This window comes from Accipiter gentilis, chromosome 10, assembly GCF_929443795.1.
Source record: "Accipiter gentilis chromosome 10, bAccGen1.1, whole genome shotgun sequence".
Taxonomy (NCBI): domain Eukaryota; kingdom Metazoa; phylum Chordata; class Aves; order Accipitriformes; family Accipitridae; genus Astur; species Astur gentilis.
The window spans coordinates 31,888,955-31,961,043 of NC_064889.1; the positions used below are offsets into that span (position 1 = coordinate 31,888,955).

Genomic DNA, 72,089 nt, shown 5'->3' on the forward strand with positions numbered 1-72,089 from the left:
ACAGGCTCACGCTGGTGGAGAGTTTTCCTGGGATGGATGGGGAGAAGGAGCCCCATGAGCACACTAACCTGCAGCTGCCACGGGCAGAAACACCCCACCATTGCATTTCCAAAAGCCCTGCTGACTCTGCCATTCCTGCCTGCCCGTTGAAAGTAGAGCAGCAACCCAGTTAACTCCCGAAACCTCCCATTTCCCAGGGCGATGTGCCGTGACTCACTAGAACCCAGGAGGTGGGCAGGCAGCATCCCACCGCACTCACCAGGTCTGTGCAAAGCAGACACGGCCCAAGTCTTTGGACTCGGGAGCACCTCCCAGCGACCGAGGCAGTTTCAGGGCAGCTCACGGCATGTCCCCACCACCACGGACGTCCCTGGCCCCTTCAGAGCCACCCCAAGTGACTGGCTCAGCCCCCTTGTTTGTTAGAGAAGAACCATCCGGCTTGAGCCCTTCCTTCAAGGATGTTGGTTTTTGTCACTCTGTCACGTCCACAAAATGCTAAGGCAGTGCCGTGAAGCATAAATGACATGTTCTGGCAGCTGACATCTCCAGGAAGAGTTTAGCATGAAGACAAAATAACCCTACGGTGAGTTAATGTTCCCAAGCTGCCATCCTACAAAGCCCAGGATGCTCGTGATGCCCAAACAGGAGAAAACAAAAGCGAGGGTTTGTCCTAGATCCGTATGACGAGTGCCAGCGGTGCGGGGCGACCTGACACAGCCAGATGTGCTTGGCATTTCTCTGGCTCTGCCGCCTCACAAATTGGATTTGCTGCCGCCATGTCACGCTCCACATGGCACGGTATGTGTGCCCCGGTGTTGGGGGGCACAGTTGTGTGGTGAGCCTCAGACAAGTGCTGGCATCTGCTCCTCCCTTCAGGTGGACTCGGATGAAAGGGTCTTTCAGGGCTGTGTTCACCTGTGAATGAGGGGAATAGTGTTTGCACACACACAGCCTTGTTTGTGCATAGTCGTTTGCAAAAAAAAAAAAAAAAAAAAGGTGTTTGCAAAGCCATGGCACCGGTGCTGAGCAAAGACAGGGTAAAGAATGCTGCTGAGAATGAGCTGCAGGGATGTCCTCCTGCAAGATTCTAGCCACTTCTCACTCCTGCCTGCTCCATCCTGGCTTGTTTAAAGCCCACTCCCTCTCTCCCCCCCCCCCCCCCCCCCCCCCCCCCCCCCCCCATATTTATTTTTCTATATGGGGCACGATACAGGCATCTTGTAAAGCTCATGTTTGAAGACATGGCTTCTGTCTTCTCCCATCCAGCACAGCTAAGGTAGCTTGGGATGAAGGACTGGAGAGGACTGCTCTGCCCAGGGACAGCTGCTGCTCTGAGGCTGATGGTGCTTTTCTGCGTGAGCCCCTGGGACCCTGCAGTTTAGAAGGCATTAAGAAACCTCCTTGCAAAGATCCTTGCAACAAGGGCCTGCATGAGGTTAGGAAAAGCACTTGCATTGTCAGGGGGCTTAAATTCACCACCGAGCACCCCTGCTGCAGCCTGGCACTTGTTCAGCTTCAGTGTCCCTCTGCCCTCAGCCAGGCACTAGCTCCAGGGCTGAAACCACTTTTTTTTTGGCAGCATTTTCCGTGGAGCTGCAAACCACAGACAGCTGAAATTTATGACTTTGCCCTCCCTGAACCAGGAGACCGAAACTTGTGGGATGAAGGCAGCAGCTCTTCTCTTTTCTCTGCCTTCACCTGCCAGGTTTGAGCTCTCGAGGTCCCTGCCTGAAAGCATCTCTCCCCCAACCTCTTCCAGTGAGCACTGACCCCAGCAGCATCTCCCGTCCGCCGCGGGGGCTCTCGGGGGCCACCAGTATCGCAGGACTGGCAGCTTGTGACGTTGGTGGCCTGACTCAGAGCCCCGAGGCCCTGCCCGCTCCATCCCCATCCGTCCCTGCCTGCCCCCAGGATCTCCACGCTCTCCTGGGGGAGGTTGGTATGTGCGTGCCAGATGTCACGCCAGGTCCCCAGAGCCTTTCTCTTCGTCCCCGATGGTCTCCTTGAACTGGTTTCTTAACCCAGTGTTTCCTCCCTGGGAGTGGGTTAGGGCTGCTGTTTGGGCTGGGCTAGAGGAGTGGATGACTGCATCTCCTGGCTGAACTCCACGGAGAGCCCCGGCACGGCTGCGGGTACTGCCAGGTCCCCGACATGCCACGAAGCCACAGCAGCTTTCCAAGAACCCAGTGTTGTGTGTTACCCACTGACCTACTTCTCTCCCCCTCTCCCAGCCCCTTGCTAATTAACCCACGTCCTCCTCCCTCAGCGCCACGCTGGGTCCTGTGCCAGGCTCCTTACAAGTCACAGCAGCCGGTCCCCATCCCACCTCGGCCCCTGGACCCTGCAGCAGAGCCCTGCTCCTCCCCTGCCCCAGGAGGGGTCCAGCACCATCCCCAAAGATGCTGTTTCAGATCCACGCGCCAGCAGTGCCCCACAGCTCTAACTCACACCCACAAGTGCTTCTCTGCCCCCAGTGAGGGTGAGCTGAGAGGGCGAAGCGATGCCAACACGGAATAGCATTCAGCCTTTGAGCCTGAACACATTTATTCTTCTATTTTAGGAGGCAAAGACCCAGCACTGCCGGTGGCACGCTCTCTGGATTCCCTCCGCACGGCTCCCCCAGCAGCACCATGTCCCATGGGGGTTTGGCCCATGTTTCGATGGGGTTTTGGATAGCTATCTGCTTGCACAGATTGCTGTCACTTCTCCAGGTGCCCCAGGGGAAGGACCTGAAGAGGTGACTGCTGAGTGTCCTCTGTGGGACGTCCTGCAGGACAGCCACCACAGTGCCGGGAGGGGTGACTGGGCCAGTCTGGTGTGTCTGCCTTCAAACCGGTGCTCCCCCATGGCCACACTGGTCCCAGTGTCATATGGGTCTGCATGGTGCCCGCTGCTCTCACTGGGTGCCAGCCTCGGGGCCACCGCTTGGGCTGTGCCTGGGGGTTGGGGTGCTCCAGCTCCAACCTCCCACCGCTCTGCAGGAGTCCTGGGCTGCAGCACCAGGCGCCGCTTGGCCAGATCCTGCCTCATCCCAGGTGGGGAAGAAGGCTGCTGCTTAGCTCTGGAGAGGTCCCCTTGTCCCAGGAGACGGGATTTGTCATTCCTGCTTTTTCTCCGTTCTTTGCAGTTCCTCTGAGCATCGTCTAGGGCTCAGGAGAGAGACAGAGAGGCAGGCGGAGAACGGGCTTACTGCCCTCTGCCACAAAGCAGAGCATTCAATATCTTGAAAGAGAGCTGCTCATTGCAGCTGCTGCAGGCCAGCCAGCACCGGGGAGCTCTGCACGGCCCAAACCCCGAGCTCCAGGGAGGAGGAGGATGGTGCAAAGCAGAACAGGAGCTCCTGGCTTGCCCGCAGAGCAGCGCCTGCTCCTGTGCTCCTCGGGCGCTGAGGGTCCCGTGGGGCCCCCGGTGGCTGCAGCAGGGCCGTGGGATGGGGCTGGCAGCTCTGCCCCGCTGCCTGCGGCATGCTGGGTTGCTGTAGGGTTACTGGGGGAGCGTTACTGGGTGGGCTGGAGGGGCTCACCGGTGACCTTGCCTATGGATGCTGGTGGTGGGGCGATGTCCCTGCCAGTGCCGGGCAGCTGTCCCCGCTCCAGCCCTCCCCGGGGAGGGCTCACACGATCCTTTCCTGCTTCTTTTCTTGTTAAATTCTTGTGAAGGACAAATAAACAACCCCGGTGTCTGTGGCTGCCCAGAGCTGGCTCAGGGCGTCAATGTTATCATGCAAGCGTGTCCTGGTTGCTCTTCAGAAGCAAAGGGAGACGAATGCAGGCAGCATCTTGGCAAGATTGCTGCAGAGGGCTGATGAAATGGGCTGATGGAGAGACAGGCCCTTCCCTTGCTCAGGAAAACAGGGTTTTGTTAGGGAAAACCCCGTAGAGGAGGCTGCCCTGCAGAGACCCCATCTGCAGCTGCCCCCTCTCTAGGGCCAGAGCTGCCCCAGGAGCTTTCACCCCTGCAACTGGCCCATGTCTGGTAAGAAAAAAAGATCTTCTAGCTGCTTTGCTTGGGTCTGGGGTGGCAACGGGTGCTGTGGTCCTGCAGGGCCACCCATCTCCAGCTGTGCCGGCTCCATTAGGGTGCTGCGCCCAGGGTGGGCAGCATGGGGTTAGGCTGATGCTGGTGGCCAAGCGGCATCACCACAGCCCGGTTTAGAAACCTTGTCCTCATGGGTCCCTGGGCAGCCCTCACCCCCCTGCCCTGTGCCAGTGAGCTTCTGGCTTTAGTTCTGCAAAGTGCAGCAAGGCAGGGGCTGCAGCAGGCGGCCGGGATGGGAGTGATCCCAGCGATGTTCTGCTGGCACAGGCCGCGATGGGAGAAGGTTTCTGGGAGCTGTTGCGAAACAGATCCATCACCGACGGATGAGGGATTTCAGGGAAATCTGCTGGAGCAAGAGCAATCAATTAACCGGCCCTATTTACAGCAGCGCGCGGCCTCGGCCGCCGCGGCAGATGGGCTCTGCGGTTCGAGCGGGGCCGCGGTCAGAGAAGCCGGCGCTGTTTGGCCTCTCCAGCCGGCCGGAGGGAATGACAGAAGCGCTGACCTGCCCGTCGCTCCTCGGGGCTGGTGAAGCCCCCAGCCAGGACCTGGCAGCCCTCGGAGCAGCTGTGGGGAGAGGAGCAAGTCCTGCCCACCCTGCCCTGGCAATCGCATTTTGGACCCGAGAGTCCTCCAGCCCCTTTGCTGTTCTTTTAACACAACCAAGAAGAGGCAATACGTTATAATAATACAAATAATAACAGAGAGGCAAAAATACTTGAGAAAAATCTCGTTTTGCCTTCCTTTTGAAACTCTTTTTTTGGGGGGGAGAACTCATGTGCCAAAGCTAACTAAAGTGCAGCAGGGCTGCAGCAGCCTGGCTGTGCCAGTCGGTCACATCCTCACCTTGGGAAGGGCAGGACCAAACCTAGACTAAAATCCAGCATGGTACCATACTGTGCGGGTTGGGGCTCTTTTTGGCCAGGTCTGGGCTGAATTTCAAACCGGGACAGCGTTTGCTGCCTGCCCCGGTCTCGCACCAGAGCAGACGAGCACATCCGAACTGCTGACCCTCATGCTGGTGATGTCTGCTCCTGCCACGGGCTGAGAATAACCAGAGACCCGGCCCTGATCGGGGGGGTGCTTTATTGCTGATAATTATGTGTCACCACGCAGGAACTGTAGCATCAGCCAAGGGGCACACGGTTCAGCAGGCACACTCACGGGCATTAATTGACATGGGCTTCTGCTAAACAGCTTTGCTTGCTATAAAACATAGAAATTCATTTATTGGAAAGAGTGGTAATTAACCTCTTCAGGGCTGATCCCAGCAAGCTCTGTGATTGGGAAGTGTGTGCAGTTATTTATTTTAATGCTTAAAAAAGGGGGGTGGGTCCAGAGACCTGGCTTGCCCCTGCCTGACCTTCCTCTTTCTTCCCAGCTGCCCCTTTTCTGATCAACCCTGGTGCCTGCAGGCAGTCCAAGGAGGGACAAGGGCCACACAATCGTGTTATTATAGGGACTATTAAAATGCACATGGCAGAGAGCCCCGCCACAGGCATCTCCCGGTCCTCGGCTGCCTTAGCCAAATTCGGTTGTACCCTCAGCTTCCTGGTATTTATTCATTCACCCTTTCATGCATTTATCTCTCTCTGTGCTTGCTTTGCCACGGGAATGGGCAAAAGCCTGGATTTCCCTATTTATGCCAAATTCTGCTTTCCAGAATCCAGCCTGTTGGAGGTGCTGGCTCCTGTGGAGGATGGCAGGGGGATAAGTGACCAAAGGAGGTGTTGAAGGGTGCCCCGGGAGGCAGAGCAGGGGCCCAGCACCTTGGGGGGACACACGTCGCGGGTGTGAATGCGCACAAGCACAGACAAGCTCAGAGGAGGGATTTTATACATTTACCTTGTTCTTGCCCTTTTCGGCTTGTGACGGCTGCTGGAGACAGACCAGGTGGCCTTGGAGGGTCCTACAATGGCTCCCGTTCCCTGCCCAGCTCCTACCTGTGTCCCCGAAGCCCCAGGTCGGGGCCTGAAGCGATGCTCACACCTGCAGTCCCATCGGTCAAGTGGGACACGAAGTTTTACTACAAACACAGTGTGGTGGCCCTGGCCCATACCCACCTTGGGTCAGTTTAGGATACTCTTGTGAGGAATAATGTTGTATTTTCAGTTCCCATCTTTTTCACTGTGCTGTCCTCTTTCCTTCTCCCTTTCCCTGGTGGAGTCCTGCGCATAACTAAACTTAAATGTTTGATTACAGCCCGTTGTAGCTGCTGGGTTAATTCTTACTGGGGCCGTAGCAATAAGCAAAATATTTTTTCATTTCTACAGGATTTCTCCCACCAGCTCCTCAAGGGTTTTTCTCCAGCGCTGCTGAACTTCCTCAGTACTCTTGTGAAATTGTGATTATTTTGGAAGATCCCTCGCGGCAGGAGAGCAAACCAAAAGACAAGCTGATGCTTGAAGGACAGCTGAGCATCCTCCCGTCGTGGGCCGGGTGGTTTGGGGTTTGTGCAGGGCACAGGGTGAGGATGCGGCCGCAGGGGTCTGGGGACGGGAGAGGTGGCAGCTCCCTGCAGCTCTTCCCCCTCATGTCCCTTTGCTGGGGTTTACACGGGGGACACCTGCCTTGTTTTCGGCTCCCAGTATGGACCAGTGCCATGGAGTGCTGGTGGGGCAGCACAGCCCGGAGGGGACCGGGACAGAGCCAGCCCCACGGCGACCCCCTGGCAGCGGAGACACGACTCACCGTGGGCCGTGCGTGGGCTGCTGGCACCATCTAGTGGGGTTTTTGCCAGGGACACGCAGTGATGCAACCACCCCAGTTTCTGGGCCCTGGGCCCCTGGGACAGCAGCACAGCCCACCCCACCCCAAGCAGCCCCCCCCCACCCCCCGGCCTGCCCTACGCGCTGCCCCACTCGTGGGTTTCTCCCCCAGCCCTTTGTCCCCGGTACGTGGCTTTTCCACGCTGAGTTGGGGCTGGTTGAGTTTGTGCCTTAACACACCCCCCCCACACACGATGGGTGCACCCCGGCAGTGCCGGGTGGTGTATTTGGGGGTCCAGCTTTGCAAAGCCGGGCTCACCCAGGCACCGGCTCAGCGTCGCGCCGGGGCAGAGCAAAGCCTGGCTCAACCCTGCTCGGCCTAGGGCTGGCAGCCGTGGGGACCCCTAACCCCGAGGCGGGGGGTTCCGAGGGGTCAGCGTGGGCCAGCAGGCTGCGGGGTCACATCCTGCTGAGCCGGGGACACGGTGCGGCGATGGGGCTCGGATGTCTTGGGGCAAGCGAGAGCTGCCTGCCCTGCTGGGTAGCGGCAGGATGAAGTGTGCTTAACGCATTAACGCCTTTTCCCTTTTTTAAAAACAATTTAAAACACAATTCGCAGGTGTGAGGCAGTGCTGGGTCACAGCAGCCTCCTAAGCCCAACCTGCGTGGGGGGTTTGGGAGCCAGGACCCCCTCCTCAAGCTGCCCATCCTGGGGAGGGGGAGCTGCTCCGTTCAGCTGACCCCACGGCAGCACCGAGAAAAGCCTGAGATTTATTTATTAGTTTGTTTATTAGGCCAGGAGGAGGGTTGGGGGCAGCTCAGCTCTGCCCCTCACCAGGAATGTGTGCTGGCACCAGGGCAGGGTCCTTGGGGACTTTTCGGGTCCGTGAAGCAGGTCAGCGTTAGCCCCTGTTTCCGCAGCCCCCGCGTGCACAGGGGAAAGGGCTGAATCAGACCCAGCACCAGCCACAAAACCGGGGTCCCTTCCCCGCTCCCCTCGGGCCTGCGGCGTCCAAGTGCCACCCGAGGGACCAAGGCTTACAGCATGAAGTGGGATGAATTCAGCAGCGGGCGTAGAGGAGGAAATAAAAGAAAAACAAGCAGCTAGACAATCCTGACCTTTTATCGCCCAGCGTCCAAACTCCTTACAATGGCAGGAATTAGCGAAATAAAGCAAGTTCTCTCCTCCCCTTCCCCAAAAAAGGGAGATGGCCATTTTTTTTTTTATTTTTTTTTAGAGCCTAAATTGTGCTGGCTGTTAATGACTTTTTCAAGACAACCAAAACCTAACACTTCAGGCTTACGATTTTTTCTCTCCTGCGGGCATTAAGCAGCCCGTGCCCTGGGAAGCAGCTTTCCCAGCTACTACGCACTGTGCCAGCCTTGCACCTTCCTCCAAAGCTGCCGGCACTGTGCAGCCCCCAAGGAGCTCAGAGCCAAGCAGCCGGGGTGCAGGGGGTGCCAGGCTGGCCCCAGCACACAGCCGATACCCGCAGCACAGCACCAACACAGAGGCGAGGGCTCTGCGTGCATCCCGCACTGTCTGTGTGCTAGCAGGGATTACAGAAGTCTTTTTTCCAGCATCATCTTAACTCGTCTGCCTACACCAGGCACCAGAATTAGCCTGTCCCGTGAAGTGACAAGAAGAGAAAACGGTCTCGGCTGCTCCCGCGGGGAAACCATGTGCTGCTGTTCGGGCAGTGATGCCAGAAAGCGAGCCAGGATCGGCCCCTGCTCCACCAGGAGGCATGCGTGGGGAGATTTTTGAAATGGCAGTTCAGGAGCCTTCACCTTAGGCAACTGAGAATTTACAGGCTCGTTGGCAAGCTAGATTTGCAAATGAGAAAGGACACCGGGGTCTCACACCTGGAGAACAGGGAGCCCTCGGCTTTGCGGGGAGCAGGGAGGGCTGGCAGGGGAGGCAGGTGAAATTTCTTCCAGGATTTTTGCTTTGTCTCCAGAAAATTCACCCAAAACCAAAATACATGGTTCAACCGGATTTTCCAAGGGGACCTGCAGTGGCAGAGCAGCCCCTGTCCACACCCTTATCGCCTGCTCAGCTCAAAGAGGGTCTGAGGCTCTCAATTTTAATTGCCGTTTCAAGAAAGGCACATTGGCCAGGAAAGGCAGCTTTCCCACTGCCTCCCTGGGCACAGCACAGCTCAAGAGCCAAAGCCACCTTCTTGTATGATGTCTTTTCAAGGGCTTTTGTATTCAGTAATGTCCAGAGCAGCAGTAAGCTAGTCCATTATAATTATGCGCTGGCATAAAAATATTGACCACATGTTAAAACTTGAAGTAGGTCAGGCAGCCATCTGGTCTTGCTGACAGACCTCCATGACCATAGTTAAAGATTCTTGTTTTAGAAACTTTACTGCTTGGATAAAATCTTGAAGACCAACCATAAATGGATGTTTCAGCCACTGCTCCAATTCCAGGGGTTAGAAAAAAACATAGCCTGACATTTATTGGCTCCTGTTTTAAAAATAGCTAAAGTTTTGTCTACTTTTACTAATAAAACAATGTAAAAATCTTAATTTCCCAAATGCGATGGTCTCAGCCTCCCACCCAAGAAGGTATCACTAGTGGGGGCAGCCGAGGAGCCCACCTCCTCCTCCACACCTTACAGCTCACTCACTCCTGGAAGTGGGCAGTATCAAACCCCTGTACGGTCAGCTCGGTAGAAGAGCATGCTTATTTTTGAATGAGAGAAAATTATTGCACCTTTATTGTTAAATTTCAATTAAAAAAACCCAACCCTCACAACCCTAAAAGCAGTTGCACCTGCCAAACGAAAACACAGAGCAGTTCAGCTGAATGTTCACCTTTAAAGAGCCATCCCTCTCCCCAAGCCCACACTGCATACCAGAAGAAAGCAGCTCTCACCAAGCACCACAGCGAAGCAAGGCCTGCAGAGCTCAGCATGATTGGGAAGACCAGGATTTCGGGACAGTTTTACAGCTTAGATAGCTGTGCCTGCACTAAGATCACTCGAGTTTTCCCAGGACAGTATGTGCACAGCCTAGGGACACAGTCAGCCATTTATTCTGCCAGAAAGCCTATGGCAGGGCCACTGGGTAAGAAGAAATAAGCAGGTGGAAAAAGAAAACAGTTATTGCACTTGCTAGTTCAGGTGGCCAGACACATTTCAGCCTGCACAGAGGCAAATGAGAGACATTTATCTGTACCCTTGCTGTGCTAAGCTTGCCAGTGCAAACCTCTTGGATAACACACATAATACACTCCACAAGGGATGCTGCTGCAATCAGCTGAACTGCTGAGGTTGAAGCTCCCTTTCAAACTGTGATAAAAGAGTCTAACATCATCATATAATCCATAAAAGCAACCATTTTCTTTTTAGGGCTACCTAAAGACTTTTTCAGCACAGTATTTTGTTCCTTTTGTGTATTCAGAGACTAGTAAAAAAAACCTGTGTAACATACTATGGGGAAGATAGGATTTTGTTACGTGACAGGGAAGTGCCCAGCAGAAGCTGTTTTCCTTCTAAACTCACATTTCCTCATCCCTCATACCTGTTCAGATTTCTACTCCCCAAAACAGAGTGCTTTGTTGAAACTTCTCCACAGTGGCAGAGAGCTGAAGTGCCTCCTGCATCCCCCAGAACAGCACTGCCCAGAGCAGCTCTGGCAGACGTGAATTCAGCACATAAAATAATCTGGAAGCTTTGCATCAGGTGAATGAAATGAAGAGGCTGACCCTTTTTTTTCCAAACAGTTCACATTTATTGATAACAATAAAAAAATCTTTTAAAGACTATCTGTATTTTATTACCAAGAATGAGGTATTATGTATACAAAACATTTACAGAATTTGATATGTAGTTCATGAGTACAGACAGGAAAGTGCAGAAGGACACTGATAACAAGAAAAAAAAGCCAACAGAAGAGTCATTGGCTGAGAGAAGGAAGAGCAATAATATCGCACAAAGAAAGACCAGGGTATGGGAAATTAATTAGACTGCAGTGATCAAGTCATATTGCCATAGCACTTTGCTTAGAGGAGGATTAACTATTGTTTTTCTGGAATTTGATCTCCCCAGCTGTTTGTGCTGTCATGTGCTTTGAGCTCTAAAAGACATGTTAAGATTAACAGAGGAAAACCCCAAAGTGCCACTTTTGAGCCAGCTCAAGTGAAAAACAAAATACAGATCTTCAGACTTGAAAAGTGACTGCAACTCAAAAAGGTCTACAAAGCCAGACACCTCTGGACAGATGTGGAGTGTTGAATGAAGCAGTTTCTTTACAGTTGTCAGCAAAATCGCCATCTGAGAGAGAGAGAGAGAAAGAAAGGGGACCATCTTCAACCCTTACAGCCTGGTACATGGCAAGTGGCATTTGCAAAGAGCCATGAGCGTCATTAAGCTAACCTCACTGTGTGTCCTGCTGCACTAGCTCCCTTGCGCCTGGGAATACTGGTTCCTGCATGTCAACAATCAAACCACCTCTCCAGCAAGCTAGGTTCCTCCTAGGCAGACAGCTATATGAGCAGCCTGAGCACCACAGCATGTGGTTGTCTGCTGTGCATACGCTGGGTGGGCAGCTGCTTGACACCAAAGCGGTGGCCTGTCTCACACAGCACACTCTGGCAGCCTAAGTGACAGTCTAACCTCCGTCTTCAATTTCTAAGTGCAAAAAAGACAAAACAGACCAGTTTGGTTCAGCTTAAGGAGACTGGCTTCTTAGCACCTCTAAATCTCTTACTAAAATACTTCTGTGTCAGCTCGGTCTGCCACATTCCATAGCCAGAATTGGTCTGCAGAAGAGGTGCTCTTTGTTAGAGGTTAGTAGCCTGCCTCTCAGAAGCTTTGCAGTCATAAAAAAGATTGATATATACTGAGTTCAGAACCAGCTTTCCTCAGGCAGGGCATCCAGTATCTTAAGGGAGTTCCGCTTTGAAAGTGCAACCCCTCTGCAAGCTCCTCTACCACTTACCCACAACAGTGCTGCCTCCCCAAGACTTAATAGAGCCTACCCAGCTTTCTAGTAGGGACTGCAGCCAGCACAGTAACTCCTTCTGCCTGGATGGATAGTTTAGATCTAAGAAGGCGAGGAAAGACCAAGCAGAGACTAACTATGCAAATCCTGCTGTATTTCAGACTGAAATCTTTGCTCCACTGCCAGTTATGGTCTGTGGTTGTCTGCTGACAGCCCTTTGCCCAGCACTTCAGTCTTTTGTGCCTTTTGCTGTGTGTGGGAGGGGGCTCGAAGTGAAAGAATACCCGAACAGACTTTAACAAAAAGATTCAAGTAGGATTGCTTGGGCCTGGGTAGAATAGGCACAAAATGGAAAATGGCAGTTCACCACTGGCAGAAGCAGCAGTGAAAATGGTCAAGCAGGCACTGCTTAGAAAATCCACTGTATCACTTAGAGCGAAGATCCCTGTGCTCCCTGCCTACATTAAAGCTTCTGCTGCTCAGAACTGAAGCGCTCTATTTCTAACATGCACAGGGAAGGATAGGAGGCAAGAGGGATTGAAAAGTGCACAGGAAGGATGTAAGCCATACCTCCTTGAGACTGATTTAAGCAGCAAGCTTAAGCTCTGCATAAATTCCCGATAAGAACAGAGTCTCAGTAAAATCAATTCACAGGGAGTATACTAAGGAAGTGAAGCTCCAGCACACAGCTGGGAACAAATCCTCAGACCAATTCGGGATCAGCCCAGTGTTTCACAGTGAGGGAGAGCCTGCTCTCTGCCTCTCTCTCCGCAGTGCTTCAAGTGCAAATCCAAGGAAAGAATTAATTGCTTCAACCCATCAAGACCCAGAGCTCATGTTCCCCAAAAATGTGCTCATACAAAAGGTTATTAGTGTTTACAGCCCAGCCACAGCTCTGTGGGCATGCTTTGAAAAAAGTGGACTCACAAAGTCAAATATCCAGCAACTGCTTTTCTTTGTCTCGGACATTACTTAGTGGCAATGGGAGAACAGTTTGCAGCACTGGAAGATCAGAGGGGATTTCTTAAGATGGCAAGGAATGTCCTGACAGGAGACTTGCAGTTGATCTCTAATGCACTACAGAGCATTTTTGGTAGGGTTTTTCTCTTTTTTGCTTTTTAACATTTACACAATTAAAAAAAATTTATTCTTAACTGATGCACTGGTTATTTTTCCTTTCAATGAGAGCCCTTGTGTTCAGAGTTAGGATTTGTGCAAGCACACTTGCAAAAATATTTATGGCTGAGTTAGGAAAAAGGGTTAAAGTTAAGAGACAAGCTGTTGGATCTAACAAGGACCAAAACTACTAAGTTTAAAATTCAAACAGCTACTTTACTATCTATAAAAGGCTTTTGTGGGGTGGGGTTTTTTTGCGCAATTGCCAGTTGAATATGCTGTATTGCAGTCAGCTGCCACAGGCGAGGGTCCAGCCATCTCATCCATTTGCTTTTCATCTGTTGTGGCACTACCTGGAAATCATGGAGCTGGAATGGGACTGGCTAGAAGAGGTGGTGGCAGCGCTGAGCTGGGAGAATCCACTGTGGCTTGATTCAAGGCTGGTCATAGATCCCCTGCAATAAAAAACAAAGTAGTTTTAAGCTTCAGAACATACAAAGATTTTTATTTCTGCTATATATCTATATTGTACTTGCTTTTTATTCAGTGTGCAAACAAGTAACACTTTTGTGCAGATACTTTTCTGCCTCACCACATAAGATAATGGGGACACCGAACACCACCTTACAAAAACAGATGCTGTTCGGAAACCAAGAACTGGTTTCAGTCAATTACATCAACTAGCAGGCAACTGAACTGACTCAATTCCATTTTGAGTTGCACCCATTTCTACAGGACAACCTGCCAAGCCCAACAACTCGCACAACACTTTCAAAGCAAAGTGACTAGCGATGAGTAGTACAATGAGATAACTGATTAACCCCTTTTACACATTAATTGCCCCCAGTGCCAGTCCTGGTTGATTTTGTTTGTCTGTTTGTGTTTTTTGAGGCCTAAGAAAACACAAGTCCTCACAATTTACTTGTATTTAAGTGAACTTGACACTGGCTTGATCATCCGAGTATCAGAAATGTTTGACATCAGCTGACCTTCACAAACCTTGGCCAGACGTACCTGAAATCTTCAGATCCTATTACTTCTGTATAGTACATCACTTTACATTTGTGAGAGGAGACCTGTAGAGATGCTAACACATCATCCACACGAGGCAGGCTGGTTGTAGCACAGGCAGGCATGCTATGAAATTTCCACTGGAGAATATAGAAGCCAGGCCACCTGGTCACATGTGATCCCTGGAAGCAGCCAAAGTAAAATTAAAAATTAACTTTGTTAATACAAAGATTTGTAGGCTTGAAATTTCTTTTCCAAGCTTAGAGAAACTGCCTACATGCTCACAATTTTTCCCCAACGCCAGTATTTCAGCTCCTCAGCCAACTGGCAGTGCTGGTCAACTCTCCCCACACAGCATGCTTACAAAAGTTATGATAGAATGCCAGCAGTTCTTCCTGCTTTCTGACAGTGTCAAGGGGTTAGGATTTAAATATACTGAAAGGACAAAGTTCTTGTTTAAAACAATATCCATTTTTTCCATTTATATTCATTAACAGCTGTCCTTTGAGGCCGTGAAAAGAACAGTCAAGGCTCCTGCCTCACTGAAAGAGAAAGTACAGTTTCAAGAGGTTACTGCCCATATTTCCAGTTTAACACTTCCAATTAGATGACTTAAGGAGCTCCTTTTTCAAAGGCTGTTCAACTCTTATTTCAAGTCAAAAGGAATAGCAGTGGCAGAGTGCGATTATAAACATGCTGAATGTAATTTCAAATTTGGTAATTAAAGGATAGTTTGCAAATGCCATTAAAAAAACCCTTCAGGAACCCTGGCCGTTAAGGAGCTCCTTAACATGCCTGTTAGAGGGACAAACACACAGAAGCTCAGTCTTAATTTCCAGACTTCTCTCATTACTGAGGTAAGACACTGATATTCTTCAGAGTGTTTGCCTCAGAAAATAATGGTCAAAATTACAGCACAGAGCATGTCTTGCTACTTTCAGGATGTGCACTTCATTCTAGGTGGCTTCCCTGTATTCCTTGCCAATCAATCCTTGCCAGTCACTATTGGACTGATGCAACCTCCCCTCACAGCAGATCCCATGTAAATACTATCCTCATTCCCTGCAGCATGCAGCTACGAACATAGGCTGAAACATCGGCCAAAAGCAAGCAGACGGTCCGGAGCTGAATCACCACTTGGTCATCAATAACAATTGTGAATTAGAACATGTAGTTTTGGAGCTAGCCTCCATCTGCTCCCACACGAGGATTCAGCCGTCTTACCTGCACACTCTCCCCTTCTTTGCAGATAAGAGGAGACTCCACCATACTGTAATCACGACCCAATTGCCAGACTTTGTCTATCAACTGGACATTGTTCCCACCAGGAGATGTAATACTGTGAGCTCCCAGAGAGTCCTTTTTAGGAGGCTGTGGGGCTCTTTTGGAATGAAAGATGTTAAAAACAATGTCACCCTTGCACACATCAAAATCCCATGTGATCACAGATGAGGCATCCACAATCTGAATAAGAACCTGAGACAGAAAAGTCATATTAGACAATAGCAATTTGCTTAATAAAGACAAGCTCCTACCAGAAAAGACGACAAAGAACAGAGCTCTTGGTTGCTGGGCTTAGTTTCAACTATTAAAAAGGCATTGTAGATATAAATAATCTCATGATGGAGTGTCTACTTTAACACATGATTTTCAGAAGCTCTCAAGTAGCTTCTGAGTATATTGTTTGTCTTTGCTTAGGAGGATTTGGCTTTGAAAAGAATGAAAACCAGTGGCAATAAGATGATACTAGGAATGGTCACAAACTTCAGCGACTAAAACATCATCATGCACCACAACTATAGAAGAACAAGGTGGAACCATGCCAACTAAGTAACCAAGTTCTAAACCATTTTCAGTGCAAGAGACAGAGTCTAGAGCAGAAGGTTGAGATGAAAGAAAAGAAGGGTAGACTACAACTGTACCTCATGCGGAGCTCCTTTGAAGACACTTGCAGACTGGTAGATTGTTTCAGTCCAAAGCTTTATGTCTTCATTTTCCAACTCTTCTGCTGTCCGGTAGAGGGACTTGGGAACCAGCCCACCCTCTGGTACTTCACACTAAAAGCATAACAGCCATTAGAAAGTATCCCCTCTGTACATCCACACCCTGTCTTGCTCTCTGTCTGCTAGCTTCAGAAACAAACCCCCACATTCAGCAAGTACTCTTAAGAATGAGATATGAACCGAGTTTGAAAGTACTTTTATAGCTTGTACATCACACAAATTTATTTTACAATGATCTGTTTTAGGTGATTTTGCAGAACTAGACACCAGAGGAACAGATCTTGTATACAGACAGCAGCCACCACCACAGAAAATGAATATAGTTATCACGCATACTGCCCCATACTGAAGAAAGATATGAGCCACTTAAGAATCATGAGGAAAGTGGGAATAGTGACTCAGTCTAAAAAAATATAGCCTACAGAGACCTGAAAGAACTGGGGTAGCTAAATTTAAGGGCGAAGGATGGTGGGGTGATACAGTAAGTTTCCAAACAGGTGAAAGGATATTGCAGTCAGGAAGGTAACAGTTTTGAAGTTACAACTGTCTTGACAGCTCAGTACTGGAACTGATTACATAATTTCCCTAAGCAATCTTCTTTTTTAAAAAGTCTCTAGTAATGAAGTTGGACAACTATCTGATCAGGAATAGCTTCCATGGAAACATATGAGGTAGTAGAAGTGTTTGATAACTTAATTACAACAGAGAATTGAAAGCATCTTTGAGAAGTCATTTTTGTTCAAATATCCAGAAGTAAAGAAGAGGAGAAAGAGACTCTATCATTCTCTGTGACCAGCAGGAAGTATTGTAGCAATTTGCTTTCTGGTAACATTCACTTCTGCTTACTTAAACAGTAGATTTTGCCAGCTTCTCAAGCTCCAAATTAGATAGCACAAATTCCGTCCACTGAAAGCTACTCCTGCAGCAAAAAGCAGCCCACTGAAGACAAACACATGCTCTACTCTCAACGTGTCCAACAGTACTTCATTATCATTTGAGACTGTATTTGAACAGACCTAGATGAATTTTCAAAAATTGTACAGAAATTAAGCTAGAAACTGTACAGGGGCTTAAAAAGCAAGCCTAAGATGGTATTTTAACACAGCTGAGTTCAGAAAAAAAATAATCATCTAAGTGTTACTGTGAAAGAGGCTCCAGCCAATGCCCAAATTGCACTCCCACACCTCAGTCACACCAGTGAGCCTGCACTGTCAAAAACATTACAGAGAAAACAATCCTTACAGTATCGTCAAGATGTTAAAATGACAGATTCAATCGACACCCATAGTCTAGGCAGGAAACAGCTATTAAGGCACATGACAAGGGACTGAGAAATTACAGGATCCTGCAGTAAAACAATTTCTTTGGTTTGTTGTGGGTCAATGTGCTAGGAGACCTGGCTGTTTGTTAAGCCCTGCTAGCAGATGTGCCACATATTTCCTTGGACTCCTTATGCTATCAGTTAGTTCTTTTAGGTGACACAGACTCTTATGATTAGCTGATGGTGACAGCTCTTGCTCAGTGCAGTGCTACCATGTCTGCTTGAACTTGACAGGTAAAGAGACTACAGTTTTTAACCATGCTTAGCTATTTTCTTAAGTTATTTGATATTCATTGCAGAGAAGTATTGTACTTTTCTTTTTAAAGTGGATCCAGAAGAAAACACTAAGCCTGGAATCCTCATTCTGTGTTTCTAGGTTTCTTTGTTCAGAGCAGTGGAGAGGAAAAATAAAAAAAACACAAATAAGTTGCTATATGCACTAGTTTATATTCATACCATGCACTCTCCACCAAGAAAATCAGGGATAATTTCTTTATCGATGTAATCCAGCAGTCCCCCAGGACCCTGGTAGTCATTTCCAGCATAAATAAGGAATTTCTTTCTAGTGTTGTCATCAATGAATGGACTAACCTACAAACAAAGAAAAACAGAACAGATCAGGCTCCCACACTTTTCTCAAGTCAGTTTTGAAGGAATGTTTGATTGCATTGTTACTGTCTGTTACACAAAGTTCACACTACAAAGAAGCTAAATTAACCGACTGTGTAAGCAAGTTCTTAGCTAATGTTTTTTAATCCACTCCAGGAATCCTATAAAAGAGATGTCTCCAAATGGTAACATTTCCTGCTTATAAAGCCTGATCTCTAAAGTGCTTTTACAAACTGCAAGTGTGTAGCAGTGTACAGAGACAGCTGAGGAATACCCAGAATTACAAACATACCAGTGTCCAAAGAACTGGGAATACTCGAGGTGCTCTTAGAATAAGAAGACGGCCCAAAGTCTCAGGGTAATTAGCTTCGACCACCTCAATGATTCTTAGCAATGCTTTGACACCAGGTCTCCATAAATGCCGCATATTCAAGCCTTCTAGATCTACTAGACAGGTCCAAGAGCTAAATTTGAGAAAGACAAAAAATAAAAAGAAAAATCTCAATAGCATCAAAATTCTCCTTTCTTATGCAAGTGTCCAATGTACTGAAATGTGTGGACTCCACTGCATGTTTTGGTTTCTTCTATTACCTCCTTGCTTTGTGCTACCTATTGACACTGGAGTTTCAGTTCCTTAGTACAGAAATGTCTTAAGAGTGTGCCAAGCACTGTTACACAGTATGTGCAATGATCACTTTGGACATCATGCGTCTTGTCCCACAGACATTTCAGACTCCAGGTGAAGGTTAATATGAAGCCAAAAAAGATCCTGTCAACAGCCAGCCCAAATGTTAAACCATTGCTTTTACTGGGAAATCAATGAAGTGGCCATGCTGCTGCTATGAAGCAATTTAACATTCCTGGTGCAGATTTCCTACTAACACAGTACAGTAACAGTGCCATTACATGTCGAAGCTAATTCTGTTGTCAGATCTCAGGGAGGGAAGTTTTTTCTATAGGAAGAGCTATGTTCTTAATACTAAATACTGAGCTTCAGCATATGCTTTAGTTACTTTCCAAGTTCAGGTCTTGCCCTGGGCATGAATTCAAGCTTTACAGCTGTGCTGCGCCAGCTAGCATCCATTAAATTATGCATAAGGCTTCTATGAAACAGCAAACACTTCTTTGTTTCACTTTAAATGTTTAATATGTAGTCCTTTAGGATTACTTCTACAAATGAAGATCCAGTAGGGCAACACAATTTCAGAGTTACACACATGAAACCCATCTCTTGCATTTGACCTCCCACTGAGAGCTAGGACAGCTAGTTCTTTTACAGGGCAAAGATAAGCAGACATACCACCCATCCCTGAACCTTTACAGATTAAAGGAAGGAGTCAGAAATTGAAAAGAGTCCAAGAAACATTGTTTCTTTTCAGGGCCAGTCCTGCATTCTTTCACTCCCTTAAATCCATTTTGCAGTTAACACTTTCCTGAGTGACCCCTACAATGACTTAAAGATGGGATGACAAGTATTTTTGACTGAACTTCATATGAAGTCATGCCAGTACTTGGAAAACTAGACTTCAGGTTTCACAGGAGCCTCATGACCTTGCCTTGGATCAAGAGCTGAGTAACTGCATATAATAAATGGAGAACGCAAACAAGAACTGAAAGTAATGAGCCTTGGTGGATGAACAAATAAGATGAAAATAATACCTGAAACTACTGGAAAGGTTATCCATGATATTATCATGGCTTGATTTTTTTGGCAGCCTGTACCAACGTCCGCCTATAAAATCCTCCAGAAACAGAAATGGGAGTTTAGGCTGCATCGTTTTGCAGACATCAAACAATAGAAGAGAGTAGAAGCACAACACCCACCATGTAGAATTGTTATGGCATGACACAGAGACTGCTAAAGCAGGTGTTGTGTTTCCTTAGGCTTGACCATGCAGATTCACTCTAGCAGTAGTTGTGGAGGCTCTCAGCGAGCTGTAACTGTGCTTCTATTTGTATACGAGACACACAGCCTACCCTTGGCTTGTTCTGTTTAGCAAGCTTTGCTCAGCAGCATCACATTGCCTGATGTTCCCCCACACACATGAAACCAGGTAATTCCCAAAAAGCAGATCCACTTGTATTTTACCTTATTGGCCTGCCAAATACTTTGGTATTCTCCTCGCACCGCCTCAATCCTTCTTCATTTATTGAAAGAACCTGTAGAAGAAAACATGTTGTTTAGAGAAGACAGTCTTAAACTCAGTAGATTGGATAAAGAAAAAGATGTTTATATCCAAAGAATAATTAAAACTACAAACTCAAACCAGCATAAACTTTTTTTTCCAAAGAATGAACTAGAGATCACTGCATTTACCCCATTGATCGATCTTGTTGAAAAATAAACATGCCTTTCCATAAAAGCCATAAAATGTAAACAAGATCCTCCTAAAAACTGCGTCCCAGGAGTGACACAGACAAGAAGCCTCCTGACACTTCTGCTCCTTTAAGCACTGATTTCCTCTTTACTCAGGAATTAAAGCCCCTTTTTAAGTCAAAGAACGTAACCTTGAAACAGAACTAGGGCAAAGAAACAAAATTTAGTATGTGGCTGGAAATGCCACTGGAAGAGAAAAAGTAAAATCCAGCCCCTTCTTCTAGTGGTTACTATGGCCATGACTGTCATTAGTAGGAGTCAAAAAAATTACTGCGAACCTGGAATTCTGCCAGCTTTCTGCCTGGAAACTGAGCAGATCCACAATAACACAGTCTGAATGATGCCTTTAGAGAAGGCAAAATTACAGGCAAGTACTTTTTCTTTAAAAATAAATTATTCTTATCCTTGAATACAGGCTTGACAAAATATAAACATGGCATTTTCTCTTCTGTACAAATGCAGAGACTTGAAGCACTGCACAAACTGCAGAAGAATCTGTGAAAATGCTAACCCATAACTACAGGAGCTGCCAAGAACTACGCCTTTCCGCCATCAGTTTGCAGTTGGAAAGAATGCAGAAGATCAGCTACCAGGAGCTTTCAGATGTATTCAAACCAAAAACAGACGGCCAAAGAGTACATCAAAATATCCAGAGTGATGAATGTTCTGGCAGAGGAGGAAATTTCTAAATGAAAATATCACATTGTTAGCAACTTGCTGGCTCCAAAAATACTTACGTATCGAAGCAAGGCCTCTTCCCCAAGAGCTCGCACTAAGCCTTTGGTATCCATCTGTCCCAATCTCAGCACATACAGCGGGCGACCATCTGAATAATGACAACAAATAGATCAGCATAACCTTTTATTTTTACAACAATAGAAAATTTGAGCAAGCTAGTTTTGTGCTAAAAATCCCAAGGGAAACAAGCCATAATCAGTTCAAACTTTGTTGTACAGCTGGAAAAGGGAAAACCTGGAGCAGATGGCAATATAAACTTTACCCTGTCCGGCTACACCAAAAGATTGCCTGTAAATGAACTGGAAAAGTTTAATGGAGACATCGTGATGCAAAAACAGCTCCCCTATTTGCAAGGAAAGGTCTAAAGAATTTAACATGTACACTGGTACACAGAAGATACTGCTATACGCACTTAAAGACACAGGACTATAATTAGCTTCCAGGACAGTTAAGATACAGGAAAAATTTTAGTCCATTAGCATAACTAAAGAGTTGCAATGAAGGCTGTAAGCCTTCTATCACACATGACAATACTGCTCCGGAGACCTTACAGCAACATTTTTGGAAAAGTAGCTACCTTGAGTTCTGGACGAAACAAAGTGTTAACCCAGAGACTTGCTTTCTGCAGTATTTGCTGAAGTCACACCTTTCAGCTATGTCATTACATACTATGCAGAACTGGCACACAGCCTCACTTATGCAGGTTAAGCCTGGTGAGAACTGACTCTGTTCCAGAGATCAGCTTCATACAGACCCTCTGGATTCAAAGCGCTGCCTTTTCACGGCATCTTGTTGCATACTGGGGCATCCTGATACTATCCAGGATACAAAGGCATTAAGCTTAACAACTGCATTGGCTGAATTTGAGAATCAAAGCTTGCATTTCTGGCTCTTCACAATAGGAGCTAGTTGTCCAAAACAGCTTCCATCCTCCTGTGAAGATGTGATGAAGCTGTGATGCATTTTTTTAAGCTTTGCTCCATTCATTCTAGTACACAAACTAAATAACCACCGACTTGTAAAACTGAATATGCTGGGACACACAAAAAAAAGCTTTCTACATAAAAATCTCCCTGAAGTCTTGTTGTCTGTTTAGCTTTACTTTCCTACAACAGCTGCAGAGAGGTATCAAATTATCATTAAGTCCTTCAGGACACAAGGAAAGAAACTGTCAAGATATACTATTAAAAAACACCAAACAACCAAAACTGCAGAATCAAGGCAAGTTATTTATTTGGCAGACACTACCCCCATGAAAGTTCACAGTATGTTGTATTTTATCAGGTGGTCTAAAAGAAAATGTTATTTTAACATCAGCACACACTTATCTTGGAATGTACTGTTCAGCTTTTGAAACACTAAACAAAAAGTGCTATTAAGCTTCATAGCAGGTCTATCTCCCTCACAGATGCACATGTATCCAAAACCAAACTAACAGCTTACTAACCCTGGTCCACCCAAATGACACACGAAGGAAAGTCTCAGCTGACAGTGCTGTATTATCACTGTATATTTTATATTCCATTAGAGCTTTGTGATTTAAAAACCCATTTGATTGAAGAATTCCTGTCAAAATAAAAGCCACTCAGATGTATAGAAAACTGTGCTAACTGCAAGCCAAAATAATAACTTCTATTCTTTTGCACTAATAGCTCATTCTAGACAACACATTTCATAATCACTGCTGCCTTTGCTTTAGCACTAAAAGCTATACAGAACTCAGCTAGCTTAACTTTGGCACATTTAGCATATGTAGGAGGAAAGGAGCAATAGTAGAAAAGAGGGTTTAAAAAAAGAACCTACCACTGAAATTTTAAATTATAGAGAATTGCTCAGCTTTGAAATTCTGGTTCCATTATTGACAAACCCATGCTTTATTTGTGGGCATGCTGCAAAAGAGATCAAAGGAACTGGAGGGGAAGATAGTGGGTCATGAAGTTCACCACAAGACTGAAGAACTTCTCAGAAAAACATTAAACAATCCTTTGATGCATTCTGCACCTTTCTACTCACTGGCAGGACCCAGTTATGTGCTATTGACAGAGGAAGTCTTTGCAAAGTAAAGACAAGGAACTGACAGAAAGGGAGAACTTATTTGCAGGTCTTTTTCCCTACAATATTTACAAGCATATTCTCATTTTCCATTTTCTCAGTTTGAGGCTTGTCAAGCCCAAAGCAGCAGGGGAGAGCCACTCGAGCTCTTCAGCTTTACAGTGATTAAACTTCCGCTGTGTCCTCCCTGTCTCCTGGCCACCACTGCCGACAGCATCCTGTCCTGTTTCATATGCTTCTTGTAACAGGAAGAGCTAGCAGAAACAACAGTGCATAGTAGGAAAAAGACTAAATCAGAACACAGATAGCTCACAGTAAGAGATCATTTCCTTATCTAAAGAGCCCAGCTTGCCTCAAGCAACAAATCTCAAAACGTTTTATTTCTATGTATGTACTAGCAACAAGATCAGTGCATGATAAAGCAAGCGGAGGGATAGGGGAGTGTCAGGCATAGTTTTAAACACAGGCAGTGTTTTAAAGATCTGGCCATGTCTCACCACACAAAGGGAATTCAGCCAAATCTTCTTGCCTCCTTAAATAAACCTGCTCTATTTGATGTTTTGCAACATCCCACTTATCATTAAAGCTGATTGTAATGCCAAATAAGTATTCATTTATGCCATCAGCAGACTTATACAACATCAGAAATAAGTTGATTAGAAAGATGTCCTTATTTACAAACACCTTTTAATCACTGAAAGAGAACACTCAGCATTTGCATAACACCCTTCTAAGCATCTCAGAGCACTACAGAAATGCAATTAGTAAGTTTTTTAAACTACTGGCAAAACAGAGCTCTTTAGAGCATTAAATATGTCAGTATTAGTCAGAAAGATTAGGACCTGGGAGTCTGCCTCCACCAACCAAGGAGCTGGCAACACCAATTTAAATGCATTTAGTACGTAACAACTGAGAAGTTCTAACGATCTTTCCAGTCACCTCTAGTTTAGAGGGACTACTATCACCTTTAATTCAGAACATAAAAAGGCTATTCAGTATCCACCCTATAGAGCATACCTTTGTCATGGTGATGCCAGCCTCCTGCATAGTAATCTTGGAGTACTTGAGGAGGGTTCCAGGTGTCTAGAATATAGTCTACCTGGTGCTGCTTACGCCACGTCAGCGACTGGCAAAGGATCTCTCTTGCTTTATCAATGTTGAAGTCCCGAGCACGCAGGAATCTTAAAATGTGCTCGTCCTTTGGGATCTATTAAAAAAAAACAAAAAAACAAAAAAACCAAAAAAACTAACTAAAAAACCCCCACAAACCCAATTTTGTATCTAAGGTTTGAAATAAGAACAAAAAAACAACAGAAGATGAAAAACGTGCAGACCTGCACCAATCCAAAAGGATGGTGTGTAACGCTGGAAGTTACTCAAGCAAATCAGTCTTTGTTTGCAACAAAAACATGAGCCCTGTCAGGTACTGCAGCTACCTTCACATAAAGGATATAAAAATTTCATGAACTCTAATGTAATTATTTACACCTGTATGACCATACCAAGTCAGTCCAATTTAAATGAATCTAGGGACAAAACACAGACTGTATTTCGTTGCTAAGTAAAAGGAAGCTGAGACACACATGCAAATCACAAGCCACTGGAAAACCCCGAGCCTTGCTATCAGTGATCTAACTGGCCACATTGCTTCCCTTTCAGTACTGCACTTAGGGACATAGATTTGAGAATATAATGTTTGGCCAGAACAAACAAATGTGAAAATAAGGTATTGTAGAACCAGGCAGACTTACAAAACTGATGTTATTCCCCTGTGCTGGTTTTACTGACATTCTGAGAGGCAGTCACGCTAATCATTTAAGCACCTCAGCTGGCAAAGTCAGAGGGACAGTCACAATGAACTACTTCTATTGCCACTGTATAGACTTAATTTAGGTTTTGATCATGGAGGGCCACTTAACAGGAACAATTAGCCACAGGAGATGTGGCATGATGTTTCATCAAGTCCACCTTGTATATCACACGTTTGGAGATAGCGCCACAAGAGACCAACAGTAACTTACTTTGCCTTTGTGCGTCTCCTGGAGCCACTGTCTCAGTCGAATGAGGCAGCTTTCCTGCATTGGTGTCAAGTCACCCAGATACCGCTTGATGTAGTCCGCATCTAGCTTGTCTAAAAGGAGATGTACATGTGATTAGAGTGGTCTTGAACTGACCTAGTCAAAGTAGCAAGGGATCTTAAATGTTGATATCTCAAGCTTAGAAACAGCTGCTCTGTTCTGTGCAGTCAGAATTGAATAGAGTTTCTTTAAATCAATGAAAAGATGAGCAAGGCAATATATACAGTCATCTTAATGGTAAACCAAAAAGATTAATTCTCCTGCAACTAAGAAAGGAGTAAACCCAGACGTTTACAAAAGCATTTTGCCAGTATATTCAGATTTGTCAATTCATAGCATCATAGGGTTTGCTGCTTCTGGAAGTACTTAGAGAAGCTTTGATCTAAATCTCCCAGTGCAAGAATTCTCCCCAATTCCCTTATTAACAGGGGAAGGAAGATACTACAGAAGACTGTGTCCAGGGAAGCTTCAGCACTTTCCTCCCTGTTATTCCTACAGTTATATCCACCACTGAATTTCAGGGCAAGAAGTATGCCATTCATTTGCAACGTAATGAACAGTAAAGAATTTTTCCACTCATCTGATCTTCATTTACTAAAAAGACCATCCCATAACAGCTATCCAAGCTATCCCACATGTTACTGCTTTGCAAGCCTGCAATTTAACATTGTATATTACCAAACAAAGAACCAATGTGAAGATTTTTGGCTGCCCATGAGCAGCACAGTGCTGAGAGCCTCTCCAATACAAAGAACCCCACTAAAACAAGTCAGACCACCATACCATCAGGCGTTCCTGCTGTGGGCTCTGAGGGGCTGCTTGAAGTGTTGAGAATCTCCTTATTGTTCAAGCCCTCCTTTGTGGCAGAGTCTGGTATATTAATAGCAGGTGAAACAGGTCGTCTTGCATGGGACGTACTGCTCTCCAATTTACATGCAACAGGAGGAGTCCAACGAGGAACAAAAGTTATTCCTTCTTCCTCCAGCTGCTTCAGGTAGTATTCTATTATTTCTTTCCCCTTCAAAAAGGAAAATTTATTTCAGCTACTAAAACCACTCAGATACAGAAAGGGTTGGGCTGAAAACCCAGTAAGTGGCCAGACCTCTCTAAAGATTCCACTTGAAAATACAGACCTACACACACATGCTGCCCCAGGCTAAAGAGTAAACAGCCCAGCTTTTTGAGCAGAGCAGCCTGTTACTTAGCAGCAGCTACATTGTCTTTTGGTAACTTGGATCCAGGCACCTCCTTCATGACTGCAAGCTCACCTTTTTAATATTGCTGGTGTACTGCTTCATGGCAATCTTTTCCACTGTGCTTTCAAAACCAAAAAAAGATTTTATATCCAGACTTGCTGATTGCTCAAAACAGGTCCAGTCTTCGTTGTCAGGATGAACCTATTAGTTAAAAGGAGGTCATGTAGCTTAGTTAACCATTTAGTATTTTTTTTCCTCACAATATTTGAAATGACTGTTTCTTGTTTTACAGGTTTACGTAGTCAAAAACATTCAAGTGGAATCTGCAGTCTTTTGCTTCATTTGCAAAACACAGTTTGAAAAACGTAACACTAAAGAACAAAAAGCTGAGAAGCCCTCCTATAGTCCCACAGCTAGCACAGCACTTTCTTGTTAAGAAAAAAAAAAAGGAGAGGGTGGAGAAATACTAGTGCACCAGCCAAGAGCCAAAGGACTAGCACATTTATACAATTAACACTATCTCATTCTAGATATGGGCTATGACTGTAGTGTATCTGTGCAACAGGGTAAAATACTCCACAGCAAACTTGCTGCTGCTGCAGGTTGGGTTGATAGACCAAGGCCAGCTAGCTTGAGGATTGCAGCAGGTACAGCGTAAGCATTTCCAAGCACTGTAGTCTAGACATGTTTGCAACAGACATACTGCAATAAATCATTCCCTCATTGACCTATGAACTGTCTTAGTATTTTGCAGATTGAAAACTATTTTACTTTGTTCTCCTATGATAATGCTACAGAAAGAAGCGTAAACAACTCATTTGGTTGACAGCTGAATAAGCTATCTTAAAGCACTCCCAACTTTCTTCTTAGCTTTCATCTTAGTTTGCTGAGAGATGATCCTGAAACAGAGATGTTACTGCTTACGGTTGGACTCAGTCTCAAAGGTCTTTTCCAACCTAAATGATTCTATGATTGATCACGATCCTCTGAAGGAAAGCCACTTTCTAAACCCTCTTCAGCTAAAAAAAGACTTGTCTAAGAAATTTCCAGGCTGGGCTCTGAATTTCTAGCTATACAAACATCACAGAAGGCTGGATTTCTGGGCATGCAACTGTCCTGATGCCTTAAGGTTCCCCTCCCCCTCCAAACATGCTAAAATTGACTGGGAACAGTATCAACACTTTACAACAAGACAACAAACAGGAAAAAAAACACATTTTCCTTCATTTGCTTCTTCTGCATTAGGGAATGGAGGTTAGAAGAATAGCTTCTACAGCTTAAATAAGTAGAAATCATCATAACATTTAAGAATCTTCCTGTCCTTCCATAAATTCAATTATAAAATAACTTTAATAAGAATGAACTTTTAAAAACAGTTTATTCTTGAATTAGAATTCTGGTTTTGTATTTACCTATTAATTTCTTGATTGAGTAGAGCAAGGGCAAGGAGAAGCGTTCTGTTTTGTACATATTTACCACATGCACTTTCCTGTATAGCATTTCCCCTGTTTATACAGAGCTTTCACAGAAAAGTTGCAGGTGGAAAAGTATTTTTAAGTGTGCACTGGAAATAATTGCAGAAATAATAATAATAATACAAAAATCAGATAATAATGCCAAGTGGGTGTGACATCCAGTGACCTTTTAACCATGGTTCTGTACACAACAGAAAATGTTATCACCTGCACATAAAAAGAATGCTACAATACAAATAAATCGGTTTCATTTGCTAGCTTTGGTTTGACCTTTAACATCCATTTGAAGTTTTACTGCTATATGCGTGTGCTGTATGAGCGTGTGAGCATTAGCTAAGCCATTCAGAAAAAAAAATAATGACCAGAGCATAGCAGTAAGCATGCCACCGGAATCCTTTGTATCAGAAAACATCTGCACTGAAGACCAAGAACAATGGAAAGAATTAGGTTAAAACATAGCTAACTCAATGAACATTTGTCTGAGCTGAGCAGAAGGCAAATAAGCTACGTTGAACTTTCCTTTAACAGCTCTGTCAGGTTATCATCAACCTCACCAAGTCCCACACTGCTATTACAGACCACAGATTTGCCTAAACAGAGCTGTCAAACACAGCAAATTATGTTGTGTTCTGCTCTCTGAGAAGATGCTCAAGCAAGAGGGTGCCAAACTTGTTTCAGTTCTTCAAGCAAGTGTGTTACATTTAACACTAACAACAATTATCACTCATGGCAATGTGTTGGTTATTTTTTCTTGCAAGGCAAAAGCCAAGAACAACCCAACTTCTGTTTATGAGTCCTGAAATCTAAACACTGTCTTCACTCCATCTGTAGCACCACCAAGAGCCTGTTACTCACTGTGTAACAGCAGTGTTCATTAATAATGACTCTATTAGAGAAGGTTTCATTGTAGGCTTCTATATGCAAAGTCCTTTCTCGTCTGTTCAAAGAATTCTTCTGGACAAAGTAGACATAATCCACTCCTGCAATCTGAGGAAGATGACATAGATTCCGTTAAGATACGATATTCGTGTGAAAGGATACATAAAAGTATAAAACAGGCACTTCAAACCTAATCACCTTTTTCAATAGCCGTGGTGCATCTATATCCAGCTTACAGCGCCGTTCAATCACATGGATAGCTTCATCCTCACTCTTGTATTCATTTACAGTGTCACTGGCTACGAACATAGGGATCAGAGGACACGTAGGAAACCTCCTCTCATATGCCTACAAAGATGGAAAGAAAAGAAAACAAACTATCATCACAATTAATTCCTGTGGGCGTGTGTAGGGTTCCTTCACTGACATCACCAGCATTTCAAGGCATAACACCCTTCATAGCTTTTGTATAAAGGATTGAGCCTTCCTGGAGTCCACGTTATAGCTGAAAAAGTCACAGGGCATTCCAAACAATCCATTTATTAATATGTTCATAATATAGCCCTTTCCAGGTAAAACAATTTTTAAAACACATGAAATACCCCATTTCTTCCCTCCCTCCACACAGGAAATTGCTCATTATGTACAATGACAATCCTCTTGTCAGCAATAACAGGAAAATAAGACCCTCTAGTTCTAAAATACCACAAGACAAAACAATTATGTGTTGGACTAAAAAACCTCACATGCTAATTATCAGTGTTTCACCAAGCTGTCTAGAGGGTTTTCCATACAGCTCCCAGAGGTCTAATAAAAACATTCCAAAACCTATTTCTTAAGCTAATAGAGCTCTCAAGCTCCCTGTGCACAGAGTATTCATAATGATGTCACTGCACAGTTTATCAGCTTACAGTTTTGTCCAACAACATAAAATCTTTCAAATACAATAAGGCCACTTCATACTTCTGAAAATTTAAACTTTTTGCAATAATGCAGAGCTAGCAATAGCTTTGATTCTTGTTAAAGAATATGGAATAAGTTCATCTCTTCAATACTTGACACACTCAGAGAAGATGGTATTAAATCAGACGCACTCAGAAAGGATAGTTAGGAATCTGGAATCAGTAAAACAGGTAAGAGGAAAATGGGAGTCATTCCCATTAGTAAACTTGTTCAATTTTGGTTTTAGAACCACTGTGGCTGGAGGATACAACACAACTGTGGGGGCTTTTTTTTTCCCCCCCTTTCTTTCATAGTCACCAGTGTACCTCCACTTATCTTTGACTTTAACTCATGGGGTAGCACTAAAGTAACTAATTCTTTAGCCTTCTTTCCACATTCTGAATTCTTTCATTTTGCTATTATCAGAACCCAGTTGGCTTTGGTGAAAAGGTAGGATTTGCAAGGTGTCCCAGTGCAGAAGAAAACTTCAGTAACATAAATAAAGTAAATCTGAGATCAGAACATGAAACAATTCTTTAAAAGAGCTAAAATATTCACTCTGTCCTTTTAGATGATTTTAACTGCTCTGAATATAGCTGGGTTGCAGCACAGGAACAGCACCACCAGTGAGAGGGTGTGGAAGAAAATAAGCAGCAGCTGCAGAAAGTATGCAATGGTGGCACTTTAAGAGAAAAAGTCTCTTAATTCTCCCTTTATAAGAATTAAAATACTTAGTTTGTTACCAGTGTTCAAACATAGTTGAATGCAGTGTTACTGTGGTGACAGTGGTGCAATGCATTAAAACAGTGTCAGCTTTTTTCCATCATGCATATTTTTAAACCATTTTTGCAGCATGATTGTCCTGAGTTCATAAAGCCCCTCTGTAACATACTAGAAGCACAACCAGTGAGCGAGTGCATATGGTCCTTTTTTTGGACTTTTCATCTGGCACAGCTGGTTTCGTTTAAATTAAGAATAGAAATTTCTGGGTTCAGAGACGCGTGCACAATAGAAGTGACAGAGTATTAGTGTTGTAACACAACAGCAAGCAGTGGGAAAAAGCCTTTCACAGCTCCAAGAGAAAGAGAGGATAGGTCCTATTAATATGGTACACAAAGTTTCTTATTTCTTTTATGAGGTTCTTGTTGTTTTGGACAGAAGGCTGTACATTTTACAGTCATTCAAGAATATCTCAGCCATCTCCCTGAATAAGTCTCAGCATTCTTTCCAAATTAATCCCTGTTTTAATTATGTTGTCTGTAGTTAAATGTCCTAAGTCAGAAGAAGAAAAGATTTCCAGAAGAAGCAGAATTGTAAAGTATTCCTGGTTTTCAGATTGCTTCATTTAATACTTCTATTTTGAGGACCATACATTACAACAATTATTTTATAGACAGGAGAGAAGGAGAACATTTTTCTCACTATTTTCCAAGTATTTTTACTTTTGGATCACAATGAATTTTCCCCATCTGAGTAGCCTCCTCTATGCCAGGCCTTTGCAAGTATCCTTCATTGCACATACTGATGCATTTCTCATCTTAGTCCTCAAAATGCTTTCCATTTGCTCTGTGAACACTTGCAAATTACAACATTACCTGCTCTTAAGTGTTTACTGAACTGGGGGGGGCGGGGGGGGAACAACCACACCACCCCACCAGCCCAAGACAAATTCCTTGTTTGAATGGGAAGACTGAATTGAATGTGTTCAATCTGGAAGAGAACAAAATAATTATCTGCCAAAAGCTGGCAAGCTCAATGCTTACAACAACAAAGTACTTGAAGGTTTCAAAGAGATTAACAGCGACACAGGATTCTTTCTCCCTAAAGAACATGCACACAGAGTATGGAAAACTGTTCACAGTCAATTTTATTGGGCTCTTAAATTAGTCTGGTTTTATTTCTTTATGTACCATTGCCAATATGTTCTTGTAATGCATCATTTCTCAGCACAGCCTTGTTCGAAGAAAAAGTGATTACACTAAACCGTAGCCACATCAAAATATTAAATCTGATTTAAGCATAGCTGTCTCTTCCACATGTGGCAAACAGGTCTCTTTTACGCTGCAGAGTAGGCAGGAAAAAGCTGCTAAAGACTATAGGACAAAGATCTCACTTCACCATGGACCAACAGCACAGGAAGAAAACCTGTAATCTGTAGTACAACACAATAAGAGACACGAGTCAAAGGAACACATGCACCACCAAGACTGGAGCTATTAAAAGAGCATGAGAAGATTAAAGAAAGATCAAACGCTGCTGCTTCTTTTCTAATAATAGAATTGAATGGATTTTTCTGCATTATTGAGGTGTTTTGAACCAGAAATTTTGTCTCAAGTCCAGCTTTGCAGACAGGAAATAACTGAACTGCATTATCCAAGACTCCTTTAACAGTCTGATAGAGCAGAGTGTATTATAAGATACCACACGTTTGTCCTGTATGATAGGTCTCTCTTTACAAATAAAATGGTTAAATATTACACACCTTTCTCTCAGGATTTCAATTGTACTATACTGATACAATCACAAAAGACAATTAGTTCCTCAAAAGCAAAGCAGCTGCAATAATCCTAATGGACTCAATGCAAGAATGAAATGCTGTTGCTGTAGGACTAAATGCATCTAAGAAGGATGTTGCAATGATGTTACTTAATTTTACCCTTCTGTCACATTTAAAAAATACAGTGTATGGAGATTCTGAATGTAACACAAGTAAAAAGCACAGGCGTGCTCATCCTCAGAGCCTCTACAACTGGTGCTGGGCTTGACATGAAAAGTCGCAACACCTCTTTGGCTAAGAGAGACATCTATGTACAGAGCTTTCAAAAAAATTATTTTAAGCCTGCAATTCTGTTGTTCCCTAATAATGTACTTTTACAATTTCCCACCAGCCTCTGGAACATTTGTGTACTGCAATACATTAGAAGCTGGCATTGTGCATCAAGAAAAACACAGTATGGTGAAGCAGCTTGAACTTCAAATTTAATGGGCTCATTATATAAACCCTTAACTTTCTTAATGCATGTTAACAGTAAGAACACTGACAAGCATAATTTCAACCAAAATAGCACTGTACTAAAGCTTCTTTTCCAGCTGCTTCCCTTAGCAACTCATGTTCAGAGTAGAGTCAAAATAACGGGATTTATTTTACTTTTATCTTTGCTAGTATTTCAGCTCTGTTTAAAGACATGAAAGCAATTCAAAAGTGAGACTATTTTAAACCCACTGCAGTCATTTTTCATACCCAAGGGAATTATATTTGCTGCCGCTGCACTTAGATTTTGGGATTCAAATATCAGCAATAATGAGATCCTTTCAAAAAACCACCTTTAGAACAGCATTTAGGTATGACCCCAACCTAATTTTCATGAGGACCAAAGACTGTTCTGGCTTTTTGCTTCTCAAACCGTGCCTAGGGCTAATAAAGTACCTTGCTAATAGGCATGTGCTCAGTCCTCAGTGGGGAAAGTCAGTCATTTATGCAAATAAGTTAGTCAGCTTCTCTGCTCAGATTAATATATTCCCAGTCGCCTGCCTTAAAGGATAGGGATTGTTTGGTATTTCCATTAGATGACTCAAAACTAACTTCTCTACTTAAAAGAAGAAAAAAAGATCTGACAAAACTTGCAAGCAATCTTACACTGTGCTGTTATTCTTATAGTAGCTGAATCCTCCAAACAGAACTTCTAACATGGTGAAGTAAGTAGTAATTTTAATCACCATTCAGAAAATGAAGCATGCTGAGTGCTTTCTTAATACCATGAAACAAGCTGTTGAGATGTTTTATTTCTTTTTGATGTTTTCTGTTCAAAATTGCTAGAACAGTAACCTTCTAAGAGTAGCACAACATTCTCCAAGGCTACCTCAAAAGAACACATGAAGACATTCATCCTGGCAATCAAATCTAGTCTGCTGCGCTTTATGTGTGCCACACACAAACTTTAATTTCTGCCTGCAATACCTGACCACATTCGAGTACTAATCTGCAAGTGCATACCAACATTCACCATGCTTTCCTATCCACTTTGAGTATGTGGGATTTCTGAATTATTCATAAACACACAGGAAACAAGAGGGGTCACTCAACCTAGCTAGACAGGCTGCATTCCAGCAGCTTCATCATTCCTGCGTATCACTACACCTTCTTCCTCCCCCTGCATTAGAGCACTGTAGATCAATAGGAAAAACATTGACTCGTGGGAGGCCAACCAAGAGGTTTCAAATTCTTGGCAGTTGCATTTGGAAAAAAACAATTCTGGATTAACCCTCACAAATCAGCAAATACTTTCTCATCCCCCTTATACTGCTGTACATAGCTCTCTACCATTCCCTTTGTAATTTAAAAATCATTATATTTCCATGAAGAAGTGTGTACCTCAGTGCCAGTGTATCTCGTGGATGTTAGTTCATGTGTTAGTAATCAGCTTGGGAGCATGTGTATGGAAGAAAGCAGATGATTAGAGCAGATATACCTGAAAAAGCTCTACAAATAGTTTTTTTTTTTTTTTCAGTAAGGTAGCATTCCCAGGTACCAGGAAGGAGGAACATGAACTGGACTGCAGCTTGGGAAAGAAAACACATCTTTAACACACAGGTAGTCAGCTATTTGGAAAGGAACATCTGTGAAGCCAGTTCTGGAAGGATGAACAGTCCTCTAAAAGGAGACCTTCACTGCTACAAGCCAGACCCCTGCTGTCACGCAAGCAGCACAGTTAAACTTTGCTATTTTTCAGTTCACTTCCCCTATCGGTATGGCTCTCCACAGCAGCCCTTGTTCAAAGTAGGCTTAAGTGTTTTTTTTCTCCACTGTGTTTTCACTTCATTAAACGTTCTCATTTACAAAGAGAGAAGTTATTTTCTTATTGCTGGGAAACAAAGGCTGCTTGGCAGTGACTCAGTACTAAGAACTCACTCTCTCTGGAAAAGACCAAGAAGGCTTTAGTTACACAAGATTACAAATGAGGCTTATGGGGACTACAGACAACCCACCCAGTATGAGAGAGGCAGATTCAAACCTATGAATGAATGGCTGTATATCATCTGAAACACAAAAGTCTTCTATACACACATTTCTGGTCCTTGACAAATATGAGGTAATCAGCCTTATTTTTGACTTGTCTGTAAATCTTGGCCCAGTCTATGCCATCAAGATATGGCTAGTCAAATTTTCAAAGTACTGGGATGATGGCCCACTGCACAACTGGTATTTGTAAAAGTGGACATTAGATGCAAGAGACCTTCCTTACTACTTTCTTTAACACTGTAGAGAACACTGACTTATTTTAAAAGGGGGGTGGGGGGATAATAGAATTCAAGCCTTCCATTGCAATTTCTACTTTTAAAAAAAAAAGTGTTTAAAAGGTTCAAATTAGAACTAGAACACAATACGCTCCTCCAAAGCTTTTCCAGCAAGATTCACCAATGGTTAACCTGATGGCTATCACAGCAAGATCATCAAACAAAATGTTTGCATAACAACTTATTGCTGAACTGGATTTAAGCAATGAGAAAGTACATCGCGAAATACCTTGTGTGGAAGCCCTTTGTCTGAATTAAAAATGATAATCCTTCACCTGAATGAGAGTGGCTTCAAAGATTTTAAGAATCAAGACAAATTAAGCAGGCAGCAAGCATCCATTGAAAAGGAAGGCCCCATGTTCATCTTGGTTTTTTTTTGAAAAAAGAAACTAAATCCCAATGCCCCACATTTGAATACACATTATTTTTGGAACAGGAAACACTGCTCCACTCTATGAAGAGCAGAATTTCACTGAAGACAGGAAAAATCCAGCCTTTACAAACTGAGCTGTACTTGAGAAGGGTGTGAATAGCAGAGAAGAACTGGCAGAACATTCAATGACAGCCATGCAGATGGCTCTGAGGAGACAGCTGCATCATGTGATGGGATGTATTCCGGTGAATCTCTTAAAATGAGAACTGACTGACATTCACCTGGCAAATGGGAGGAGCCCCTTACCCTAAACTACAGGCAAAAAAATGTACAACTCTCCTTTCTCTCCATCACACTTTACTACACTAGCAACCGCATCCTGATCTTATTTTACTTTGTCTCTCTTCTATCCTCCCTCCATTACAGTCCAAAAGCATTTTACCCTGTTGTGGCACAAGTCACTCAGGAACAGGATATACTGTCTTCACCCTCTGTTCCCTGTTACAAGATGAAATTTGGCCTCTTAAGTATGATGACTATTAAGTATATCCAAGATAAAATAAATAACCTTTCTATAAGTTACACAGAAAAAAATCAATAGGACAAGTCAATATCAGTAAGACAAGCATTCTGCTTCATTCTAGAGGCTAAAAAGTTCTTGTTTACTACACAGGTGTAAAAAGTGCCATTGACCTAGGACTTTCTGATTAAATGATCATTAGTGTATTAAGAGTGTACAGCACTGGGAACAAGCAGGGCCTGCACTGTTCATATACAGTGTACTCAAGCAAAGCATTCCAAAGTAATTGTCCCAAATGGCCCAACTGCTTCTACTTTGCAGGAATACATCCCAGCTTTAAAGTTTCAAAATTATTTAGTCTAAAATTTCCATAAAGGGAGCTGTTAAAGTTTTATATAATTATGCATCAAATCCTTTGACTACAGTGGCTTTTTAGTTTTTGAAGTTTTTTTTGTGTGTTTTTTAAATATAGAACACACAAATACATATTATTATACAAATTATAAGACAAGTACCAACAAGAATCTGCTCTGCACAGATTCTGTTCATGAACTCTAATTGAAGGCTAATTTCTTCAAGAGTGAGAGAAGCAAACTTGAAAAATTCTCGGGTGTTCTCCAATGCAGTGAACAGAGCTTTCAGGTAGAGTATCTGGGAAGAAAAATTGTCAGTGGTTCAAGACCTTATTGCAGCATGATATTCAGATTCTTGTAATGCCGTATTTATGATATTGAACTGAAGTAGTGCTCAAATTTATAGCCCAGGTCTACACATCTTACAGTCAGAAGATCAAGGACCCAGCTGATTCAAGAGAGACTAACACACTGAATCAGTCGTGACCATATAGACATTACTGGATCCTGCACAGGTTTCGAAGTATTCCCTGTGCTTCAAACACCCACAAGTGTTGAACAACCTATGCTCTAAGCAGCCCATAGGACCCTACAAACACTGAAGGTCACTACAGAAACTGTTTCATTATCACCACCAGGGCATCAATTGACCTTGTTGGAGTATGAAGTGCCAAGATGACTTGCTGTTTACAGTATCCTTGTCTCTAAAAAAGCATTTGAAAGCCAGTCAAGCCAGTAAATTGAGCTTTCTCAGCTTGCCTCTCCATGTGTGGAATAGAAATGAAATTCCTCAGAAATTCTCTATGAAACCAGGAGCTGAGGGAAATGAAACCAACTATAAGCAGAGGTGGACAAGAAAACATTTATTTCCCTGGCATTGATCAAAGTCATTACATTCTTGCCACTGACAGCTCCTCTGTCACTCAGGAGTTCTGCAGAAAAGTTTTTATTAGGTGTACAAAAGCACATAATCCTTACTCCTCGTCTTCTTTTGATGCTCATACTTGTTTAAAAGGGTCCTCTTGATTTCATCAGGTTTCACTGAAAAGGATTTCAGACCCTACAGTGCTACGAATGACCCACTTATACCTTGCAAACGTCCACAGAGAAAGAGGGAGGATGAGAGATTTATTCCAGTACATTTAAATTCATCCCTCAGCTTAACTATATAAAGCCTTAGGTTTCAGTACTTTGTACAAAGAGAGCAAGACTGTTCTGTCCATTTTTACATTTAGCTGTATTAGAAGCCCATAGTACTTTTAAGTTAAGTAAGCATCCAGTTGTCTCGCACATTTCAAATATACCCTACTCCTAGATGGTATGAACAGAGCTAACGAAAGCCTGTTAAAGTAATCTTGTGGATGCCACCACAGAATAAACAATACCTATTTGTTCTACTAAATAGGTTAACAGGTCTGCCACATGCAAAGCAGGCACAGCAGTTTGCTGCTCAAATCCCAGAAACACAGCAAGAAAGCTTCTGACCTTCACATCTATTCTGCAAATTCCGGAAACAGAAAGCATCTAAAAGCAGTGAGGCCATTGCCTGCAACCATTACAAAATAACCCAGTATACAGACTAAACTCAAATTCAATAGCTACTTCATAATGTTGTATGAAGAGCTTTGATTCAATAAATTAAAAATCTCTATGAGTCAGGGAACAACACAGAAGCTGCTCTTGTGCTTTAGCTCAAATAAATTACTTTAGCTGACAGCATAAAAATTTAGAGACAATTTTTTGTTTGCTTCTGGATCACCATCACTCCAAACAGCACTTACCACCAGTCACCCAAAACACGTAGGGGATGTACACAGGGGAAGCAAAACAACCTTTCAGAATAGAGACTCTGTGGCTTTTAACATGCAACAAAGCTCTATTACGCATAACAGGAAGTATCAACGCTTATCTCCACGCAGCTCTATAGACACAGTCCAGGCTACTTCACACCCATTTAATCTCTTTGAAGTCTTCTGCAGTGTAAAAGGAACAGCTTCATGTTAAATTTCAGGTATAACAATAGTTTATACACACCGCCAATCACAAAAATAATGAAATACCACTGAAATGGTATTATAAATGAAACTGTACTCTCAATAGCTTGCAGTTAAGAGTACTGCTTATACAACACATCACACACCACCCTGGGTTTCAGACAACAGGACCTTTCAGGTGTTAACATTGCTACAAAGCACTTTCAAGTGAATGTAATAGCACTAACACAAATACTGGCATTTCTGTTCATACCTCTAGTTCAGGCAACATTTCCATGGTTACAGTGTTGATCACTATTGGCTTTAAGTACATTCCAAACACAGACCAAATGCATAGCTTAGCATTTTAAACAGCCCTAATAGCTACCCTGCAGGCTACTTCTTGTAAACTAGCTTTGAGCCCCCCGTGAGGTGTAATGGACTCACAAATATGCTATAGTGCCACCTGAAAACTTAGCAAGCATACTGTTCATTATACCATCCAGGTCGTTTGTAAAAGCAGTCCCTGAAACTGGATCTTCAAGCAATCTTGTCACAGCATCTGCACCACATTCTAAAACTTCAGCACCCATCTTAGAAATAGGTTTGCATTGCTTGTGCTTAAACTTCTTTCCTTTGAGGCCACCATGCATGGATAGTATCAAGAATCCTACTGAAGTCAAAATATTCTTACTGCACAAAACATCACCCCAAACCATGTGCACTTTGAGATATTATCTTAGCTGTCAATCACAGAATACTGTTTACAACAAGTACGCCTCTAGGTAGCTGTTGCGGAGAATGTTTTGTAGAAATTCATGCTAAGTATGCACTGACTAGATAAGATTATGCATATTAGTATCACCTTCATGAACAGGATTTAGAACTAATTATCTTCTACTGCTATTAAAAGTTATAGAAGACATCAAACCCAACCTCAAGAAGAAAGTAACAATTTCAGAAAAAATCCCTTTTCCTTGCAGTAATTTAAAAAGTTTACACACATTTCAGAGTTTTAGTTTACATTCTCTGTGAAGTATATGTGAACCAAGGAAGTGCTCATTTTTCTACCAGCATACAAATCAGAAATCAAAAGGATTTCAATCAAAGGCAGCTTATTGAAAGGATGCTCCATTCAGATCACACCTACAACTAAGTATCAGTAAAACTCTGAGCTTATCCAAGGAAATACTTGATAATATACATTCATAAAACATTCTTGACAAGTCTGAGTTATACTAAAAAAAGCATAGCATATTTGCTTAAGACTGCCCAAAACCAAAAGCAAGGTAGGGGATAGAAGAAAAGGCAAAAAGCAGGAGCAAGGAGTTACCGGGGGACAGGAACATCTGAAGCAAATTTCCTCTATATTGGAACATAAATGTGTAGGCTACAGAGCTAGTGAATCTCAGCTTCAGCATCCAGTGTTTTCAAGCAGAAATAAAGTTAACTTTAATATTTTAAAATGTCATTAAAATAATTTAGACCTTATAAATAAAGCAGGAGATTCAAAACAGGCTATGAAGCAATTTTCCAGATAAGTGGAATTTTACTGGTAAGTCACTGTTGAGTTATGCCACTGTGGTAACCAACTTACCAGACCAAGCAAAGAGCCTCTGCTTTCCTACACCAGAATAAACAGCCAGACACAGAAATGTCTATTCTCATGAGGGATGTGACCAGTCAAGCGACCCACATAGGGTCTTTCTATACAGATCACTACTTTATCCCCATCAGGGTACCCTTCCTGCATGGATACTATTCAATAGCTGGGCATTTTCTTTTCAGAAAAGTACTCACATAGAGAAGCTTTACTAGCAAAATTGTAGTGGCCTGATTGCTGCATACAGCTGCATGTAATGAAACTGGAAGGGGACTGCCTCTTAACCACTTAAGAACCATTTTGCTACATGCAGAGACACAACCTTCTTCTAGATAAAAAGTAAACTCTCCAATGATTATTCAAACTTTTGGTGGTAAAAGGTATACTGATTCAGCAGGCAAAAGAGTTTGGGGATAAAGAATCTGACCTGAAGACAAGGGCTAACATTCCCCCTTTTATCTGTAAAATATGATCTTTAATAACCACAGGCATGCCTCAATGGTACTTTAATTGGAACAGTGGTTTCTTTAAAACAGATACAAGTCATTTGTGGTTTGCTTAAATAAATTGGCACAACTGGAACTATGTAATACTTGATTCTTGCATGGGAAGAACAAGAATCATCCATTTGAATTGTCCATCTTCAGAGAACAATTGAATGACCAGGCTGGGATTTGAGGAAAAAGTGGATAGCCAGTTTAAGAGTTACACCTGCTTGCCTCCCAGACACTCACAAGAGGATCATCAATTTTCTTCCTCCTTTTGTCATAGTTTAAGAAGTCCAGAAAGCCAGGAAGAGCCCAAGGCATAGTGCCACTCCGCTAAAGAGTAAGCAAGACTAACTTCAACTGCAGTCTCCACACAGTCCTGAGACATGAATCTCTAAAATGAGAAGCTAGATTAGAGAAGTTGGGCAAGTACCACTCCTTCCTCCAGAAAAAAAAAAAAAGATTAAGGACAGCAAACCCAACCATGCTGAATGTAAATAAAATAATTTTAATCTTTCTTTCCTTTGGAGTCAGCTGGGAAAGCCTGATCACTCAGGTTAGGCTGGCTTGTGCCTGGGAGACCAATATCAAATTGCTGGTGAGAAAAAAAGCAACTGACATTGCTCTGGTCTAGGTTGAAGGCAGAACATCAAGGACAAACTTCATAGCCATGCTGCTGGAAGTTGCTCTTCAGTATACACAGACCTTAGCTGAATTAGTGGGGGCAGCAGCAATATCAGATTGACTTGCAATTTTACTTCAACTTGTTTCTATTAAACACACGTACAAAACTATTCTACAAAGAAAACGAGTGTTTGCTCTGCCTGCGTTCCAAGCAAGACAGATGGAAAACAGTTCCAGCCCAGAAGCCACATAGCTCTGAGCACAACTCATTGTTTGACAGAATGTGCCCCGCAATTAGAGTCAACTTCAGTAGTTTCTAGGATAGGAAACTTGGCTGCTGACCCCCATCACACAGGACATGACTGCTTTGCCTCAAGGTTAAAGTAGTACAGAGAAGAGGCTGACCTCCAAAAGAGCATCACAGTAAAGGCTGACAACAGGCCAGTGAAAGCTTAAATGCTTGGAGACCCACATGTGATCACTGGGAATACGGGCTATTCTCTAGCACTTCCTATTTCTCTGCAACAATGGCAATACATAAACCTTTACACAACACAGGAACATATCTTTCTTTGAAATTTTTAAGATACACATATCAAAATGACTGTAAACCATTAAGCTTGTTTTACCATTGCTTGTAAATAACCATTACTTGTCTTAGAGCAGCTGAACAATGACAACTATGTTCTGCATTGCTAAATGGCATCTCAAAAATGCACAGGATACTATTGCACTGAAAGCACAATTTGGTACTTAGCTTCCCCATTCTGTTCCAGTTAACAAAATTGCGTCCAATTCCTCTGCAGTCAGTTTTTACTTTAAAATTCAGCTGCAATCCTACCATGTCCACTGAGGATCTATTTTTGGAACAGTCAAATATTCCTTACTACTCTATTGTTCCATGTTCAACTCCCACTTTTAAGAGTCCTACAATTGGTATTCGTCACTTTGTTGGTCTTAAAATCACAGACACTTTCAATAAGCAGGTCTGTTAAAACATGTTTAACATCTGGAATATGTTAGGGTATTTTAAATAAAATTATTGCTGTGTAGACAAAATCTAATTTATGAGTGGGGGAGGAAAGCATGACTACAGCATAGGCTCAGAATTCCTCATTAAACCATTATCTGAAAGGTTAAAGACTTGTACTACCACAAAGAACAAAGTCTCCTGATCTCCATCCAGATCCACCACCCCCCCATGAAGGTTCAGTGAAACAGGTTTGACTTCATTGTCTCAGACTGCACCCACCAGGTTTTCATTTGGCCCAGACGCAGCTGGCCTCTAAGCACTCCAAGAGTGATTTCACTCTACCAAGAGTATAATCAGTACAGTGAAGAAAGCTTTGCCAAAAGCACATAATTCAAGATAAGTAGTATGGCTCAACCATAAAGGTCTTAGTTTGGCTTTTGGACCAGCAAAATATCAGCTTCCAGGTAGAGAGCAGCTGTACTCTACTAAGCAAACCAATCACAATTTATTAAGTACATCAATTAAATCTTGACCATTCACTAATGTCAATGGAATGTCATAAAAATGAGGTATGATAGGGTCTGGGGCCTGCAGACAATTTACCTCTTAAGCTAGGAAGTTAAATGTAAGATATAAAGAAAAAAGTCTCAACCTTACATGCATGTCTCATGTATCAGGAGATCCTCAAAAAGTTAGAAATTCGTGGTGGAATATCAACAGTACAGAACAACAGTGGTTCCTCATATGGAATCATCAACTATTAAACAGGCTAAGACTCATCACCATGGAAAACAATAATTTAAAAACTGAGGGAGATATCTTACAGATCTAACAGGGCAAGCAGCACAAAGAAAGTGAGTAGGGTTTTACTGCCTCTTCCAACACAAGGAGCAGGTGGTGTGAAGCTGAGCAAGCAGGAGTCAGGCTCTAGATAAAGGATATATCTCTTGACAGAGTGTGTCATGAAGCACAAACTCCTGCTGGAGGGTGTCACAACAGAGTTACTTGGCTCCAGAAAGGAATTGGGCAGGCACAAGGAAAAAGCACATGCAGTGCTATTACAGACAACGGGCACATTCTGGACCAGAAGGGCTGTCAAGACACATTGCTGTAGGATGAAAGAGTATCCTGAGAGAGTGTTACCATATGTTTATCTCATTCTTATCCTCCTCCCTAGAGGCAGATACTGCCCTTAGCCACTGCCAGGTACATAGCACACTAGCTAGATAGGCCTTATCATGCTATTCAGTACTATGGTTCTCATTAAGAGATAGAATACAATCCTTTTCCCCACATCCAAATACATTATTAAGATATCAATAACCAATATATTAATACCACTGCGAGATGCATCATTGGCATGTTAAGGTGGTACAGCTTCTGCACCCCTGAATCTGCTCCCCAATAAAATACAGAAAGATACCACCTAGCTTCAGAAGATAAATCAATTAAAAAAAACAGTCAAGATTCCTTTGATTCTCTTCTAAAAAGCAATTAAAAATCACAGACTATAGACAAATCAGTTCTGTGTTCTTTACCCTCCTTTGCAGCAAAGGCAGACAAACAAAAGCAAGAATCAGTTTAGTCAACAGAACAAACAAGTTCAAGAGAAATCGCTTTAAATTCTGTTCATTACAACATCAGTGGCTGCACCATGCAGACCATGAAACACTTCAATAGAAATACGTAATTTCATAGAGCCATGAATTCAGTAATGAAGAATTTATCCACAGGTCAATGAATTGCAGAGCAAAGAGAGAGGTTTGCAAATTAAGTAGTATAATTTACAGACTGAATGAAATAGCCAGAAAAATGTCCTTTGGAAAGGATTCTGCTGACTGATGTTCCTGAACTGGAATTAATGTCTATGGCATTCACATTTTACACTAAATGAAGAGACACAATGCACTTGAGAAAGGAAGTGCTCTCATCAGGAAACTAACTGTTCCCCTTCTGTTGTGGCATAAACAAATATAAATGACACATTGCCAACCTGACCATTACCAGAGAAATATTCATTTTCACAAAATGAGATCTATTATTACCAAAGCAATATGATATAATATTACAGCAGCAGTAGGCAAGGCAGAAAGTTATCAGTCACAGAAAGGCTGAAGTGTTAAGAGGTTTGCAATGTGGTTTTCAACAGATTGATCTGCATATATTCCAAAAAGCATCTATACTCAAGTTTTGAGAATATAATGTCAGAATGAAAACAGTTGTAATTATCCAACAAGTAATTCAAAACATACATAACCCCACAGATTTAAATATGTAACTTCATAAATCTGACCATGACAAAGTCTTGAAATGCTAATTTAAGAGAAACCAAATGTATATAATTAAGAATTAAAACAGTTTAAATAAAAATTCATTTTTAATATAAATGGGTAGCTTCTCTTTGCTCCCTCCCACAACCCCTCTGCTGTCACCAGAGTTAAAGCTGTTAGGTTCCAAGAGCCCTATGATATTTTTATATTCAAATTTACTGAAATATAGTCCCCAAACCTTATCACCATAAAGTAAAACTGAAGAGGAATCCCAGACAGAAAATGTTCAAATCTGAAGTTTAATACATGAATACAAAGCAAGAATGCCGACCAGTCAGCTCACATGCTACCCCATTAGATCATACTAAATACCTTTTTTTAATTTTCATTTTTCTAAGGTAAGGACAGATCCCCTTTATGCCAAAGCAACTCACAGAATCCACAACTGCAAGCCATTAAGCACAATTTGCAAATACTTTGCACTGCTACATAATACCAGGCCTGAAGACCAAGTTTCTAATGGTGCCTTCATTTACTGTTACAGCAACAGGCTTTGGCATTTTTCAAACTGCAGATCCCTAATTATTTCCCCATGGAATCAAGGGCTCCTGCAGCACAACATGTACTGACAAATGCCCTGCTGACTTGCTTCTTCTTTCTTGTGGCCAGCTGCCATCAGCTCACTAACAGTGCAGGAGGCGATGAGCACCTGCTCCCACAGAGGTGCACATCAGCCTTAAACGAGCCTGGTGAGGAGATCAGACTGACAAAGTATTTATTTTCCTTTTTTTCCAAGACAGCTTTTCACCAGACTATCTTCCTAAACAGGCTTGCTGATGAACATGCCTTTGCAGGAAAGCAACAAGAGTGAGCTGGTACACCAACTTTGCTATAATAAGAAACCACATACTTGGTTATGTTTCTCTGACTCTTAGAAGAAAGAGCCCATGAACCGCAACCTGAAAAACTCTGTGGACTGGGCTGAAATCAGCATTACTCAAGCAAAAGCAATGCAGAGAAAAGCCAAGACCTCGAGACCTGATCTCAAATTTTGATGGCTCATTGCTTGCTTGTACTCTTTTGGCAACGCTGCCCCACGCTGCAGTGGAACCCAGACAATGCCAGCCAGTCCTTCCATCACAGGCTGCCACCATTATCTTCCACCAGCATGAGGTCTTGGCATGACTCTCACATCAAACATCACTGATTACAAGTGAAACAAGCTGCATGTGAATTGACTATGAGAAAGCCGAATTACTAACTTACATGTAATAGGCCCTACTTAACATTTTACCTGAGCTGCTAACCTGAACTGTCTTAACTGTACCACAAAAATGAGATAAAAAGAGTTAATAATTCAACTTAACAGCCTAGTGCTTCATTTAGAATATATACACAGTAATTTTAAACTACATGAAAAACTGGAAGACAAATTCACTTGGGAGAAAAGAAAATAGACTATTTAAGACTAACCTGTAATTAATTTTAACTTGAGCTAATTAACAGATTTCCCTGCAAATTCTCAGAAGATTTATTCTTTATTCAAAATGCAACAGTTTTAAGATTGCATCACCGCCCTCCTTCCAGAAACATACTGAACGCAAACTAAGTGCAAAGCAAAACCAATCTTGGTTACAAAAATCACAATGAATACCCCTCAATTCTGCATTCCAAAATCTGGACTCTGAATGTGCTTTATGGGAAGTCCTCAGGGGTTGTCTGCAATCCCTCAAGGCTCTCTTCTACTCCCTCTTTCACAGTGTGCTTGTTTCCTAAAAGCATAGCAGCTCAAATATTCTGCTGTAAAACAGCAGTAAGAGCTCCACAGGAACAGGAAGCACAGATTGCTCAAGCTGGAGGTACACGTAACTGCCTATACCATACGGAAACACCTCATTCTACATCTGCAGCTGACGTCTCTGATCTCTAAGCAACCCCTAGCTTCTCATTGGACATGTTTTTAAAATTAACAAAAAAAATACAGCATGTCTCTTTCCCACAGGGTTCTGAATGCTTCTTAATGGCTAACCACATGTTAAATTACAAGCATGAAGTTATACCTTTTCCAGATCTTAACTACAGTATCACGGGTGTCTAGGACTCCACAGAATGTGTTAACCACTTCCTTTCTGCCAGATTCCCACATGTTTTAAGATTTTTAACTCAAAGGTAACATCATTTGGATGATCAAGAGATCCTAGAGCAGCACTTCACACCAGTCTCAGAGCTAAAATACCTGCAAAGGGTGAAAAGCTGGGAGTGCTTTCAGAACAAAGTAACAAGAACTGTTTTAATACATATTTTTCTTCTTTTGACACCTTTCAGAGTTTGACAGTAGTGGTTGTTTGGCTTTTAAAGTGTAAAAGACTTGTTAAAAAAACTGACTAAAAGCATTTGGTGAACAAGAGAACTGCAGCTGTCAGCTACAGTCAGGTCATGTGTTTGCCCACAAAAAACAGGAAACAGCTAGCCATGGAAATGTCTAAGCAGGCCATGAAAAAACATGTAAATTGCACAGTAAGCAGGCTGCTAAGTCAATATTTTTCCCTAGTGCTCAACTTAACTCTTATATTTGTTAACCATGGCTCATTCCAAACAAGTGGCCAAAAATTCATTTGTTCTTACAATGTGTGCTACCATGAGACCATCAACAATGACATAAACGGCAGCTAAAACTGAAGACACTTAAAAAAAAAGAGAACCCATACTGTTCCACCGCAGTTTTACCAATGCATTTCCAACAGTAAATAAGCCTGAATTTTCAACAAAGACAGGAAGCAAAGTAGATGAGAGTCTGGGAGTCATACAACAGAAGGGAAAACCGCCGAGCAGTTTCAGGAGCGGACACTCAGTTTGCTCCCTTCCCTAGGCTTTAAGTATCCAAGACAAATCCTCAAGAAGGTGCATCAGGGGAATAAACTACCTCTCTACACATTTAAAGCCTACTTGGTGCTTTCAGAAGCACCTGGAGAATGGCTTCCTTTTTCTCATTGGCCTCTCAGCCTCTCTTCACACAATGTGTGGAATGCATTTTTTCCAAGAAAAAGAAAATGAGACTAGAAGGAATAAAAACTTTAGGGATTTATGAGCAGGTGTGGCACCGAACTTGATACATTTATTTGTTTTAAATTGCATTTTAAAGTAATAACCTTTAAAATGAAAAGATGATGTACTGCCTGATCAGAAAACTCATTACAATCTAGATCAAGGGATTATACTTTGATTTGTCAATATGAAAAAAATGGATAATTTTTTTCTAATCTACTCTATCATTGAAGCGTATTTATGCCATCTACAATCTTACTACTTCCCTGTAATTTAGAAATACTTTAATTCATGGAGATTTACCTTAAACACTATTTTTTTCAGATCTGTAAAATCAAAGAAAGCCAGTCAGCCTGTTGTGCAAAAGCAGTAAATTTGAGCCATTAAAATTACAATATAATCAAAAGAGCACTACACTATTAAGAAAGATTCATGCTTTAGATATTCTATCAGAACAAAGGAAAAACATGAGGGTTTTTTGGTTTTTTTTAAGGATTTTGATGAGAATACGTAGTTTAGAAGGAAGTAGTTTTCAGCCTGAAGGCAGTGCAAGATTAATTGCAGTTTTGATTTTAAATTAAGAATTAAATGCATTATTTCCTCAACTGCAAGCTCCTGACTGATGACTAGTTTACCTACAGACTTCTCTTCTTTCTTTGGCACCAGCAGAAGCCAACAAATGCCAAAAACTTTAACAAAGTGGAAACATTATTTTAGGTATTCAAAAGACTGCAAAACACCTTTGAAAGTCTGTCTCCTGTCACAGGCAGATTTGAAAAAAAATAATCATAGTTTTCACAAAGCCACAAGTTCTTAAAATCTACATTAATTTGACTAAATGTACAGGAAAGGTTTAGAGCACACTTGCTGTGTTCAGTCATGTTACTATTCATATTTGTTTCTGAAACTAAGTAATTTGTGGCTGTAAATAGGACATTTTCTGAACAGGCTGAAGAGCAATACATTTTCCACAGAGCTTCCAGAAACTAAAACTAACCACCCCTCTGGTCAATAGTTCAATTCAATGTGGGTTTTTTTCAAATATCTTACTTATTTTCCATTTGCATGAATTCTGCCTTTGGAATGCAACAGTAGCTGATTATTCATTATTTAAATTTACTTTGGAAATTAAACTCATGGGGAATTATCTAATGCATGTCAGACTAAAAATGAGCTGTGAATCTCCAAAGTTAATTTTAGCCTCATGCGTGTTAAGAAAGGTTCAAGTTCTTAACTGCCTTTTAACATTAAGAATTACTTATTCAGCAAAGTCCGTATATTACTTTAAATGTAATCCTCTTTAAGCCAATATAAAAAATTGAATCTAAAATCTTTAAAGTTTTATAAAAGCAGCTTCTCAGTTCTTCTCCAGTATATTTAACCTTGGTAACTTGACAAGCAAGTCTACGTAAACAGCTATTTTTCCACATTTCAGCTGCTTCCAACATTATGTAAACTTCAACATGAACAGGAGGAAAACAAGGCAAGATTCTATGTAGTCCGATGAACAGCTGTGCAAGTTGTTGTCTGTTTTTTGGTTGTTTTTTTCTTAAAAAATATATACATACACACAGAGAGTTTTCAAGAAGTAGATTATGACAGATATGCAACTGAGCATCCAAAAGTCATCATGTCAGCACTGGTAACCATTTGGTGAAACCATATTGCCTGTGTTAGGCATGTCAGACTGAATCGTGGTAATTTTTAGCCCACGATTCTAGAATCTTTCCAAGTGCAGGAGATAGTTTCATTAAAAGATTTGCATCCACTTCTTACTGTTTTTAAAGCAACTTAGATATTATCTGGAACTACACAATTTGCCAGTAAAAGGAAATCTTCAAGGGAAATGGCTTCTATTACATTTTACTTAGCTTGCCTTTAATGATAAAGGAAGGCAAGAAGCATGCAGCAATGGACCTCCTAACTCTCTACAAACAACAGTACTTCAACTCTCTTGCAGACTTGAGAGGTAAGGTGTTGTGCCTTGAAGTATACTGTCATAGAGATATGTTAGGGTTCAACAGATGATTTCTGGAATTCAGTGAAGGAGCATAAGAGAGAAATTTATTTTCAACACCAATTCAACTTAGAAAAAGAATTTTCGCTGTGTCTATTTTAAAAGTCTTTGTATCATAATTATCTGCAAAACACTTGTCTTGCCAATCTTGGTTTAGATCAAAGTGGAATTAAATCCAGGGGTTTTTTTGTCTTAATATAGCTGTGCTCACCCTTCACAGAGAGAACAAAGTTCTCTCAAAACACACTAGAGCAGCATGAATGGAATGCTGATTGTACTTACTCTCCCTCAAGTACCTCTTTGAAACCAAGGAAAGGAAAAGCCGGTAAATAGGAAGTTTGTAGTGTAAATGACCCATTCTGCACGTGGCATTCACTTAGTTGATTGTAGAAAAGAAGAATTTTATGCTGATTTCTCTATCCAAAAGCTAAATATTAGTTTGACTCAATGAGTTCAAATTTGTAATTGGACACCCAGGAAATCTTTACAGTCCACATGGGCTTCATTGACATTGGTGATCTTCATTACTACGCTATAGAATTAATTACCTCTTCAATTCCATAAAACTCTCAGGGAATTATTTTCCAAATAAAATTTTTGAAAGTACTCCCATGCAACAAGACCCAGACTAGAAACAGTGATTTTTGTTAGACAACTCAGCATAAAGAACACTGCTGCCATATTGACCAAAGGTTTCTTCGAGAGGCTTTTTACTGACAGCTGAGCGGCTCTGGTACATGGGTTTAAACCTCTACTTGAAGACATATTCTCTCAAAGGTTGGGTGCAGATAAGAGAGGGACAGAGAAAAATCAAACAAAACACATATTGTTAAAGTCATTTGTTGGGTGCCTTAAATTCAAGCTTGGTATATAGCAGGATGTGTTCCTCATTTCAGAAGAAATGCTAGCACTATTAAAATAAGTTTATAGCACTTTTTTGTTGAGAATACACAACATGCTACTTCCACTTTAGTGAGCACAAGATTTGACACAAATATTCCTTCCAGAAATACTTCAACTTACACAATCAGTATTCAACCAAGGGAAAAGGGTAACAAAAAACGTCAAGCTATCATATGCTGTTTATATTCTTTAAAGAATTTGGCTTAGAGAGGCACTTCTCTATGTACATCAGAAAATGCATGAACAGTTTTGATAGATCACCACCAGGCATTTTACAAGTTTTAAAAACCAATAACAGATGTGACATGGCAGGAGGATGTTCATCCAGTGATCACATTCTGAACAAGTTCAAGTGATAACTTGCTGCCCTGACATAGACAAAATAAATCATACATATCACCGCTAATCTAAACTACTAGTCTCAGAAAGCATCCTGTTCAGCTGTTTCTTTTTATAAACATTCTTCTTAGTTCACTGTTTTAATTTTTCAACTATTGTTTTATCCTAGTTGCATATGTAGCCTAGCCTCTTTCTTTCCAAAGGAGAAAAGCCTTCATGTAAGAAAAGACCTAATGTTTGTTAAAGATTATTCTTCAAATATTATCCCCAAGATATATAACAGTTTGAGAACTCAAAGTTAATATTAATATTGTCAGAAGTGTTTCTAATTACACCCAATAAAGCATTGAGAAAAATCCCGATGTCAGCATTGACTCAGAATAGTCTTAAAGAAATTAAAAATTTTCGCCTTCGATTCAACAGCAAGGTGAAGACTCCTCAGTTCAGCAAACAGGCAGAGACTTTTGTTCAAGAAACTCATTTTGATTGACTGATCTACGAACAAGAACCAGTATACTTCACTGAAGGCTAAAGTTACACACACAATCAAATTTAAATATTAGAAACCATCTGAAGCCTAGCTGTCAGAGTGTAGTAAGGTCCTAAAAGACCTTAAACATATCACAGTCAGATTCTTCACTACTCATGAAAATAACCACTCTCTGCCTTGAAGTGTTTGCAAGAGCAAGACCTGCATGTGTAATACTGGAGGCAGCTTTAGGAAAAAGATAAAAAGAAATTTAAGTATTCCCTCTAGAGCAATCTAATCCTTTTTTTGCCCTGTGACTCTGCTAAGGATCACTTTGTAAGGAACTCTGCACTCCAAACCATGTGATCTATCTAAATATTTACACTATGAACACTATTAAAACTCCCCTCTGAAGCCATTAAACTTAGTATGTTCAGCAAGTGAAACAAAACCATTACTATTTAGATTATTATTTAGTTCTAACTGTTTTTATCAGGTAGAAGCTGACCTGACTGCTCTCCTCAAGTGCTCTTTAGCTCATGAGAGCCACACAGCTGTGGTTTTGGTTGAATATACTTAAAAATGTCAAATACCTACTTCCTTTCTGTTTTCTAAAAGAAAAAAAGGGAGGGAGAGAGGGAGAGAGAGAAGAGGAAACTTAATTAGGCTTTGGGTTTGGTTTTTTTGTGTTACTATTTGTAACATTAGCACACAAATTAGCAACTATGCACCCAAGAGGCTTTTTGTTCATCTTGGCTTCCTTAGCAATCTTTTTTTCCCCTCCCCCCAAAGTATTACCAATGCTCAGAATGCTCTCTCCTCTTTTGTTCAGGCTTATCCTTGCTTTCAAGGCTTTCTCTGTGCTCTCTAATCCTGTAAACTCTATACCGATGAAGATGCAACAACAACAATCTTTTAATCAACACACTTGACACTTTCTCCCATGCTAGAATAGAGTGCCCCCAGTAATCAACTGGGAAGTATGCCTTGAGCCTACTTTTGCTCTAACTTAAAATACATCTATGAACTATATCTAAACTTTGGGAGAAAAAGAGAACACATTATGTAAAAAAAACCACCCACACCTCTAGGTAGAGAAGAAACCATCAAAACACATACCTCTCATATTTTCTATATTATTTCAGATTTCTATGTTCTACAGTACCTACTAAACAGAGTCCAGTAAGTATTTAGCAATACAAGGAACCGTCAAGGAATAAAATTACAGCAAAAATTAATACTTACTGCCATAATTAACTCAAAAGGGTGTTTATACACCCGTACGGGGGATTGATACTTCTGCACCATAGCTGCAGTCAGTAAGATCAACTCAAACCTGAAAAAGAAATTTTTAAAACAATCTGTCAAATGTGGGAAGCCATTTTCAATCTTCTCTTACAATTATACTGTGCATGATACCATGCTAGCAATTCTACAGGAAATCCTTCACGATTCCTTGACAACTTTTTTTTTTTTTTTTTTGGAAGATCCAGTGGCGCCCTAAAACACTATGTATATTTTTGTCAGAAATGACTTATCATTTCTTCCAAAGACAACACAAAATTAGCCCATTTTCAGTCCAGTTTTAGTAACAGATCTTCAACACTTTATGACGCTTCATCAGGATGGTGAGATATCCTGTGCTGCTGCTGCTGAGAATCAAACATTGACATCATACCAGCTAAAGGCAGAAAAGGATTGCCCAGTCCCACAGCACGGTTAAGTGGGCTGCCTTGCTTATAGGTCATTCTGAACTGGGACCGGGTTAAAAAAAAAAAAAGGTTAAAAAATATAGCAAGTGTTAAAACTCCTTGTTTTCAGAAAGAAAAAAAAAAATGGCTCATTACAGCACTCTGATATAAGGCATTCCTTCATCATTCCCAAATCACATTAAGACTTTTGAGAGACACTTAAGAGCTAGCTGGGGAGAAAAACTTAGAGAAACTACAAACATTCCAGTACATGGCCAGAAAAAAATCACTAGCAAAACAGACAGGCGTTATTCCAACAGCTTTCTGTCTGCTTTCCTCAGCAAAGCGTTTGACCCAAACTCTCTTGAACGCAATTACACTTATTGAAAAATACTGGCAGTAGCGCTTGCAGATGAAACCACGGGCTGCTAGCCAGACTCGTTTCAGCAAGAGATGGCTTTATTACAAGAAGTTATTTTTACTTTTATTTTTTAACGTGTCCCCACGTTATCTACAGTGCTTCTGGAAAGCTTTATCAGCTCCAGCCACAGAGCACGGCAGCTGGGCACGGCAGCTTTTCAGACAGAAGCAGCCAACAATAAATCCAAGAGTCACAAGAAAGTTCACCCGACATCCTATTCAAGAGAGGAATTTACCCATGACTACCCTGCATTTTAAAAAAAACCACCTGAATCAGCAAGAAAAGCCGCAAACCCTCTCTAATCCTTGGGCAAAAAGAGTTACACAACAAAGAAACTCAACGTTTCCTTTCACCGCTCGCCAGGACAGCGCTGCCTTCGCCCCGCCGTGCCCCCCCTCCGGCCCGGCGACACTCCGGGGAGGGGACGGGACCCGCCGGACACCTGTGACTGCCCCGCTCCGGGAGACACCGGCGCTGCCCCCCCGAGGGGATCCCGACGGGGCCGCCCGGCCGGGGGACGGGACGGGACGAACAGGAGAGCCCCGCGGCCGCGGCGCCGCCGTGACCCACCCGAGGGCCGCTACCCGCCCCCCACCAACAGACGGGGCGCGCCGACCGCCCCTCGGGGCTCACCGCGGGGCCCCGGCCCGCCGCCGCTAACGCTGAGGAGAGCGGGCAGGGGGCGGACGGCGGGAAACTGGCCGCGGGGGACAGCAAGGGCGGCGGTGGGGCTGAGGGGAGGGGGCGCCCGGGGGAAGGAGAGGGGGACGGGAACGCAGGGGGCAGGCAGGGGGCAGGCACCCGCGCGGCGACCCTTACCGCCTCCCGTCACGACGGCCGGCCGGGCTCTGGCCTCATGCCGGCGCGGGGCAGCGCCGCCGCCGGTTCCGGCGGGGGAGGGGCGCCGGGCGGCCGCCGGGGCCGTCGCCGCCGCCTGTTGTTACTAGTGACAGGGCGGGGGCGGGGCTTGGCCCGCGGCCAGGCGCTGCGCATGCGCGGCCACCCAGCGGGAAGGCGGGGGAGGGCTGCGGGAGTTTTACCCCCCTTCCCCCCCCCCCCTCCTCCTCCTTGGCGCCTGCGCACTGTGGCCGGTGGGCTCCGTGGGGCGGGGGGGGGGGAAGCGCATGCGCAGTGTGAGGTGTGGGGTGCCCACGGCAGCGTGGGGGTAGGGTCCCCCTCAGGCACGCGGGGCACCCCCAAGGGCGGGGGCAGTGGGACGTGTCACCTCTCTGAGGGCACCTCCCCTTCCCTCAGCCTCCCCGGGCATCACTTTGGTGTTAAACCCGTCATTGCTCCCCATACACGCCGCTCCTGGAGACAAGGCCGTGGCCCAGCCTGGGCCTGTAGCTCCTCAGGGGCTCTGCGTGGGTGCCAGGCGGGATCAGAAGCAGGGGGTGAGGTTAGGCAGCGATGCCGAGTTTGAGGCACCCAGGCTGGGCGCCGAGCCCGACGGAGGGGTGTGAGGGCCTAGAGTAATGGCCACAGCATGGGGCAGCTGTGGAGGTGTCACTGGATGCTTCAGGGTGATGGTGACAGGGTGGGGGAGCAAGAACGGGAGAGAAACTGCCCCAAAGACCTGGCTGGGACGTAGTTTATCTCTGCTGAAAGGGCGAAGAACTGCAGCGTAGGGCCACAGATGGTATCTCCTGAGACCAAGTACTGTATCATTTCATTAGTAGTAAGCAGTCATCCCATTTAGGCTCAGCACCTGAGGCGCTTTGCAGTTTGGGATGTGTGAAAGAGTTCTGTCTTAGACCATGTCTAGCACGGTTTATCTGTGATGTACTAAAAGCAAGAAATACTGTTACGTTTTGTACAGTACCGGTGTATCACAAACTGTGTTAAAATAAGGGCTTGAAAATCAGAGGCCTCTGTTCCCTTCAGTGACTCTATTAAGGCAATTTGTTTACCCAGAACGTGTTTTATTACTGGCTTACTCCCTCAGAAAATACATCCTTCTACTAAAATTTAGAGTCATTATCCTGTCCTTCTGGTGCAATTCTTCCTCTAGGAAGGCTGAATTTGTGGTTACTATTATCGAGTGATTCAGCTACCATTTATTCTTATACAAACCATGTGTCTTTTAAAGTTTGTCGGGAATAGTCTGATCTAAAACTTGTCGTTACAAGAAGTTGTTTAATCTGTTGAGAAATTGTCTCTCTGAATCTGGTTTCTGTTGTGGCAGTTGGCCAGTTGCCTTCATGTAGATGAAGTTAACTAGTTAATCTAGTAACTCTGTAATTAGATTTAGTTATCTGATTGATATTCCCTGCCATTATGCCTGTAACATCCTTTTCCTGCGCTGAAAGCGTGAGATACAATCCTACCAGGGCGAGGAATTTACACCCACTCAGATTCCTCTTGTTTGTAACATTTCTCTCTTTAGATGCTGGGAAATGTTTTAATTCTTACTGACTGCCACTATTCTACTTAACTGAATGGCCGTATAACCAGAAAAGCTTTATCTGGACTTTCAAAGGTATTTGGAGTTTATTGATAGAGTGAAAGCATTAAAGTGAAAGTCCATAATTTAATGTCTAAATCCATCATGGTAGGTGTCTTGCCTGTTTTCTGCAGAAACAATAATCTTAACAAGATAGGCACAGCAGAGGAAAATAATATGGTTTTAAATTCTTCTGTTATTTTTTATATTCCTGTTACATCTTCTTTTACAGAAGGTCCAGCACTGCATTGTTAGAAGGAATATAAATGAATAAATGGGTGGGTGAAATGTTTAAGGAAAGCTGTGAAGCATGCTGAAGACTGAATCCCAGAGGACACAGGCTGAAAGTGCAAACCATTCAATATTTTCAGAAAATTAGGAATGCAGCTTGCTAGATATGAAGGGAAGTTGGGCCTTAGGGAGGTTATGCAAGGTCAGTCACTCCCCACCATCTGAGCACTTTTCCTGGATTGCATTCCTCCACGTTACAAACTTTGGTTAGACGAATCAAAGCCCAATCATTTATCTTGTTCCAGGAAATATTGCTACGGAAACTAATGAGAAGTACTGCTAGTCAATCCTTTTTTATTATTAATAATAAGTAACTTAAAGTACAATTGCCTGAGAGCAGTGCAGGGCTGATGTATACACAAAAAGATTCAAAATGCCTCTGGGCCTTGCTGTAATCCAGTGCAAGCCCCTGGAATTTCAGCAGGCAGGAACTTGCTCTGGTTTCTTTTGTTTGCATCTCGGAGATCAAATAAAAGTGAAGTGGTCCTGGCTTCTTGCTGTCCAGCAGGTCTCATCTTTGCAGCTTTTATACTAAAGAGAGGAGATTGTTAGGAGTTCTCAACAAGAGAGAACATGCGTTCATTCAAGGTCTTGCTGCTAAGCTGTATGTTTATTAAAAGTACGTGAAAGAGGGATGAGATTTTGAGTTCAGATATACTGAAGTTCTTCAAGAGCTGTGCCCTAATAAATCAGGCCCATCTGAGTCAGTGGAATTTTTTATGTACCACTGGCTACATTGAAATAAATGCCTTCATCCTAAACCTTTAAAACCATGAAAAATGTCCCAAATGATAACATTTCCAGCTAAAATAAGCATGATGACTGACAAACAGCTAATGGGACAGAGTTGTGCCCTGGGGACATGCGATTCTGGTTTACACAGAGTTCTTATTAAATGCCTTATAGGTACTTAACTAGGTGTCACAATTTTTTATTTCCCTTGCCAGTCTAGGGAGCCAGTACCTGGTGGTGCTGGATATGAGCTGGTATGAATTCCTTCACTCCTTTACTCTTAAAACTAATGTAACTCTGACACCCAGGTTCAGTTCTCCAGACACATACCTGAATGTGCTCATTAGTAACAGCTATGCATATTTTTGTAAGCTCCCTGTTATAGCCCATACTGGGGAAACGGTACACAGGAGCAGAAATTTTGACACGTATCTCGGGAGATCTTAAAGCCCTTTGTAATGGCAGGGAAGATACTAATAATAATGCCAATATGCAGATATAAATATTGAGGGTCACAAAATGCTATAGGAAAAGTCATGCAGTAAATCAGTACATCAGTATGAGAAAGCAGACCAGAGCTCTTCACTTCCAGGGTGATCTCTTTATTCCTAAGCACTGCTGCCTTTTAGCTCTGTGGTAGTTTTCCACCATTGACAAGATTGGGAACAGGTGGCCTGTGTTCAGAGAGGTGATGTTAATGTATGAAACCTAGAAGGCATTAAACTCTTGAGATTTCTATTCAGGATTAAACTGGCCTTAGCTTACTATAGTTTAGTGCAGTATAAGCGAAGGTGTATTAACTTTGTACCATTATTTGATTTATCTGAACTTTCCCATATGTCATGGTGTAGAAAAGCCTTAAATGACCTTGTAGACTGGAGCTCTTTATATTTTGATGCCACAAACAGTCAGAAACATGTTTTTTCCTTTCTTCTCAAGTGACTGATAGGAAAATTGAATTGTAGGCTGGGAGCTGGCCAGCAACACCAGCTGCCAGCCCTTGGACTCCAGCAGCTAACATCAGAGCACAGGCACCATTGGCATAGCAAAGGTTACGTAGCCAAACATTAGCAAATAGGACTAAGTCCTGATTCATAAAATACATGAATCGGGATGAGCATGTGGAAAGCATCCCAGCCCTTATTCACATCTTCTCATTGCAAAGCCCATAACCATATGAGGCTTCCTGCATCGAAATCAGCGTCACCGCTCATAAGCAGTGCAGTGCTAAGGCAAAAGTGAGCAGGTGGTGCAGGGGGGGGCTGCTGGTACAGAAATAATTAAAGCGTGAGGAGCTAGTGGAGTGTATATTCGGGATGAAGCATCAAATCCAACTCTTATTCCAAAACCCATGTTGGATATTTGTAACACCCAAAAGGTTGATAGCACAGTCTTCTTGGGGGTGCTTGAGGAGAGGGAGACACCCTTTGGGGCTCCCACAGGGTTGTTTTATCCCTCAGACATCAGGAAGTGACACGGGGGGCCAAAATGCCAGAGGGAACTCCGACCTTTTTTCTAGTATAAAGGGAAAAACACTGGGATGATAACTTACTTGCTGGAGTATTTTATTTTTGCTGAAGATGTCACGGTCATAATACAGGGAGCTGGAGCTGTAAACAAGGAAGGGTTTACTGGGCTGTTGGGAATGCCCAGCTTTTCCAATTGCCTTTGGAAACACCCCTTGTGCCCCTGTGCCACTGCCTGGGATCTGCCTGGCACCTGCCTCACAGTGAACAGCCTGTTCCCAGTTGCCTCTTTAAGTGAGTTAAAGGACTGCCTGGGTCCGACCAGTTCATTAATAACACTTTTCAATCCTTAGAAAAATATCAGTCTCAGCCAATAGCAAATGCAAGGATGAGTAAATTTCCTATAAAAATATAAACAAAGGCTGTTTATTATCCCTCTTTTTAATGAGTCTGACAGTACAAATAATACTCTCATCTACTTCAACAAGTCTTGAATCAAGCTGTTGGGTCTCACCAGGTATAGACTTTGTTCCTATTTGCCTGTAAAATGTTGATAATTTTTTTTTTAAATACCAGAGGAGTAATAAGAAACAATTACTTATTATTAAAAGTATTCCACAAATCCAGCTCCTTTTAAAGTACGCACTGACTCTACCAGTACTGGGTCTGCACCCCGTGGGCAAACACTGCGCCCTTTCACTGGAGCTCTGTCAGGACAAGCCTTCTTTGTGGCTGCTGCTCTGCCAGCATAACAGTGTGTGTATCTGTATAGTTTATTCCCGTGCCTGAAGGAAAATGAGGCATATCATTATGAGGCACTTGCACACCAAAATAACTACCAGCATAGCTATTTCAGGGTTTATTTTTTAAATCGCACTATCCGTGGATCAGGCCTGTGCTGGCAGCCTTCATCCAGAGATCTCTTAGAAAACACTTAAGAAACATAAGCTTCATGACGCTATTTGCAGGCCCTAGAAATGCTGCTTATCTTCTCTGATCAGCAGAATTCTTTGCACGAATTCCGGTCCTGTATCCAAGGCAATCTCATTATTTGCTATACATGCTCAATCTGCTTGCTAATTTCTTTTTCCTTGTCACAGGGGAGGAACCTTCCTGTGCTCCACAGGCGTGCCTGTGTTTGGGAGATTAAAGAAAGCAAGGCAGATGCATAAAAAATGTCACCCACTTGCAGTGGCGGCAGCCTGAATAGGGAGTGCAATATAGAGGCAGATGTTCCCTCCAATTGAATTGTCTGTGTCACTGATTCCAGCGAGTTCAATGTTCCTGAAAAGTGTGAGGCAGAGGGCATTGCTGAGCAGAAGGTTGGCTGCATCCAGGGACCTGGCACACTGCAAGTCGCAGGTCTGCTGATTTTGACATGGCTGCAGCATTAATCTGTCTCAGCCTCGAGCACCACTGGCTGACTCTCTGTCCTGGAATTAATTTGGCTAATGTACCGCATGATGGAAAGCCACGTTTGCTCTCTCTTTGCTAGGCAAGATTTAACAGAGATTGATAGCATCCTCTCTCCTTGGGTAAGTGAAGTGGTAGCAGAGCTCCACGGAAGGGATACCCACCAAGAGTTTGGCTCCATCTCTCTAGGGCTGAGAGATTGTATATTTAACACCTCGTGGGTCTTGTAGCTGTCAGCATGGGGCAGAGGGAGCCTGAGCAGAGAAGGAAGAAGTGGAGTTGCCTTTTGAGCCAAGCACTGGCTCAGCAACCCCTGTGCAAGTGGGAGGTGTAGAAGTTTTTTTCTGAGGGCAGCTTCCAAATAGCAGTCTCAAAATAACTTGGTTTAATGAAGGGGATGATCTCCAGCACAGGAAGCCTATTTGCAGTCATGGTTTCAAGCTGGTAGCTACAGACTCATGTGTGACCACTGAGTATTTCAAATTAGCTAATGAACAGCTGTTCTGTTTGATTTGCTTTTGGTCATAACCAGCCTGAGTCTGAACTAAATGAGCCTAACGGTGAAAAGAACCGATATGCCCCAGTACAACTCCCTGGACAGAGACTGGAAACAAGCCCAGTGCTTCCTTAGTGCCCCATCCCCAACACCATGAGTGCACCTGGGTCTTCCTGGGCCTTTGCTGCACCACTTCTATGGGGAGCAAGAAAGGAGAGGGGTCTTGAGCACCCAGGAGGTAGCAAGAGGTCAGATGAATATGGCAGTAGCAGGAGTGGAGGCACCACCAGCCAAGCAGAGGCAAGACCCCCAGGCTCCAGAGAAGCAGAGGACAAATCTGCCCAGAAGGTTCACCCAAAGGTGACATCCAGCTCGGGAAGAAGAAGAGGATGCACGATAGACAGGATGACATGGGAGGGACAACATTATATATTCACCAGAGCTCCAGGTAAATTAATTTTGTATCTCAGTTGGTAGGAAAGGACTTTTTTTGGGGGGGGCTGGGCACCCCTTTACAACCACTCTGTGAGATGCACACTCCGCACTGGGTGAGCAACTGTGTGCCTTCCCTCCCCATCACTGCTGTGGCCACATCCAGCACTGGCATGTTCAGCAACACACAGAGAACTACAGGTGACTGCAAAAAAAACCATTAGTACATGGATGTAAGCCACACCAACGCAACACTGCTCAAGCTAACCCAGAAGGAGGTTTTAAATGTAGGCAAGCTAACAGCCAAAAATAAACCCCAACCCACCCTGGCTGCTGCGCTCTGCCATGGGAACAATATTGTGCATATGATCAGATTCAGCAGGACACAAGCAGCCTAAGGGTCTTTTTACATTTGGCTTGAAAAGGCTAAAAATAGCACCCCAAACCCCATTCCTTTTTTGTATTGCCATCTCCTCTGCCTGTTCCTATTCACTGGCACTTCTACATGCAAAGCAGGATTTGGGATCCAAGGCCCGGTAATTAGACTCCAGCCCAGCAGCTGCAAGTGGAACAGCTGGAGGTGTTATTTCTGCGGGTTATTAATTGACTCTATGAAAAAAAACCTGAGCTCAGCAAACAGAAAGCCAGTGAGCCGCAGTCCACAGCAACATGACAAGGTCTTAGTGACAGAAAAAGATAAAATAAAAGAGAGAGCCCAGTATCCTAAAGCCGATTAGTTATAGCAATTTCTCCAAAGCTAAATATAGAAAAAAAATCCTCCCCCATCTTCAGCTCCGTTGGCGGAGATGAGAAAGCACAAGGAAGGAGATAGAATTTTCATTTTTCACTTAACCCCCTCATGGGCTGCAGAGAGAAACTGCTGCTTTGGTGGTGCTCCCAACACTTAAAACCAGATTCCCTGGGCAGCTACACCCTGACCACCCCTTTCCTCAGCACCAACAAGTGTAGCTGCATTTGCTCCAGCCACGAAGCCCAGCCTCTGGGCTGCTGAGCAGCATCCCCGTGCTGGGCAGGGGAGCGAAGCAGGGAAGCTCCCGGTGGCAGCCCAGCACCCGGTCACAGCTGGGCCAGAGCGGTCCCCAGCACCTCTCAGCTGGGTACAGACGGGTGAGCTTGCAGAGCCTCCCCTTCCCAAGCACTACCTCCCTTCGAAGGGGCTGAACCACCCACACTGCCCGAAACCGAAGCAGGAGAGAGCAATGAGACCTCCTGCCTCCAATTTTCCTTCCTCCCTGCCTTTCCTGCAGCTGGGGACAGACAAGGCTTGGGGACAGATGAAGCCACCTGGGGCCAGGCGAGAAACCCTGCGTTAGTGGCCAGAGTAAGAAAAAGCTCAGGGTGCTGGTGGCAGGAGAGAACAGGACCTGGGCCATTGCCTCAGTGAAACCTACTGCACATCTCCTAGACCTCAGGCAAATAAATAACAGGCGAATCCAGCAGAGATGCTGAGAAGCTGGGAAACCAACAGAGCATTTCAGATTTATGGGAAATTAATTTAGCCCTTGTCTGGATGCTGACAGCCGGCAAGGCTCTGTCCCCAGGACAGCCCAGGCTGTGGCCTCTTTGTTCAGGCCCTAGGCTTAACTTCCAAAAATAAATCATCATCATACATCGGAGGGGAAGCAGCACCTCTCCCAGCAGAGAGGACAGCCAGGTTCGGTGTACCTAGGCATCATCTGTGCTGGCAGCCAAAGGGGAGGGAGAGGCAGCGGGAAGGCTGCTGCTGCTTTGGACCAGCCTTGCCAATATCTTGCCAAAACTCAGCCCAAGAAACCTCCCTCTGCAGCAGTCCTTGGCAGGAGACAGGACAGCACTGTGTTCCACGGCTCCGTCACAGGGATTTCTTCCCGCTTTCATCACCCATACAGCAAGAGGAGCACCGGAGGCCCCCCCAGACATCTCTTCCCAATGGTCAGCCATAAGCAAGACACACAGAATAGGGTTAGAAGAAGGGGATATTCCTCTCCAACCTCCACCCTTGACACTAACCACCGCTCCTGTTGGGTCTGGGGTATTTTTACTCCCTCCCATGCTCCCAGCTGCACAGGCTCCATCTCTGGAGGTGGCTGAGTGAAACCTGCATTTTGTAATCTCACCCTTTGGAGACCACTTCTCTGAGGTCCAACCAATTCCCTTAGAAATACCTTCAACATGAGCATGCACTCCTGCATCCAAGCCTACCCCTGACCTTGCTGCCAGGACCATCTGCTTTCTGTGCCAGCCTGGCAGCACTCGTGTAGGAAAGCTCCTCTTCAAAAGCCAGCTCTGCCACGTGCTGTGAACTGGGAAGAGCTGTCAGAACACCTGCCGGGTGCCAGCACTTCATTGCTGTACGACAGGGCTGACCGTTGGTCCTTTTTTTCCTGCTGCTTTGCCTCAGCCACAGTCTGCCTGCTCTGCACGCAGTATCCAGGGTGCACAACCCTCCCCAAGCCATGGCAAGGCCATGGCGCTTCCAAAACATGGTGGGTTCCATGCTGTTATGTGGCCTATCCCCAGGCTGGAGGTTCCCACAGCAGCATCACCTTCATGCAGAGACAAAGGTAGAAGTGGCCGGGGGACAGGGACAACCCCAGAATAGGGTTCCCATGGAGAAGGCAGGGCTGGGTACCCAACTTCAGGGCTACGGGGACACATCATCTTTCCCCTCGCCCACTAATTCGGCCCAACCAGGCAATTGCTCTGTGTCTGACAACACGGGAGCAGCTGTAGTTTTGCACAGGCCCTAAGTCCCTGCGGTGGCTCCACGGACCCCCCCGCATACTACCTTTAACCTGGGCAGGTGGGCTGCAAACATGCTGCCATGGGAAGGGAATTCAGCATCACCTGTGTGATCCTGCTCAAGCTTGGGGAAATGCATGTTGCTCGTGCATCCACAGGTCTGGCAGTACCACAACTCCCCAGGCTTTTTTCCCTAGTAAGACTCAATATATGCCATCTGTGCTACCATCACACCTCTCCACAAGATCCAAAGTTGTGGTTGCACAGGGATAGACAGCGCTTTGGGGACAGCAGAAGGGAAGGAAGCTTCTTTGCGCGGGATGGGGATTTGAGAGCAAAGCACATCAAGCATGCTGAAGGAGAGTGACATTTTCCTTCCCAGCTGCTATATCCTTGCCCACACAGCCAGTGGGATGATTCCGTGCAGCTAGCAATGCGATGTGATTAGTAAACAAATGATGCATTTGCACCAGGAAGAAAGAAAAAAAAAAGAGAGAGAGGAAGGGAGGAGAAAAGCAAGGAAGCAAGCCACATTTTGGGATAGTAGAATGCAGCAGTGAGCTCTTTAAAAATCTGCTGAGGAAGGCACTTGCACAGCACATGGTTTGGGCAGATCAATGAAGCTGCAAAGTGGCCTGCTCCTGGCAGGCACACAAATCCACTTTCTAATGAAATTTACAGCAAGTAGAATTTAGGTCACTACTTGGAAGCATTCAGTTTATTCCAGGCAGCTTTTTAAATATTTAAGAAATAGCTGTCAAATTAAGCCTGCTCACCTCTGGCTGGAAGGTCCAACTTGGAACCATGGCAGATTACTTAGCTACAGCTTAAAAAAATATGTATTTTTAAGCTTTCTTTGATTGCCCCCTCCCTTCATCACAGCACAGTGATTGAAATCAAATCCTGCCCTGCAATCCTGGCACGGGTGGGAACTAAGGGCCCAAGTGATGCTCAGGTCTCATCAGGGCAGTAAGACACCTGGACGTGACCCTCCTGCAGCCTGTGCTCTCCCTCCAGCAGTAAATACAGGACTTTATCTGCTGCTGAAGGAAGACCAACACAACAGCCAGACCTAAAAACAGCTCTCAAGGGAACAGCTAAAAGCAGCCTCTTAGCAGAGGTGAACCTTCACTAAAGGCTAAGCGATGCCAAGTGGAAGGATCTGGCTTGAACTGGTGGTTGCTAGCACTATTCCCAGATGTCACACTTTAAGACAGCTGCTGGAGCCTCTTCAATGGGTGGTGGGGAGGGAGGAAAGGTGGAAACCAGGCAGTTCTCCGGCTGTTTACCCAGCAGAAGCGGCCACAGCCCCAAATCTCCATGCTCTCAATTCCTGTACAAATCAGAGTGAAAGTACAGACATTTCCTCTTCCGACAATGCAAAGTTTAATGTTTTGCATAACACGCTGGCAGCATTAACCAATTCCTGTCCCAGCTCAAGGTCCAGCCTGCCAGGCACAGACCTCAAAGCTTTTCCAGCCTAAACACAAACCAGGAGCAGAGAAGGAAAGAGCAGAAGGCTGCCTCAGAGCACGGCTGGGCTCCCGCCATGTGGCTGCATGGTGCTGGTTCCTGGCTCTTGAGGACTGACACAGTGGAAGAGCAACACGTCCCTGTGGCCACAGGGCCTGAGGGCTTAGTGCGAGGGAAGAAGCCACCTCCACAGCAAGGCACTTACTGGGACGTGCTTTGGAGGTCAAAGCAGTTTTCCACCTGCCCGACCGTGGCCTCCATTCACTGCAGGCAGGGCATCTCCCCTGCCCACACGGGACCTGCTCCCCTTTCTTGGGGTCTGGCTTTTCTCTCAGCTCAGCTCCAACACTCAGGATTCGGCCTGTCTGCAGCTGAGGAAAAACATGGGTGCATATGCAAACACCTCTGCCTCCTTCCTCATTATTTTTGACTTGCACACATAAATATCCATTTCATGCTCAGCTGATGAAGGATTTGCTTGGCTGGGTTACGACTCTGGCTGCGGCTCTGCAGCTGGCTTTGTACCAGCCAGTCAGTCTCTGACCTACCTTCCATCATCACTCCTGGGCTTGGACGAGCACACCAGCATGTGGCTGCTGGGCACCGCTGCTGCACGCAGCGTAGGACCATCCTCCATGGCCCTGGCAGTCCTTTCCCTCTGCTCTGTCCTGCGAGACAGTATCGGGGCACAGCAAAGGCCATGCACGGAGAGGGACGAGGAGGGACCAGTGGTGCAGAGAAAATACCGTCCCTGCATAGCTCCACAAGCCTCGCCTTCCTCTCCTGTCAGCACTGCATGCCAGCCTCCTCCAGATGGCTCAGCTGCCACCTTGGCTCCGCTCAGCCCTCGGGCTGTGAGCGTGTCCACGTTTGCCCTTGAGTTAATTAACACTGGTGTCCATTTAGCCGGGTCACGGAGTTGGCGACAAGGCCCTTGGATGGAGAATCTCGCAGGAGGGCTCGGGGCACTGTGGTCCCGCTGGCATCTCCCTGCCCCGGAGCTGGGACCCGTCCCCTGCATGCCTCCGCGGAGCTGCCTCCCCTCGCCCTGCCTTGGGTCTCCTGCCTGCAGCTCCAGGATGGGAGAGCACCAGAAACAGCAGCTGGTTGCTCTGTGTCTGTACAAAAAGGACCCACCGGCCGGGCTACCCGCACCTTGCTTTTCCCATGCGTAAAATGGGAGTAAGCCAAGCTCCCACAGACAGCCAAAGGCACTGACTGCTCTTTTCCTTTCTACCTAGGAGGACAAATGCTCAGCGTTAGATGTCTTACAAGAGGCATCAGATATTTAATTCCATCCCCTGGCCAGGGGAAGGATGCTTTCATCCATCCTCTACTCCTAGGCACCCGCAGGGTTTCATGCTCCACACCCCTCTCCGCTGCAGCTGGATGTAGGAAGCAGCAGGTCCTTTTTCCCCTCAGTCCCAAGGGGCTGCCCTCTTGCTCAGGGAACAGGGCACATGTTTTAAATCCAGAATGTTGTGCACAGACCAGTTAAAAAACAAGCAATGCAGGTGAGAGCACAAAACAGATTCCAGCAAAATCAAGGCAGCCCAGCAGAGCAGGGTGCCTCACTGCGGGTTTTACTTTCACACATCTTTTATGATGTCTTGGCCAGCCCCAGGTTTTCTATTCCACAGGAAATTCCAACACCAAAAAACCCAAATTAGGCCAAATTCAGAGGGTTTTTCTTGTTTTGTTTTGTTTTTTTTTCTTAGAAACCTTAAAGAAAAAGGAAGAAGCTGTAATTCTAGAGCACTAAATTTGGGATTGAGGACTGTAAGAAGAAACACTCACAGCATCATGACATCCCAACCTTTCTGTACCCAGGTAGTATCTTTCAGCCTGGGGATACACAGGAGATGGCCATACTGGGGCTCTGTGAGCAGGATTCATTATTTAGGAGGAGAACCCTCATCCTGTCAATAAAAACAACCCCCCTAAACTGCCTGGAAGAGAGAATAATTATTCAGCCTGGAGGACTAATCTGATGTGGAAAATCAGGGGAGGAGGCTGGCTCTGGCTTTTCCTCCATGCCTTGAGCTGGCTGGTGAGGAGGGAACGGTTTGCCCTCTAACTCAAGTTGGGCCTCCTGTTCTGAAGACATTTCCAACGGTGGTGTTTGGAAAGCACAGAAGACCTGTGGTGCCCGCTGCAGCCAAGCAAAAGCCATCAGCCTTGCACTCGCTTTTGCCAAGAGAAGCCTGACAGCCCACAGCACCTTCTCTGAGACGGATTTTCCTTTTTCCATTTAGCAGATTCTGATTAGTCTGAAAAGAAGACAAACGTGGCTGCTTTGGCCCAGCAGGTTATACAGACTTTATCAAGCACAAACCTCCTTATCAGGCCATGTTGGCGGGTGGCAGAGCTGTGTGTGGCACTATCCGTTATCACTGGTGTCTGCAAGCACAGTGGAGAGGGCACTGACTGCTTTTACTGCACCTGCAACCACAGCTCTCCAGTAGAGAGGGATTTCTTTTTTTATTATTTTTTTTTCTGTTACGGAAGAAATAAGTTATTATAGAGAAATTGCATCCTGGTCCAAGAGTCCTGACCTGAAGTTTTACTTCTCCCAAAACAAGTTTGGCATCCAAACGGGCTGAAAAGCCAAGTCATTCCCCATGGATGCTACCGTGCCACAGATGACCTCACATATGGTGATGGTATCACAGCTCTGCCATGGGCTGGGGCACTTCCCTGCCAGGGAAAAGCAATCAGCTGCACGTCAGAAAGGGCAGTAGTTCCTGAAACCCAAGCGCCCTGACTCTGCCATCCTGCATTCAGTGCACATATACCCATTTTTGCAATGAAGATCTGGCCGCCGTCAGTACAGAGCTGCCTGCTGTCCTGGGCAGCGCTGCTGGGCAGCTTCAGCAGGGACCAGATGCTGCCAGCTGGCTGGTAGAGCTGCGGGCTGACCTCACCTTCAGCACTGAGATCTCCAGGGCCTCAGGTCCAGCAGGATTTTCCCCTGCAGCAAGAACAACTACTGAGAAGCCATTAAAAAACCCAGTTCTGTGGTTAGAAGCAGGAGAGAAGATTGCAAGCAGTGTCTGTACTCGGTGCCCTGGGTTACATTGCAGGATGAATCCCAGTCTCCCCACAAAAACACAATGGGCAGAACTTTTTCCAAAAAGCCACGGGATGTGCAGAGCATGACCTCACCAGTCAGAAATGGAGGAATTGAGAAAGCTGTGTGCGGGCAGCAGGCTAAGACAAGCAGAGCCAGCGAGGCTGTAGCTCCCCGACCCGCAGAGCTGACGTAAGGGCTTGATGCTGCCAAAAGGCAGTGGTCCGGCTCACCCAGTGCCCACCGGGACCTTCTGCAGCCAGCTTAGCTCCTTAATCCAGCAGCAATAAAATGCTTTTCTGCCAGGCAATGAGTTGCATCAGCTCCCTGCGAGGAGTAAGATGAGCCAGCCTGAGCTGGGCACGGTAAGTGCTGCAGCTCCCTTCCCGCAGTGACGGGCTGCTGGAGCAGCTCCTATCCCCATGTCCCCAGAGCAGCTGGAGGAACCATGTTAGGGCACAGGGTGAAATGAGCAACAGGGACCCAAGAGTGTAAGGGAAGAGCAGAGGGCAGTTGAGCTGCCTGGGGCTGGAAGAACAGGTCGGATGCCGCAGCAGGATAGCCCACCCACCCGTGCAAAGGATTATTGTTGCTCCCATCCACGAAGCCGTTTTCAAGCAGGCTGACAGAGACGGAGACGGGTCAGAAGCTGCAGAGCCCCATGGGGCTCTGCTGTGCGGGAAGGAAGGCACCACGCTGCCCCAGGGCAGGCTAAAGCAGCACTTGGAGGGCCATCAGGTCCGGGACCTGCCAAAGAGCAACGTTCTGTCCAGCGAGCAGAGGCCTTGCTCCAACAAAGCACGCTTCCTCTCGGCTTGCCGTCAGCACAGGGAGCGCATCCAAGCCGATCACTCATTGCTCTGGAGACTCATGTACTTGTGAGATGAGCTATTCTTACCCACGCAGGAAGGAACGGCTTGCAAATGGCACGAACAAGTGCAGGGCTTGACCTTATCGCGGCGCGCAGGGCGCAAACGGCGGACGAGGCTCCTCCAAACAATTACTCATGCTTTGGCGATCAGGTCGTGTTTGCAAAAACACGGAGCCACAGTGGTGGCCAAAGCACTTTGCACACAACTTACTTCACAGCTGGGGAGGAAAAATAAATGGTGTGTGCTTGGAGAGCCGGGGCAAAGCACTGCTTCAGGGCCAGACTCTGTTTGGGTGCAGCTCACACATGGAGACCCACCATCCCTGCCAGCACCCTCAGCACCTATCCTGGGTCTCTCTGCAACTCACACAGGGCTCACAGACGCCCTCACATTGCCCAGCACCGAACCGCTAGAGATGTGTGAAATCTTCAGGAAAGACGAGCTGTTTGATATTGCCCACCTTCACGCAGGCAAGAGAGAGCAGCGAGGGAGAGGGGGACAAGCACCTTGTGGACCACGGAGTTTAAAACCATTTTCCTTCTGGGAGAGCCTGGAGCTAACCATGGTGGGGATTAATTTTGCCCAATCAGTGGGCAAAACGAATAAAACAGCACAGGCTTCAAAATATATCCATGTGACACCCAACATTGACTGGCTAGGGTGTTTGCCTACTCTCTTTGTCTTGGCAATAAATTTTTAGTTGCTATTTATGAGGCTCACAGCAGCTTCAAGTTGTAGGAAAACCAAATGGGCAACTGATAAGCAAACCCAGGTGCACCCATCTTCCCAGGGCCACAAGAGGCTCTGGACCAGGCAAGCAGCGACAGGGGATGCATCACCCTGCTCCAGACAGGCACAAGCCACTTTTACAATGCAATTTGAGTCACTCTAGCTGACAAACAAATAAGACCCTTAAGCATGATTTGCAAGTTATACAGCCCCAAATATCCAACTGACCCACTTCTCCCACGGTGCTTTCCTCAAACGAAGGCTGTTTACGATCTCTAATCCACTTTGCATGTTGGTTAAACAGAGACCTCAGCACACCGAGCCAGTGGAGGCTGTGTCCTGCCTGTACCTGTCAGCCCAAAGAGGCTTTTACTGTAAAAGGGCTTATACTGCAACTAGTGACTTCAGCCGCTGGACTGTTTTCACAGCAAGACCCCAGGAGAGGTGCCAGGACGGGCTGGGGACCATGCTTGGCAGTCATGTGCATATGACTGTAACAAGACACAGCATCCTCCAGGAGAAGCTGGGGAAAAACACATTTATTTTAAAGGCAAACGGTGACCAGCTCCTTGCTGACCCATTCGGAATTAAAACCTTCAAAGACAACATTGACATTATTTCTGCAGAAGCCACAAGGTCAAAAAGATGTAAAATTTCCGTGAAAACAAAGTAAAGTCAGAGAAGCCGTTGCAGGACCACCCTTCCCACAGGCACCCCCTCACCTCCCCACCCTGAATACTCACACTCCTCAGCCCCATGAGCAGCACCGCATTTCAGCTGCCTCCCCGTTGCTCTCCAGCCAGCCTTCAACCTGACACCCAACTGACTGTGCTAGGAGCAGGAACCGGCAGACACCATCTTTCAGCCAAGAACTGCTCGCCTCTGGGATGTAAAGAATGAACTACAAAATGTCCACAGACCCCAGCCGGTACCAGCAGCCGGAGAGGACGTACAGTCCTCTGCATCTCAAGCTGCAGCAATCACATACAAAGATGCCCATCTCTCCTTTGGGTACTCCTTCTCAAGCACTGCAAGTGCTGGAGCAAAGCCAGCATTGCTGGGTTCAGTTCTGCTCAGGAATTCACTCTTAATTTCACACTTAAGAGGCAAAACTTAGTGAGAAAGAAATCCTGTACTTGGCCAAGGAGCCAGCATGGCTACCATGAGCTGAGCAGCTTTTGCGGCTCTTCCTACGAGCACTAAGCACACGAAACACACACAGCTCAGCAAGCAGCACAGGTTCATGGCATCTCACAGCACACTGGCCTCAGGCTTGGCTTGGGAGCATTGCAGATCGAGCAGAAATTCCCTCTACCTATGAAAGGAAATCTAGGAGCCAAGCTCTTTGCAGTGCAAGTGAAAAGTTACTACTCACTGTTAGCAAGGGTACGTTTTACTACCCAGGTGGGAGGAAAGGGAACTTGGCATATGCAAGTTAACCCTCCAAGCAATCTCTTCCAGGTACCTGCACTGGAGGTGGGCACTAACTGTATCAAACCTACCGCTGAGCTGCCTCCCCCCGGGCACGCACGCACATTTCTTACAAGTAATTCCTGGCTGCACGCTGGCCAGGGCTGAGCACCATCACATGGAGCGCACGGCGAGCCCGGCTGATGGTTATATAATGCACAAGCAACCTGGGCTGCTGCCAGCCAACGCGCAGAGCTGGGATCTTCAACGGGAATGTAATCCCACTGCGGCCTTACTGCCTGCACATCCGATTAAAGGAAGAAAGTCTCCCGGTTCTCCAGTTTTGGCGAAAGCAAACCATTCTGTGGAACTTCACACCCTCTAGCGGAGATGGGAGCTTGGCACACAGAGGAGATGCTCTCAAGTCCTTTGGCACTGCTGAATTCAATTCAAGATTGAATTACCCCTACAGATCCCCAAAGCACATCTAGAGAGCACTACACCTCTCCAGCGTGTGATTGCCCCAGGCACAAGTCACAGGTGTCAGTGTAGAAGTAGTTTTATAGGCCTACTTGCCTGTATGCACACTTGCAGCACCTTAAAAATCTTTCTCCTTTGTTCACACACAATAGCAAGCATTAAATATGAAGGAAGAAAGTAAACTTTGAGAACCAGATTTTATTCATGTTTACCATCTAGTTAGGCAAAACTACTTTCTATAACCTAAAAAGACACAGGTATAACCAAACCGCAAGGGCAGCACTCTCACCATTCTGCAGAACAATCTTCTGGCCCAACCACCTGAAAAGAAACAACGAGGATGTTCAGCCACAGCAAACACACTGCAGGGAAAGCTGGGCACAGGCGTCAAGAGCTGCTCAGTGTGTGCGCCAGGCAGTCAGACCCCACAAGGCTGCCACAAACACCTCTTGATCCAGGGCCCTCTTGCAAATGGTTATGTTGCATATTAATTACATTGAGAAAATACTTTGTTTAAAAGTTAGCCGACAGGAAAATCCTCAGTCAGACATGTAACTTTGTTTTTAAAATTAAAATTCTTCAAACTTAGAAGATATTTTTCTGATTTATATCCAACTTTTCACTCCTTTAATTAGAAACCTGAGAAGATTTAAATATAGCAAAACTTATAAATTTTGGGTTTAAGGATAAATACAGCTCATTTTCCAGGTGTAACCAAAATCAGGATATTTGCAATCACCCTATCTAGGCCTCCATATGCTTTGTTCTGATAGCCCATGTGACCAAAAATACCAATTTGTAACCCAGGGAAGACTGACATCAGTGAAAGGAAAGGGAAATGCTTGTTCAAATAATAAACTGATCAAAAATGCTAGTCTGCAGCAGTACACAAGTGAAATGTCTTCTATCTGCAGACTGAGACTGTTGGACAGCTCTGCCCAGGTCAGTTCAATATCAGGAGACAAAGCAGAAAGGGAGAATTGGTTGCAAATTCAAAGCATGTGACTTTGCATTTGGTAAACAGAGCGCAGCTTCACTTGGCGCAGGAGACATTACCCAGTCAGGGTGTTAGCCAGAAATCCAGCTACAGCTAGAGACCACTGTCCTACACAGACCCATCTTCTCTGGATCAGCATCAAGTGAAGCACCTAAGAAAGGCAGCATCCCACCCCCAGCTCTCCTTAA

The 72,089-nt window shown here is 44.3% G+C and overlaps 1 protein-coding gene across 1 annotated transcript; it reads right to left on the reverse strand.

The window, feature by feature from the left end:
• Positions 1-10,867: 10,867 nt before the first annotated feature.
• On the reverse strand, positions 10,868-53,788 carry SEC14L1 (SEC14 like lipid binding 1). Its single transcript, XM_049812268.1, has 17 exons — positions 53,675-53,788; positions 51,989-52,079; positions 28,755-28,904; positions 28,533-28,664; positions 26,275-26,403; positions 25,790-26,024; positions 24,950-25,059; positions 23,946-24,135; positions 20,876-20,964; positions 19,851-19,921; positions 18,054-18,225; positions 17,609-17,743; positions 15,751-15,885; positions 15,053-15,304; positions 13,832-14,010; positions 13,171-13,272; positions 10,868-11,031 (listed from the first exon to the last, which is right to left on the reverse strand). Exons 2-17 carry the CDS (start codon positions 52,049-52,051, stop codon positions 11,016-11,018), a joined length of 2,160 nt encoding a protein of 719 aa, XP_049668225.1. The 5' UTR covers positions 52,052-52,079; positions 53,675-53,788; the 3' UTR covers positions 10,868-11,015.
• Between the last annotated feature and the right edge of the window lie 18,301 nt (positions 53,789-72,089).

Excerpts from the sequence above, each read along its gene's own strand:
- SEC14L1 (XM_049812268.1), bottom strand. The coding sequence starts at position 52,051 with ATGGTGCAGAAGTATCAATCCCCCGTACGGGTGTATAAACACCCTTTT. Across the intron at positions 24,136-24,949 it reads AGGAGACGCACAAAGGCAAA|ATCCCAAAGGACGAGCACAT; the intron begins GTAAGTTACTGT and ends TTTTTTTAATAG. Across the intron at positions 20,965-23,945 it reads CTGGCATCACCATGACAAAG|ATGGTCGCCCGCTGTATGTG; the intron begins GTATGCTCTATA and ends GTCATTATTCAG.